This window comes from Pogona vitticeps, chromosome 3, assembly GCF_051106095.1.
Source record: "Pogona vitticeps strain Pit_001003342236 chromosome 3, PviZW2.1, whole genome shotgun sequence".
NCBI lineage: Eukaryota > Metazoa > Chordata > Lepidosauria > Squamata > Agamidae > Pogona > Pogona vitticeps.
Window position 1 is genome coordinate 60874301 of NC_135785.1, and position 71530 is coordinate 60945830.

At 41.6% G+C, this 71530-nt stretch overlaps 2 protein-coding genes and 1 long non-coding RNA gene across 27 annotated transcripts in view; 1 reads left to right on the forward strand and 2 right to left on the reverse strand.

The window, feature by feature from the left end:
* The first annotated feature begins 2216 nt into the window (after nucleotides 1-2216).
* On the forward strand, nucleotides 2217-59999 carry PDCD4 (programmed cell death 4). 22 transcript variants are annotated; one of them, XM_078389509.1, is made up of 17 exons: nucleotides 39558-39626; nucleotides 42056-42212; nucleotides 42440-42607; nucleotides 43175-43211; nucleotides 44542-44656; nucleotides 45584-45689; nucleotides 46753-46875; nucleotides 47623-47916; nucleotides 48413-48507; nucleotides 49543-49656; nucleotides 50416-50637; nucleotides 53164-53261; nucleotides 54948-55062; nucleotides 56550-56657; nucleotides 57767-57877; nucleotides 58728-58867; nucleotides 59356-59999. In XM_078389509.1, the coding sequence occupies exons 6-17, from the start codon at nucleotides 45647-45649 to the stop codon at nucleotides 59414-59416; spliced, it is 1524 nt and encodes a 507-aa protein (XP_078245635.1). In that variant the 5' UTR covers nucleotides 39558-39626; nucleotides 42056-42212; nucleotides 42440-42607; nucleotides 43175-43211; nucleotides 44542-44656; nucleotides 45584-45646; the 3' UTR covers nucleotides 59417-59999. The 22 variants fall into 22 exon arrangements, with proteins under 22 accessions (XP_072851661.1, XP_072851664.1, XP_072851656.1 ...); XM_078389515.1 differs by lacking the exon at nucleotides 46753-46875 and having other exon boundaries at nucleotides 39565-39626; XM_078389512.1 differs by lacking the exons at nucleotides 44542-44656; nucleotides 46753-46875 and having other exon boundaries at nucleotides 39565-39626; nucleotides 47617-47916.
* LOC140705969 (uncharacterized) lies at nucleotides 23589-32877 on the reverse strand. The gene is made up of 2 exons (XR_012085630.2): nucleotides 32664-32877; nucleotides 23589-26628 (listed from the first exon to the last, which is right to left on the reverse strand). It is a non-coding gene; the product is annotated as an uncharacterized LOC140705969 (long non-coding RNA).
* A 1917-nt stretch (nucleotides 60000-61916) lies between the features above and the next one.
* BBIP1 (BBSome interacting protein 1) overlaps nucleotides 61917-71530 on the reverse strand; it is a 394683-nt gene continuing 385069 nt past the window's right edge. The window contains exons 1-3 of one of the 4 annotated variants that reach the window (XM_020779841.3): nucleotides 67847-67999; nucleotides 65999-66071; nucleotides 61917-62297 (exon numbers count right to left, since the gene is read on the reverse strand). In XM_020779841.3, the coding sequence (XP_020635500.1) occupies nucleotides 62125-62297; nucleotides 65999-66038 (213 nt within the window). In that variant the 5' untranslated portion in view covers nucleotides 66039-66071; nucleotides 67847-67999 and the 3' untranslated portion in view covers nucleotides 61917-62124. Of the gene's footprint in view, nucleotides 62298-65998; nucleotides 66072-66631; nucleotides 67409-67812; nucleotides 68000-71530 lie in introns of those variants that run through there. The other 3 variants (XM_078389522.1, XM_020779839.3, XM_078389523.1) reach the window with 3 other exon arrangements.

Below are 71530 nucleotides of genomic sequence, written 5' to 3' on the forward strand. Positions count from 1 at the left end.
AGGAAGCCATGAACAAAATCTGGTGACACCCTAGAGACAAACAAGTTTTATTTGGCCTGCACTTTTGTGGCCTGGGTTCATTTCTTAATTTTCATCTGAACAGCTATAGTCCACAAAAGGTTACTAAATAAGACTTTTCTTCTTCTTTTTTGTGCCAAAACAATCTTTTTGTGTTTGCTGCAACAGATGAACACAGATAACTGCCTTTTTGAAAATTGGTCTGACCAAGCAAATATCTCAAAATAATTAGAGATTATTAGAATGTAGTGTCACTATACCTGCATGGTACCTGGCCAACTGTGCTCTGGAATGAAGCAAGTGTGCCTGGTATTGTGCTGCCATGTTAGCCAGGAGCTTTGGAACCTCTGTATCTATATATAGTAGATATCTGGGTGAGGCACATTAGTTTTTGTACTGTAAAAGAAATTCGGTAATGTGTTGAACATCAACTGTTCAGTTTACTGCTGAGCACATGATACAAGGCAACAGAAAAGTGACGGGTTGAGATCATAGGGCTCAGTTTTTATATACCTATTCTGAAAGCCCACTTTTGCTCTTATCTCAGTGTTCAAAATAGCTGTGACAAATGTCAAAAATAAAGCCTCTTTAGGACTTCATCATTTTCTGGGATGTGATACCATGTAGATATCTAGATACCCAGACTGAAAATATATTGTTATCCCCTGCTGTGTACTGTTATTTTGTAAAGTTATACAGTATGAAGATGCAGAGTGCTCTGAAGTGTTATAGATTATTACAGTTGAAAAAGAAGAAGGCAGAAGTCTTTTATGGCTCAAAGATGTGTTTGATCAACTTCTGTGATTTTCCAAGGCTCTTATTGGTGTTTTCACCATGTATGAAGTCCACACTACCCCTGTCTTTTATAATTACATACAGCTCAGGCATTCTGCTAAATCCAAATATTATTTGAAACTAAAGAGCTTCTGTTTAATTCAGTTTTAATGCCCTAGTTGCACATTTCAACATTTGTTTGTTTGTACTTACCTACCTACCTACCATCCACCCACTCTTGTTATCCATCAAGTCTTGGCTTTTCTGTAGAATATGAAGTGAAAGCTGCATACAGTCCTGTAGTTAGTCATACACAATCTTAAATGAAATGTGAGAGGCTAACCGGTGAAAGGACTGCCTTCAGGATTCTTTTTCCTCCTGTTGGGCAGATACTAATTCAAGATCAAAGCAGTATTATGTGGTTGAAAAAATACTGTATGCATTTGCTCATTAAAGATGTATATACATTGTTTTAAGCAACATATGGCTATCTTTTTAAGTATGTAAAATTACTGTCATTTCTTTGGGAAGGAATCATCACAAATATTTAGATAGTTATCAGCTTTTTTTTCTTTGTGTGTTTGTTTGTATGGTGTCCATATAGACCTTAAGCACAGCCTGGTCTGCGGCTCCCATTTAGTATCTGCTGTACTCTGTGCCTATGATATAAATGAGCATGCAAAGCACAATTATACCTGAAAAAAGAAATTTGTGTGATGTCATACATGATTCATAGTTCAGTTGCTAAAAAGTAGGGACTGTCCAGAAATCATGTGAAACGTGCCTTGAAACTCCCTGCCAGAAAGGGAGGTAAGAGAGAATATTAGTGAATATTGACTTGGATTTGTTTATAACAAAAGAGGATATCTGAATATACAAATGTCTATCTTTATTCTGACTGACTACTGAAGAAATGTTGGGCCAAACAAGAAGAATGTTCAGTAACAAGTCCATCAGTTGCCTGGTTTTGGTTCCAGCTAGAAAAGTAAGTGGAACTCACTGGCTAAAATCCTGTTGTTTAGTGGAGTAAGTTGCAACTAGAAGGTGCATATTTGAATCAACAGAACTTGCAGAAGAGTTGACTGATCCAATTCCCATTAGCTCAGTGTGCCTATTCTAGTATCAAGAGAATTTCAGCCACTGTTTAGCTTTGTATTTCTTTGCTGCTAGGGCAGTTACAAGCAAAGCAACAGTCAGACGTGATGCAAAATGATAGCATCCATCCAGCAACTGGTGATTTGTTGGTGTATTAGCCATGCTGATTCCTGATAGTGAGCCTGTATCAGGTTTTTATTTCTTTCACTTTCAAAAGCTAGTTATACATCTTCAGCCCTTTGAATTCTCATAAATATCTGCAGTAATGTATGAAAACTAATGTAAGTTTCAGTCATTGTAAAATACTTTTATTCTGTCATTATCTACAGAAGTACCTGTCACAGCTTGCAGAAGAAACGCTGAAGAGGAACGAAAAAGAAAGCAGTTTGGCACAAGATGATACTGGAATTGTACCTCACTTTGAGGAGAAAAGGCTATGATATTGACTAATTTGAAATGAAGAGCTCGGCCTTGTTTTTGCTTTTTTTTTACTGTGATCCTGATGATACACCTTTAGTTTGCACTCTGGTGAAGGAGGGAAAGTGTAATGAAGAAAATTATAAAAATATAATGCCTGCAACACAGTGAAGCAACAGTGATAATCAGCAGAGTTCACCTTCCTCAGATGGGTCTCTCTCTCCCCTCCCTCTCCTCACCATCCTTCCCTCTTTAAATCAGAATTCTCAGGGATTTTCTCAGTATTAGTTCTGATGTAATTTCACGTAAATTGTTAGAATATATTAACTGGAAAAACTGACCTGAATAAATTTATTTGTATAGTATTTTAATTTACTCACCACTGAGCAATGAACCACAGGTCTTTTAATCATATCCTTATGTTAGTGTGTTATTGTTGGTAATGTTGTGACAACACTATCCTGTCTTGTTTGAAGTAATCCATGGTCCATATGTTTGAAGGTTTACAACCTCCATCAGAGGGGACAGAAGCAGTGAAGCCCCTTCATCTTCAGTCCTTAGACATGTTTCAGAAGACTGAAATCTGAAAACTTCTAGCACATCAGGTTCCACATTTAGTCACTGGTAAGATTGGCAATAATTCTCAGATTTTCATAAAGCTTTATTACTATTAAATCTATACAGATTTGCACATGACTAAACTAATAGTTTTAAGTGGAAAAAAACCCACCATTCTTGTCTAGGTGATGCACCTTTATTTTAAATGCTGCACCATCTTTGAAGAAGCATTGCTTCTTGCATGAAAAAGATGTTGACAAGGAATGTCTCTTCTAAGATGGTGCCTGCAACCCTGGGTTGAGTGGCATTTGTCTGCTGTATAATGAAGCAATCTTACTGAAGCTAAGTAGACTGGATCTGGTCTGTTCCTAGATTAGAAACTTTCTGAAAATCCTGTGTAAGCTCCCTTGTGTTCCACGATGGAACAAAGTTAGATACATCTTCAAACGTTTTTCAGTAATTAAATAGCTGAACATTGAAACCTTAATTTGAGCAGACTTTGAATTTCACTTCCATTAATTTCTATGTTAATATATAGAGGCTCAACATAGTATCAGATGTGGATTTCAACAATATGTATGTTATGTAATATAGAGTTGCACTAAAATAAGCAGTTTATTTATTTTATTTATTTCCATGAAGCTTGAAGTGCTTGGATGTATAGAGCCTTTTAGTAGCATTTCTCATAAGTTTTAAATGTTCCAAGAACCATTGAGTTGCTGAGCCAATTCAAAAAAAGACAAAGCATATTTACTGTAGTTTCTTATTCAGGATGTTTTTGAGGGAAATGTGAAATGTTATAGGAAAATACAGGAGAAAGCTTCTTCTCATCCTAAATTTTAACAGATTATCTTCCCATACTATTGGCACTTTTTGTATTTGAATTAATTGGCACAAATACTAAAATACAGGCCAGGAACATGTTACCTTCCCCCTGCTACCAAGATCCTTTTCCTTGCAAGGTGGGGAGGTGTGAGATCTGTTCAGTGCCTGCTGTCCCTAAGTTGGGTTCCATTTTATTAAATGGTATAAATGTTCCATTTCTTTCCATTAGAGATGGGGCGAAGCTGCCCATTTCCAATTCATGAATTTTAGATCCTTGGAATCCCTGGCCTTTGGCTTAGCAATTAAATGATGGGGCAGGTGAGCATATGTATTGTCTCTTGAGATACTAAGTGTACCAAATTTCTGCATACATCTTTTAAGAACATTTTATTGCATCTTTCAATACAAACATTTTCACGGTAGCTATGAGAGTTCTAAAACAACAATTAAAGCAGAAAAAAAAGTTAATATCCAGAACAGCAAAAAAGAATCAATGTTTACAGCCAGGATTCAGAAACACATATAACCTTCCAGGATTATACAAAAGATACTGTTAGTTTGTGAAGCCATTTCTATAGCCAAAATTTGTGAGGTGCGTCTCAGTGAAAATACTGACATTGACAGTTTCAGGTATAGAAAGATGCATTTATTTCTCAAGGACCTGCCTCTTCAACATAGTGTGTCAAGCACATGCTAATATAATCTAGCCCAAGGCATACCCACCTCTTCCCTCCCTGCCCAAAAAGCTCTGCTAGTGCTGTGAAACTAGCATTTTCTTAGAACAAAAATGGTTCCCCTTGCTTTGGAATTCTTGCAGCAAAAATCTGAAATATAAGAAACATAACTTCTAACCTGCCTTAATTCACAAATGTAGTCTGTACTGACTAATATGTATGTATAGCACAAGGCACTCTTAAATGTAGCCAAAGATTATTTATTATTATGCCAAAAGGTTTCTTGTATGTAAATTATTACAAAGTATATTAGTTAAGCATTTTAACATCTTTAGAACGTACAATGTTTTCTTACGTGTTTCAACCAATTACTCTTAAGGGGCATCACTATCCCTTTTTTTCTCGTTTTGAAACTAAAGAATCTACAAATTGGCCCATAAAATCTGACATATTTTGCTACTGAACTTCATACTAGTGCTTGGTATTAGACTTTCAGGGTTTTTCTGTCTTAGTTAAGTCCATGATCTGTTGATCTATACTTGAACTGGACCAGATGTTACTATTTATTAAGTTCACTCAAATGTTGTTTAATTTTTGCATTGTAAACATTTGAAATGTGTGGAACTTAAATTAGTTAGGAGATACCACAAGTTTTAATTGTACTTCAGATTTTAGATGGCATTTGTTAAAATAAATGAATTATTGTAATAAAGGTAATTCTAATGACCATTCAGGAGCTGGTGAACTTTCTTATCATAGTAGCTTTCATATGATCTTAAAGATTGCTGTGCAGAGTATTTCTAATTTATTAATCAAAAGTTGAAGACAAGATGATGAAGGAGATTTGTCCAAAAAACCGCACATAAAAATATAGCAATTAGTTTTTAACATGTCACAATGTTTTTGTTCTCTTAATTTTTTATTTTTGTTTTGTCTTTTGGTCTACGATGATTCCACAAACTCATTCTGCCATCCTTCTCCACACAGAGATACTAAAATATGTTTCATTTGTCTTTTAGCCAATATTGAAAATTATAATGTACTTCATCTTACTTCTCCTCCTGAGATGTGAAAAGCTTAATTTGATTTAAAATATATCATGCAAATATCATCTGCTAGTGATCAGTCCAGACTAGGAAATACAGTGGTGCCTCGCCAGACGATTGCCTCGTGGGACGAAAAACCCGCAAGACAATTGTTTTTGCGATCACTATGGTGCCTCGCAAGACTTTTTTTCTATGACCGTGCTTCACAAGACTTTTTTTTTGGAGACTGATGCTTCACAAGACGTCTTTTTTTTTTTTAGACTGATGCTTTGCAAGATTTTTTTTTTAAGGACCGATGCATAGGGAACCTTGCAAGACAATTTTTTCACAAGATGATGATTTTCACGGAACGAATTAAAATCGTCTTGTGAGGCACCACTGTACTACTTTTTTGGACTGTTGTATGCCTTAGAGAAACTGTCTCTAAACTCCATGTTGTCTGGGATATTCTGGGACCTATCAGACAAACAAAGTTCTGGTCAGGCTTAGGCCCAGTACACTTGTGACATTTCATATTTATGAAGAAAATAACCCTGTAAGCTGTTTCTGAATGTACTGTTGAATATCGTGGGAAGGCAGGGAGAAATGGAGAATGCATAAGTTTATGTTTTATGTGAACTGCAAATAACTTCGCTGTGGCAATTACTTCAGAAAGTTGGATGTAATTCTTGTCCCCAATTTTATTTTATTTTTAATAAGTTCCTTTAATACATGGTTGCTATTCTCTTCTCATTCAGCTTTTCTGTTATGAGTAGGCTTCCCTCTAATGGACAGTTAATTATTGCAACTGAATATATTAATGTTTCACCTTTTAATCTTGCGTTTTTAGATACAGTGGATCCTCGACTTACGGAATTAATCCTTATTGGAACAGTGTCCGCAGGTCAAAAAGTCCGTAGGTTGAATATCCATTTCCCATAGGAATGCACTGAAAACCATTTAATCCGTAACTGTCCATTTTTGCTCCATAGGAACTAATGGAAAGCCTGCTAGGCAGAATTTTTTTTCTTTTTTCTTCTTTTGACCTAAGGTGAACGTAGGTCAAAAAAAGGGCAGGAAAAGGGGGCAGCAGGGAACAGTTTTAAAATCACATTTAAAAGTTTTTTTTTTTAACCAAGCCTGTTTGCAAGCCAGCATTCTTCCTCCACAGAATTCTTCAGGAGAAAGAGAGACATGAATCTGAACTGCATTTTAAGCCTGTTTGCAAGCCAGCATTCTTCCTCCACAGAATTCCTCAGCACAACCAAGCCAAGCCAAACCAAACCAAACCCAAGGTTTTTCAACCAAGCCAAGCCAAACCAAAAGGCAGGAAAGGAGGGAGGGAGGGAACAATGAGGAAAGAAAGAAAGAAAGAAAGAAAGAAAGAAAGAAAGAAAGAAAGAAAGAAAGAAAGAAAGAAAGAAAGAAAGAAAGAAAGAAAGAAAGAAAGAAAGAAAGAAAGAAAGAAAGAAAGAAAGAAAGAAAGAAAGAAAGAAGGTCATCACTGGGGCACACAGACCCCTCAGACAAAGGTTTGTGCTTTGAACATAAAAAGAGAGAAAACAGAGACCGAGAAGACAATGGGGGGAGAGTTTTTGGAGGCTAAAACACACATTTTTAAAAAAACACATTTTAAGAACAACATTTTAAAAACCAGCAACTTTTAAACAAAACACATTTTAACAGGAACAAAGCAACTTTTAAACCAACCAACCAAGCCACCCAGCCAGCCACCAACACCTTTTAAAACAAAAGAGAGGTGACTTAGCTTTCATTGTCTTCTCGAGGACATGACTGCGAGGTAGAGGTCCCCTCCTTTGGGTCATCTTCTCCAGGGGGTCCCTGCCGCTGTCTCTTCACTGCAGGCTCCATCCTGGTGAAAAATCTGTCCAATGTTGTCTGTTTGTCCTGTGCTGAAGAATCTTCCGGAAGTGGCTGACCACGTTGTCATTCATCATGTCCAAAATTCTTCCTGTCACAGTCTTGTTTGGGTGGTGCTTCTCAAAGAAGTCCTGGCACTTGGTCCACATCTGGCAGACGGATTTGATCTCATCGCTGCTAACCTGCAGTTCCTCTTCCTCAGTAGAATGCTCATCCACAAGAGCCTTGTGCTGCTCGCTTTGCAGTTCTGCAAGTTCTTCCGTCGTCAGCTCCTCTTCACGTTCTTCAACGAGCTCCTCTACATCCTCTTCATCGACATCCAGACCCATGCCTTCACCCATGGCGACAATGTCCCTCACCAACTGTGAATCAGTCCCTTCAGTGCCACTGTCTGCAACACATTCTGGCCAGAGTTCTTCCAGGCTGAGTTCAAGGTCCTGATTGTGACATCCTGTCAGGTCTTGTCAGTGACTCTGACGCTATGGAGGACATTGAAATGTGTCTTCCAGAACTCTTTCAGGGTCAGGGACGTCTCCTCAATGATATTGAAGCACCTGGTGAAGAGTGCCTTTGTGTACTGCTTCTTGAAGTTGCTGACCACTTGCTGGTCCATGAGCTGCAGAAGAGGTGCTGTGTTGGGGGGGAAGGAACTTGACCCTGATGAAATCCTTGTCAATGTCCTCCATCAAGGATGGGGGGTGTGCCGGGGCGTTGTCCATCAGCAGAAGGCATCTCTCAGGAACCTGGTTGTCTGAAAGATATCGTCTTACAGTGGGTACAAACTCCTCATAAGGCCATTCCAGAAACAGCTGCCTTGTCATCCAAGCTCTTGCGTTGGCCCTCCACATGAAAGGCAGTGTGGCCTTTTTGACTTTCTCTTGTTGGAATGGGCAAGGAGTCTGGGAGTGGTAGATCAGCAGAGGCTTGATCTTCAGATTGCCTGTGGCATTGGTGCAGAACAAAAGGGCCAATCTGTTCTTCATGGGTTTGTGGCCCAGCAGTTTCTCTTCCTCCTGGGTGATGTAGGTTCTCCTGGGCATCTTCTTCCAGAACAGCCGTGTCTTGTCACAGTTGAAGACTGTGCTGGGGGAGGTAGTCTTCTTCCTTGATGAATTCAGCAAACTCCACCTTGAAGGCTTCTGCAGCATTATGGTCAGAACTTGCAGCCTCCACATATCTTGTTACGCAATGGATGCCACTTCTCTTCTGGAACTTTTGGAACCACCACTTGCTGGCTTTGAATTCTTCTTGCACTGCACTTCCGGAGGGGTTTCTTTCCATTAAATCACTGTGCAGCTTCCTCGCTTTTTCACAGATCATGGCTTCACTGATGGTGTCCCCTTTCAGTTGTTTCTCATTGATCCACACCAGTAAAAGTTTTTCCATTTCTTTGTTATGGTTGTGACTCCTTTTGCCACATCAATGTGCCTCAGGACAACTTTCATCTTCAGCATGGTACCAATGGTGGACTTTGCCATCTGGTATTCAGCAGCCAGTTCAATCAAACACATGCTTTGTTCATTCTTTTTGATTATTTCCTTTTTGTGTTCAATGGAGATGATCTTTTTTGGGGGCTTGCTCTGTTCTTTCTTTGGAGTCATGACTATGGTTCAGCTCACCAGAGTACACAAATCCTGCATCAACAAATAAACACAGTCCCTGATTTTAAGGGGGAAAAAGACTGTGGAGTCCTAAACTTAAACTTTAGACTTGGGTCTGAACTGCATTTTAAAGCCTGCCTCCCTGCCAGGTTGCCTGGCTGGCTGCCATTTTAAAGCCCGGCTGCCTGCATCTACAACCACCAAAGACGCTCTCAGAAAATTTTCTGATTTAAAGAAAAGAAGACTTTGGAGTCTTAAAGTGCATTTTGCTTGCTTCAAAAATCAGCAAGCATTAAAAACCCATTGAACACCATGCCATCCACCACAAGCCCTCACAGAAAATTTTCTGTACATTTGAAACCCACACATTTTAAAACAAAAGAGAGGTCTTGTACACAAACCATAAAATCCACAGAATGCAAAAATAAATAAATACAGTAAATTTTATATTTAAAAATTACTGTACAGTCTAATTTTCACATTTAATTTTAATTTAACATTACAGTCTACTTTTCACATTTTAAATCTACACTGCAAGACCCATCAGAGCACAGAAACATAACCCCCACCTAGCCCTAATCCCCCCCACCAAGCTGCAAAAAACCCAGTAAATGTACAGAACAGTACAGCACTCATCCAAAACAGGCAGCCTCTCTGCTTAAAAAAAGACAGTCAAAAACTAAAAAGATATTTTTTTAAAAAAATCCAAAAAAACAAAAACAAAAACACAGTCCGGTACCAGGCAGCACCAGACAGTACCAGGCAATACAGTACTGTACCAGGCAGTACCAGGCAGACTTGCTGAAAACTCTCTCCCTAACCACTCTTTACGTAACTGCCGGGATGAGCAAGGAAGCAGACTACTCTCTTCCCTGGCCAACGGTCAACTGAAAGCAGTTCAAATTTCCCACTTTCCCCGCCTCTCCCACTTTTTTTTCAGTCCATAGGTCGATTCTCTGGCTGCAAATCGAAGTGAAACTTTGCGGCCAGCGAAGTACATACGTCGAAAAGTTCGTAAGTGGAGCTGTATGTAAGTCGAGGGTCCACTGTACGTAATTAGACTTCTGAAATGCCAATATTAAACTGTCTTCCAGCCCTGAAATGAAGTTATCTGAATTGTTCAAAACTGAATTTCTAAGTTTAACTTCTTGATATATTTACGAATAAATGTTAGCTAACCATGTGTCTAGTAAAGCGTCATTGCTTTGGAAACTGCTTTCCATGCAGTATTTAGGAGTATATCAGATGCTGTACAAAGGCTAATATTTCATATTTTATATTAAATGTTGTATGGATTTTGGGCCTGGGGATTTTAGCTACTATGCAGATTGTATGAAGACTTGCTGTTGAATGTAGATTGGAATCATTTCTAGAGCGCTACTATGAAAGAATGTGAATGAAACAAAGCACAAACAATAGCAGCATGATTTTAAGTATTCAAACCCTGGATTAGTCCTATAGCATCACAGAAATGAAAAGATTTTAATTCTGAAATTGTGACGCTTGAAGACTTGTTATGTAAACATCTTATTGTACTAAACAATGCTGCCAGATTGTAGCCCCTAAGTCTTTATCATCTCCTCAAAGGTTCCAAGGTAATAAAAAAGTATTCAGATGAACTTTCCATCCATTCTTCAAAAAGTCACTATTCCCATCCTCTGCCTTCATTGGTTGCTTTCTTGCCCGTTGAAGCAGACAGGAAGGGAACTGGTGGCGGAATACATTAGCAAGCAGCAACTGTTCTGCTTCTGACTTATTTAAACTGCCCTACTGTTTATTATGTATTCTTGCTGAAATAAAACCTAGAGTTGCCTTTAGCTAGGTTGCTATCCCTTGTTGTGCCTTCTAAAACAAATTGCATCGATCTGATGAAGCCTTTCTTGTTGACTATACTGCTTTAGCAACAAGCCATGAGATTTATCTTCAGAAACCCAAAGACACAGTAAATAAATCTGATTGGGTCAATTGCAGCTGCGTTTAAGGAGAACTCAACCTAGAACCAGGATCATGATTTGCCAACTGCATACCGTATTTTTCCGTGTATAAAATGACACTTTTTCCTTAAATAATTTGAGAAAAAATATGAGGATCATTTTATACACAGAAGGCAGCTCTTTACCACTGCTTTTTGTGAAGGCATGGGGCTTAGCAAAAAGGAAGGGGAAGCATTGCTCCCTTCCTTTTTTCTAAGCTCCATGCCTTCTCAAAAGTTGAGGGGCATGGGGCTTTAGCAAAATGGAAGGGGAGTTGTTGCTCCCTTCCTTTTTGCTAAGCTCTGTGCATTCTCAAATGGTGAGGGGTGTGGGGCTTTAGCAAAAAGGAAGGGGAGGTGTTGCTCCCTTCCTTGTTGCTAAACTCCATGCCTTCTCAAAAAGCAAGGAAAAGCGGCATAGATTTTGATAGTCGCTTTTCTTGCCTTTTGCCAAGGCATGGGGCTTAGCAAAAAGGGAGCCCTTTGATCCCTGCTTTTGCTAATTTGGGGTTAGAAAAGGGGGGTTGTCTTATACTTTGGGTCATCTTATAAACTGAAATATACAGTACTCCCTTCTTCATAGTTCTCCTTCATGGGTTATCAAAAGAAAGGTATACCTGAAACCTCAAGCTGCATTAAAGGGTTACAGCATGCTGCTATATATTGACAATCTGTTCAAATGGTTTCAGTTGACTTACCAAGATTTTTCCCCCAATTGCTAGGTGGGGCCTGTGGTGCATGTATCACCTTGAATTGGCATAGTGCTTATTCAACATTCCTCCAGAAAATTGGGATGTGTCCAAATTTAATTATAAAATCTCTGCTTGCAGTTCCTTTGAACATGTTTGAACGTGTTTTCCTTTGTTTTTGAAGCTTTAAAGAGAAACTGATTTTTTCTTAGGCATGGTAGTGTTAGCAAAGCAGACTGCATAACTTCAGTTTATCTTAAACGGATAGCAGCAAGCTAATGCCAATAGCTGCTTACTTTTAACCAATAGGGAGTATATTACCTGAACAGAATGGTGTGCATGTTTTAATGAAACACCTGGTTTGCCTTTAAAATGGAAAGAGACTCAGATCTGCATCCTCACTCCATTGGAAATAAATGTTTCATTATGTTCTAATATAATTTCAATACAGCATGATAGATTAGAGGTGGGAACCCTTCACTATTGCCCTACAGCTTTATTTTTTCCTGGGTAGCAGATGTACTGCTTGCTGGGTAACTCTGTGAGTTGAGTACTTTGTTGTAGAGCCAGAGGTCCCACATTTGATTGCCTATTCTGCATTCTGGGAGAAGAGTCAGCCTGTGTAGTCTTGGGCACGTTCTACAGTCCTAAAGCAGCTACAAAGGAAGAGAATAGTAAATCACTTCTGCATATTTTACCCCCTTAAATAGGGTCACCACAAGTTGGAATCAATTTGATGGCATGTAGTTAAAATTATTATTAAATCGAAATACTGGAATTGTGTACTGGCTATATACCTCAATTTTTAAGGGTTTTTTAAAATTATAGAATGCCTGCCATATGCAATTTATCCAGGCAGTGTATAGTGATAGATTAATATTGTACAAATACACTGGCAGCGATCCTCTGCTCAAATGTAGAGTGCAAGGGCGGTGTGCTGGAATATTTCACATGTGCCTCAGCAATCTACAGCTTGCAGTTATTTACTGTATGTATTTATTTTGCATTTGTAGGCTGTCTTCCTCCTTGTGAGGGGATTCAAGGCAGCTCATAATGTTAAAACAAATAATACTAAAAATACATTAATTACAGATTTAAAAGCAATAATCCATTAATTTAAAAGCATTTAAAATGTTAAAAATAAACTTAATAGGGACTCAGTCATGATTGTTAAAAGTCATAATATATTTATTAAAAGTCATAATAGTCATAGTTATTAAAAACAGCATCCAGGGACTCATTCAAAGTTATTAAAAGCCTGCCTGAAGAGATGGGTCTTTGACTGCTTGTGAATGTATAAAAGGGAGGTGGCCTACCTAACTTTCCAAGGGATAGCACTCTACTGCTTGGGAGCAGCCATGGAGAAGGCCCTCTTCGTCTCCCCATCAAATCTTTGGAGCCCCTTATTGGCCAGTATTCCCCAATATGCAGAGGAGGTATATTTGTGTACAGGAACCCTCTCTTACTGATACAGGACAGAGCAGTATTCAGCTCTTGTCCTACATGGGGGTTCATATATGTACCCAAAGATTAGCTGAAATGGTTACTTCAGGAGAAAATTATAAGAGGACAGGAGTCAAATGGCAGTTTGGCTCACGTCATGCAGTCAGAAACAAACTTCAGAGTTTTCCCTTTTTTATACCTCTCATCGGGTGCATCAACACTTAAATCTTCATATACCTTTAATTTAAGGGGAAAATAGTGTTTTGTCATGAAAGAAAATTCAACATGATTCAACATTTTTTAAAAAACATGATTCTTCATTTCTCTTTTTGCTAGTGATTTCTGCTCTTCGTTTTTGTGGGGATCAGTTCTACTGATTGGCAGCATGGATTTAGCACATCTGTTTTAGAAGAAATTGCACTGGCAGCTTTAGCCTTCAGAGTGCCACCAGAAAGTTGTGCTTGCCAAAATTTTGCTTCACTGTTTGCTCTCTGTGGAGCTACAGTGACCCAGTGACATGAGAAGGAAACCAACCCATTATTCAGTTTCCTAATGTGGATTGCTCACAAACATACTTTTTTTCAGGCAGCATTCCTTTGCTAGATAAATAAGGGATGGGGACAGGAAATTGCAGTTTGAAGGCTGGGAAAAACTTATGGCCCATCACAGAAAGATGCTCCATTTAATATCTCTCTCTCTCTCTCTGTCTCTGTCTCTCTCTCTCTCTCTCTCTCTCTCTCACACACACACACACACACACACACACACACACACAGCGTGGTTTTGGGCTGGGTGGTGGGATTATGTTTCTGTGCTGTGATGGGTCTTGAAGGGTTTGTTTGTTTTTTTGTTGTTTTTCCCCCCATTTCCAATAGGTCTTGCAGGGTTTGTTTGCATTTCCCCCCCCCCACTTCGGCCAGAGCGGATAAATCGCATTTCTGATGGGTCTTGCATGGTTTTTGTTTGTTTGTTTGTTTTGGGGGGGGTGATTTTTTTTCTTCAGCATGAATGGAGTAATTGCATTTCAGTGCATTCCTATGGGAAATGGTACTTTGACTTACAACCATTTCGAGTTACGACCGGAGTTCCGGAACCAATTAAATTCATAAGTCGAAGCACCATTGTAATTTGTTCTTCACACTTTCATCACTGTGATACATACTGAAAATTTCCCAGAATAAGATCTTCACCTACTTCCAATGCAAGTTCCCCATTTGAGATGTGAAAGCACAAATCCTGATTCAGACTTTTGAATCTCAGTCAACCCAAAAGGTGGGAATTGTATACAGTATGTCTTGTAAGCTTTAGTCTAAGTCCTGTGGCACTTGTCTGTGGTGTAGTAATTAGCATACTTCTTCAGCAGACAGAAGCTGCAGTGTTGTGAGTTTCCTAATTTCATATGCTGAGACAGTGATCAGAAGAGCAGTGCCTTGACTTGCCCAGTCTAAACTTCTACTTGGTAGTTAATCAACTTTGTGGACTCTCATATACAGAAAATTGACTGAAATCCTGGCCAGCACAGCTAGTGAAGAATTCTGGGAATATTAGTCCAAGAACATCTGGGGACTCAAGGTTGGAAACCATTGCCTTAAAGTGTGATTAAGAAGCTAAAGTTTGGGCTTATTATTATAAACTGTCCATGAACCCACATCTTGGATTGGAAGGCGTTGCGCCATTAGTCTAACTGCTCTGAGGATGAAAAGAGTGAAACCAAGACATATTTCCCAGGTGGTGTGAAATAGGGTTGTCCCATGGGCTCTCATTGCCCCAAATATATAAAAACTGTAACATTTCTACCCACCATTTGTCTTAGAGCAGGGATAGGTGGTTTTGTATTCATTAGTGGATCTCTCTTCTCTTTCTCCCTCTGCTGAAGCTTTTGGAAATTTGGGGAAGAGGCAAAGCCTGATGAAGCAGGCTTCTCAACAGAACTAGTGGTGGCACAGCTTTCTTTCTGTATTCTTGCTGTAGTCCGATGCTCGTCTGGTTATTATTAGGAGTTGTAGTCCAAATAGGTAACTATTCTCATTTCTGCTGATAACATCCTGAAAAACTAATAATTTTGGCTCCTCTTCTCTGTGAGCTGTTTCTATTCTTGGTGGGCATGACAAACAACTAAAAATATCTAGCTTCACTGCAGCTTTACAGTTGATCCTTTTAAGAACTCTGTAATTGCCCCATCTATTTTCCCTTTGTGTTCATATTCTCAGATTAAATACCTGAGGGCAGGATCTTTATGTTTCCAGAGAGGCAAACCACTGGAAGTTCTTCTATCTAGATGAGCAGAGTACAGTGGTGCCTCGCATTACGAGCGCTCCATTTGACGACAAAATCGCATCACAATGATTTTGCGATCGCAAAAGCGATCGCAAAACGATGTTCCCTATGGGGGAATTTCGCTTTGCAATGATCGGCCCACTGTTTCGATAACCGATTATTGCAAAGCGATGATTTTTGGTCAGCTGATTGGTGGTTTCAAAATGGCCGCCGAGTGAAAAACATGGCCGCCCGCTGTTTTCTGGCAAAGATTCCTCACTGCACGGGCAGCAAAAATGGCCGCGCTATGGAGAATCTTCACTGGACAGTGAGTTTTAAGCCCCTAGGAACGCATTAATTGGGTTTTAATGTGTTTCTATGGGCTTTTTAAAATTGCATGACGACGTTTTCATTCGACAGCGATTTTTTTTGAACAAATTAACGTCATGCGAGGCACGACTGTATCAAGCCTTTGCACTACAATTAAATACAGTGGTTCCTCAACTTACGATCGTCATGACTTGCAACCAAATTGAGTTACAACCAGCTCCAGATGCAACATTTTGCTTGACTTGCGACCGGACCTTTGAATTACGACTGGAAAAAAGGTGGTGGGAAAGGTGGGGAAATTTGAACTGCTAACCATTGGTCAGTGAAGAGGCTGCTTCTTTGTAGCTCCTTTGCCCCAGCAGTTAGAGAGTATGTGTTTGCAGAGAGGCTTCGGACTGCCTGGTACTGCTTTTTGCTTTTTAAAATGCCTGTTCTGAGTGAGCACATTGTATTTTTAAAATTATTAGGATATAATAAAGCAGGTTTTGAAATCTTGCCCATTTCAATGGCAGTCAATAATTATCTCTCTCTCTCGCTCTCCCAATCACCACCACCGCTCAGCCAGCCACCCTACTCTTCCAGCCAGACCAGTTAGTTAGTTGGCGCTCCCGGGTCTTCGATGGGTCTTGCAGTGGGTTTTTAAGTGGGTTGGGGGGGGGTCAGCCGGAACAGATTTGTCCCATTTCAATGCATTCCTATGGGAAATGGTGCTTTGAGTTACGACCATCTGGAATGGATTAAGTTCATAACTTAAGGCACCACTGTATGTAAATATGCCTCTTACTTCTCTTTATAAGTGCATCTGTGCCCTAAGCATCTTTGGAGAATCAAAAGAGACCTCAGTTATGCTCCAGGAACAAAGGGAGCTATCACTGTTAAGCTTTAGTATACAGTGGTGCCTCGCTTAACGGGCCCTCCATTGAGCGACAAAACTGCATAGTGACGAAGATTTTGCGATCGCATTGCGATGTTTTAAATGGGGTTTTTTGCTTTGTGATAATCAGTTCCCTGTTTCGCTTACCGATCATCGCAAAGCGATGATTTTTTAACAGCTGATCGGCAGTTCCAAAATGGCCACCGGGTAAAAAAATGGCCACCCGCTGTGTTTAGGGACAGATTCCTCGCTTAAGAGGCAGCGAAAATGGCCGCCGTATGGAGGATCTTCGCTTTAAGGTGAGTTTTAAGCCTGTAGGAACACATTAAACAGGTTTTAATGCGTTTCTATTGGGTTTTTTTAATCGCATAGCGACGAAATCGCTCAGCAGCGATTTTTGCTGCACGGATTAACGTTGCTATGCAAGGCACCACTGTACCATCTTTCAAATGTTCAGCTACTGGCTTCCCCTCTCTAAAAGTTTACATGGATCAGGCAGGTGTCTCTTGATAGTTCCCTAGTTTGCCACTAGCCCAGCCAACAAGAGTTGCTAATGAATTTCTGAATAATATCTGCCGATGTGTTCGGTTATTTTGCAGACACCTTTGTTATGTTTGATGGAGCCTCCTTCAGATTGCAGAGACATAGATTAGGGCTACATAGTACATCACTTCAGATGGATCATCTTACTACTTCAAAAGGGTCAAAGGCATCTAACCTGCACAGGGCCTACCTGTGGTCTGAGCAGGGTGGGTGTGGTGATTCATCAAACAGTGGTGAAGTGAAGTTTCACCCCCACTACAGACTGCCAGCTTTGGTTGGGGCGGGGAGACCATGAAATAGGCTTTTAATTAGTGAAGTAAATTATGCAGCCATCTTGACTGAGGGAGCCAAAAAATATGTATGCTTTTTCAGAGACAATTTGGGGGGAGGAAAAAAGGAGATTGGGGAAGCCTTTTCTTGCATCAATTCCCTCTGTTTTATTTATTTAGAGTCCAAGCCATTGTATTTAATCAGGATTCATTAACTGAAAAATATTTTTTTTTTAAATCTTTAAACCCACTGCTACAAATGTTCACAATATTGTCACCCTGGCCAGAAGTTACAGAATGTGCCAGTGACTGACTGGAAACAAAAATAAATGAATGAATAAATAACTAGTTAAATATTACAGCCAGAATCCTATTGCTAGTCCCAACATTTTGAAAAATAAACTGATTTTCCTTTGGCTTTTCTGCCACATGCTGTTAGGAGCTTCCTTGTAGTATTTTGGCACCAACTCCCAGTAAACAAACAACAATTCTTGACATAGACAAAGGTAAAACTGATAACCAGTCAGGCGATTCACTTGGCATGGCTGCTGGGTCATGTTCAGCTTTAGTCGACTGCATGAAATCCTTTCCAAACAGAGGGATCTGGATTTCCTTATTTTGTAAAAAGTCAACTCCTAACTTGTGACCTGGATACAGCAACAAGCATGGATTGTTTAGTGAAATGGCCAGAAAAGTAATAGCATCTTAAATTTGTGTATCTGATCTGTCCCTGAATCCCCTTTCAACTGGCCAGTACTCTTCTTCTTGCCAGATCAGTCACAGGCAAAAATTACAGGCGATTGCATCCCTTGAAATATTGCAGAGGGTTTTTGTGTGTGTGTGTGTGTGTTTTGGTGGTTTTTTTTTTTTTTTTTTTGCTAATGAATACATATCAGTCTTTCAAAAAGCACGGTAAATTTTTCTTCTCTGGACTCAATTCTCAGAACACTCCAGACCGCAGAGCCACAATCTTGCTTGCTGGCTAACTCTGAAAGCTGTACTGTAATCCAAATCAGGTAGTTTGTTAAGCCTAGTTCATCCCTATTTGAAATAGATTGGTTACACAGCTTTTTCAGAAAATTTTAAGTTATTCAGCATTGTCACAATTACAGTAGCCACCATACCCTACAGAGAAGCACGGTGAATGACAGAATTTGTTCCTGCTCTCTAAATGTCATGTTCCTATGTACGGCAGGAATGGAGAATCTGTAGCTCTCTGCCTGTTGTTGAATTTGAACTATCAGTTCCAAGTAGCATGATGATCTGGGATTATCAGAGTGGGAGTCCAAAAACATCTAGATTGCCACATGTTCCCCTCATAGCAAGAGTGTGCAACACATGGCCTGTGAGCAGCATGTATCTCCACCCTTTAGTCGTTCGTGCAGCCCCTGCTACCGTCACTCCTTCTGATAGACTTGTGCTGCTCGCATTTAGTGATGCCTTACAAAACAAAACAAAAGGTTCTCTTCATAATGTGGAGAAATTTAACAGAAATTGGTTATATATTTACAGTTCCAAAGCCGGTAAACTAGTTACTTACCACAAAAGTTAAAAATTTTAGAAAATAATGTATTACTTCCCTGTTATTGCAAAGTAATTAAAATATATAATTTTTGATACCTGTAAAAAAGCAGAATATCACAAAACCACTGGTCTATGGTGCAAAACATGGATTTGTTTGTTTGTTTATTTATTTATTTATTTCCCACCCATCTGGTCAATTGACCACTCTGAGTGGCTAACAACACTTAAAAATACAATAATTTAAATGTAACATCAATATACATCAGTAATCGATTGTTCAAAATGGAAAGAAAAAAAGAATAAATCAAATAGTGGCTGGAGGGAAGGCCTGCTTAAAAAGCCAAGTTTTCAATTGGCTTTTGAAAATGCCCAGCGCAGGGGCCATATGAATCTCAGGAGGGAGTTTATTCCAAAGGCGAGGAACCACTGCTGAGAAGGCCCAGTTTCTTGTTTTTTCCTTCCGGGTCTCCCTTGGCGTTAGGCTCCTCAACCTGACCTCCTGGCTAGATCAAGTGGGATCTAGCGAGGCCCTAAACCGTTTATGGCTTTGTACGCAAGCATTAATACTTTAAAATCAACGTGGAACCGAACGAGCGGCCAATGCAAAGCGGCCAGAGTGGGAGTGATATGATGGTATTTTCTCACCCCACTAAGGAGTCTGGCCGCCGCGTTCTGCACCATTTGGAGCTTCCGCATCAACCTCAAAGGTAGCCCCACGTAGAGCGCATTACAGTGGTCTAATCTCAAGATTACAAGCACATGTACCAAAGTGGTGAGCACCCCAACATCAAGCTAGGGACGCAGCTGGGCAATCTGCCAAAGATGGAAATAGGCGGAACGGACCACTGATGCCACCTGCGTTTCCACAGTGAGCGTCAGGTCCAGGTGGATCCCCAAGCTGCGAACCTCACTCTTCGTGGTGAGAGTCCCCCCCAAATGAGAGGGAGTTTCCCAAACTGCTGATGGTGGGGCTGCCCACCCTCAGGACCTCCGTCTTGTCCGGGTTCAACCTCAGCCCATTTCCCTGCATCCATTGCAGTACAGCCTCCAAGCAGCGCTGAAGGGACAGAATGGCATCCTCTGCAGTTGGTGAAAAGGAGAAATAGAGCTGGGTGTCATCAGCGGACCCCCATCTCCACCTATCCACGTTTCGGTTATGCACTCCAGGTCTGCATCCTCCTCCAGAATAAGATCGTGAATAACCTGGAATTTATTAGATACAGACCTGGCATAAGTAATGGATCTTAGCACCTCACTGCAACCATAAAAGTAACTAAACCCAATTATGTTTACACTGCCGAACTGAAGTTCTTCCTCTTTACAATACGATGGCAAGACAATACAGGGTGTCACTGGCTCAAGCATTCTAGCTCCATGATTAGAAGCAGAGCGACTTTAAGAGGAAAAGTTTGTTTTCTATTATTCTAATGGAAGGTTGCCTCAGTCCATATTTAGCAAATTTAGCTGGTTAAATGGGAAACAGCAAAGCTTTCTTTGTGTCAGATACACAACCCTGAAAGGTTTCGATTATTGTTGCCATAATTTAGTAAGAGGAGAAAGCATGTACAGTGGGGTCTCTACTTAAGAACTTAATCCGTATTGGAAGGTGGTTCTCAAGTTGAAAAATTCTTATGTTGAATCTGCATTTCCCATAGGAACGCATTGAAAACCATTTAATCCATATCTGCTCTTTTCCATCCATAGAAACTACAGTGGAACCTCTACTTAAGAACTTAATCCATTTTGGAATGGTGTTCTTAAGTTGAAACGTTCTTAAGTTGAAGCAAAATTTCCCATAGGAATGGATTGAAAACCAATTAATCCGTTCTGGATGTTTTTTTGTTATGTAGAGGTGTGTTCGTACATTGAACCATTAGTTCCCATAGGAACTAATGCAAAGCTGGTTAATACGTACTCTACCACTAGGGGGAGAATTTTTTTTAACCTAAGATGACCTAAGGTTAAAAAAAGAGCAGGAAAGGTTTTTTTTCCTGTTCTTATCTTGGATTTCTGTTCTCAAGTAGAAGCAAAATTTAGCAAATGGAGCTGTTTTTAAGTTGGATTGTTCTTAAGTAGAGACGTTCTTAAGTAGAGACCCCACTGTATTGGCCTTAATATGCCATGTAACCCAATTATGTCTTCCTTTTTGCCAAAATTAATTATTTATAAGTAACTCACTGTTTATAACTAGTTACTTCCCATGAAGATAGTAGTACAGTATTAATTCAGAACAGAGGGGAATCCAGACATCTGTCTATTATACTACCTAGCATACAGCTAGAACAATTCCCTGGTATCACCAGAAAGTATTTATGCAGTTTCCAGTTTCCTGCTGCTTTAATCCATATCACAATATTGTGCTATATGCAATTTGCAACAATTAATTGGTTAACATACACACCCAATATCAAAACCTCTCCCTAATTTCTCCATCTCTTTTTGCAGCTTTCCACCCCTTATGGGACATACTCACCCTTTAACTCCTTCCACCTACTAGGAAGGGAAGAGTGTGTACCAGAATATGAGGGCAGAGGGATATGGAAATAAAAATATGGTGGCCTCTATTTTTCTTCAGTATTCTGTTATGTTCCTATATATGTTGCTCTGCTTTGCTATGTGTCTCTACAACTGTGTATTTGCTGATGATCCGATGCAACAGTAAGGCTGCTCACAAGAGTACATTGAAGCAAACTTGTTCTCTATTTTCCTCTCTCCTTCCAGGAACATGTTTTAATACATCACATTTTTCCAGCCATCTTTCCTGTCCTTCCTCCATTATGTTATACTACTGTGCTGATATATTTCTTTCCTACCAAAGGGGTAGTAGTGGTGCACACTGCATTCCTAACCATAAAACAGAGCAATCCTTGGAAACATTTCTGCTATCTAACAACCATCAATGCCACATAATTAAATGATCACAAAGCACTGCAATTTCTTCTCAAGCCACTACCTGCCACCATTTTCCCTTCACCCCATCATGGTTCCGCACCTGCCATTTTCATTAATTGTCAGGAATCTCAAGATGATCATTGTTTTCTTAAAAGTAAAGCAAAACCACTGCCATGCTTTCCTCCAGGACAACAGACAGTAAACTCAGAAGATGCTACACAGGCACAGGAAAAGGAGGATAAGAGCTGTATTTGGGGGCTATGCTTGATAGGTGAGAAACTTTAGTCTTAATAATCAAAGGATACTGATGGTCCAGCTCTGGCCTGAAAAAGCATGATTATGATAGAGTACATCTCAATGAAGACACAAGTGTGATGGCTGTCACACATGCCGCAGTTAAGAATTGAGAGCTGAATCTACCTTGGCCACACCCAAATTAGCAGAATTGTTGTGAAAGTTTGGCTTAGGTCATCCTGGACTCCAGCATCTTAAGAAGTGGACTCAAGAGCTTCTGCCTAATAAAATGTGTTTATATTTAAGGTGCCACAAGACTGTTGTTTCAGTTGCTACCAAGTTATTTTCTCCTTTCCGAAGGGATGTGGGTGCTCTGCCTTGTCAGTTTGCAGAGCACTAGGGTATGGGAATGTTTGCCATTCTCCTGTAACACTGACAAGTGTTGCAGTTGCCACAGATATATTTGCCTTACAGGGCTGTTGTAAGGATTAGAGATGAGGGTATTTGTATACGAATACCCCCGTACAGGTGGAGATAACAAGGGTCCAGCCCCATGGTTCCGGATGATCCACTCACTGATCTGCCGCTGCTGTGGGCTCCGCAATCCCGTCCTATCACCCTGGAGCTCGCAGTCAACAAGCCACTCTTCGACCTGGCAGAGGAACGTGTCGTCCCACCTCCTGCCAGGAGTGGCTAATCCATCGTGAGCTCGAGTGATAGGACAGGACTGCGGAGCCTGCGGTAGCGGTGGATCAGTGAGTGGGCCATCCAGAACCACGGGGCCAGACCTTCATTATCTCCACCTTTATGGGGGTATTCGTATACAAATGTTCATATACGAATACCCCCATCTCATAGTAAGGATTACAATCAGATGGTGTATGTAAAGCACTACACTAGTACAGTGGTGCCTCGCAAGATGAACACCTCGCGGGACGAAAAAATCACAAGACGAACGGATCTTGTGAGGTTTTTTTGGTGCCTCACAAGACAAGTTTTCCCATAGGAATGTATTGAAATTTAATTAACCCGTTCCTATGGGGGGGAGTCAGAAAGAAGTAACCTGGTAGTAAGACCAAGTAGACCGAGCCCCGCTCCTCCTTGGTAGCCTGGGAACAGCCTGCCTCTAGCACCGAACAGCTGATCGTTGAGAAGCATAGAGAGGCGGCAGCCATTTTGAGAGGCGGCCACATGGCTGCTGCCTCTCAAAATGGTTGCCGCCTCTCCAAAATGGCTGCCGCCTCTCTGCTGGTTCCTGACGGTCAGCTGTTCAGGGCTAGAGTCGGGCTGTTTCTGGGCTACCAAGGAGGAGTGGGGCTCAGTCTACTCAGTTTTACTACCAGGTAAGTGACTTTTTTTCCTATAGGAATGCATTAATTAAATTTCAGTGCATTCCTAAGGGAAAACTTGCTTCACAAAATGAAATTTCCACAAGACAGCATTAACCGTGGAATGGATTAATTCCGTTTTGTGAAGTACCATTGTACATTATTCTTAATCCAAGGCAGCTCTGTACCTACCCTGATTCCCCAGAAATAAGACCTAACCTGAAAATAAGCCCTAGTATGATTTTCCAGGATACTCGTAATATAAGCCCTACCCCAAAAATAAGCCCCAGTTAAGTGAAACCCTGCCATCCACCATTGTGCAGCAATGAGAAGAATATGACATGACTGTATCTGAATAAATGTAGATTGTTGTACATGGAAAAAATAAAACATCCCCTAAAAATAAGCCCTAATGTGTTGTTTTGGAGCAAAAATTAATATAAGACCTGGTCTTATGGTCGGGGAAACACAGTAGCTGTGATAGCAGTAAATCCACTGCATACGTTCCTACAGTCCAACCATGCAGTTCTATTTGACTGGGAAACTAACCAAGTGGATCAGCAAAGGCAACTACCATATTTGCCGGTGTATAAGGTGACTGGGCGTATAAGACCACCCCCCAACATTCCCACTCAGAATGTAGAGTTTGTTATATACTTGCTGTATAAGACTACCCCCCTTCCGCATGCGTGATTCTGCTTTGGCTGCATCATGGGGAGAGTTCCTTTTGCCCCTTTTGGTTCCTTTTCAGAGAGAGCCAGGGTTTGCTGGAAGAAGGAACAGCAGAGAGGCCGCAGCCATTTTGGAGAGGCGGCAGCCATTTTGAGAGGCAGCAGCCATGTGGTCGCATCTCAAAATGGCTGCCTCCTCTCTGCTGTTCCCGACAGTCAGCGGTTCGGCGCTAGAGTCAGGTTGTTCCCAGGCTAGGAGCTGGGCTCTACTGAGTCTTACTACCAGGTAAATGACTTCGCTGGGAAAGAGGGAGGGTTTGCTGGACATGCACCCAGTGTACAAGACAACCCCCCCACTTGAAGGCATGTTTTTCAGGGCCAAAAAGTCATCTTGTATGCCGGCAAATACGGTATGTTTGTTTTCCTTTGCTTGGCTTTTCTCGGGATCTAATCAGATTACCGTGGGCATCCTTTTTGGCTTCTCATGCTATATGGAGCTCTTCCAGAGTGTCTGGGTGGCACAGATATCAGGGCAAGAAAGAACATGATGCTATTTTAATTGTCTATTTTGTATGCTGTACGCCACCCAGAGTAGTCGAACGACTAGATGGGCGGGATATAAATATAATAAATAAATAAATAAATAAATAAAAATAACAAATGATCCTTGAAGACATACCAAAATCTTTTATTTAAGTCATGCAGAACATCTCTACCTTCTTTGTTCTATTAACTACATGAATTTCAAAAAACTTTTCAGTGATGTTGACAAAGCAAAGTTACTATGCTCTCCAAACATTTAGTGCTAGTTGAAATGCAGTACCAAGAATTATAAAGGGAAAGGCACTTTGTGGTTTCTTTCTCTCCTCAAAGATCTTCCTGTTATGATATTTGGTATTTTGGCCAGTGGTGTGTGACCTTTCACAGAGGTTTTGTTCCTATCGTTGTTGTTTTAACAGACAAGCACTGTGGGAGCTCTGTTTCTCCCTCCCAGCTGTTAGCAGGGAATCAGTATTTGGGATTAGCAGCAGGCTGAATATTAGCCAATAGAATTAAGTCTAAACCAAACAGATAGGTTTCTGGACAGAAGAGAGACAGACTCTTGAAGAGAAATTCGACCTGTTCAAAATAGTTTAGTAGACACCTTGAGGAACCATGTTCACATGTTAGGGTGTAACTCCAAATTTGTCCCACTCTTTGGACAATTAGAAAGCAAGAGTTACTATCAGCCTTTTTCCTGTGCTAGGACAATGTCTCAGCCTGTCACGTTCCCGGGGGTTACAACAGCTAAAGTCCGATACACCAGTCCAGGGTCAGGAATACCAAGAATGCAAAGCCAATGTCCATAAACCAACTCACAGAATGCAGTCCAAGGTCAGAGTCCAGAGTCCAATACACAGCGTAGTCCAAGGTCAGAGTCCAGAGTCAGGAACACAGTTCAAGAAGTGTGGATGCAAGCCAGGGGTTTTGACCCATTGCTTCCACAGAAATTCTGGCTGGCTAGGAGCTGTTTTATAGTAAAACAGCTCCTTGAGCTGCTGGAAACCTTTCCATCCTGTTAATACTCAGGGCTAGTTGAATGGATATTTCTGTGGACAGCTTTTGAGCGATCCTCTGACCTTTTTGTCCTTAGTCTTTCCCGAAGCCTGGCCCGAAGCTTGTCTGCTGGGGAAGGAGAATCTGGAGGCGTTTCAGGTGTTTCTGATCTCTCAGCATTCTCTTCAGCCTCAGTTAACCCTTCTGGTTCCAGGTCTTCAGCTGCACTCATGACACTATCCCCCTCCCCAGGACTCCCCCCTTCAGATGGGCTGGGTCGATCGGGGTAGGTAGCATGGAACTGCCGTATCGAATCAGGGGTGTGTAGATTACTGGCGGGTTCCCACGATCGATGCTCAGGACCGTAACCTTTCCAATGTACAAAATACTGAAGACCTCCTCGGCGGATTTGGGAGTCTAGGATCTGACGGACCTCGTATTCTTCCTCGCCATCGATCAGAATAGGTGGAGGTGGAGCCGGGGGCGAAGGTCGTGCAGGATCCGGTGCTGAGAGGAACAAGGAGAGATCGATGGAAAACCGGGTGGATACAGAGAGTATCTGGAAGTTGTAGCTGGAAGGCAACAGGGTTGATTTGTTCCAGGATTACATAAGGTCCTATAAACCGAGAGTCCAACTTACAGGACTAGCCAGGTCAGCAGAGGTAACGGGTGGAAAGTCAGACCTGATCTCCTGGTTTCAGAGGTGGCCCTTCTTGTCACTTTCGGTCAGCTGCTGTCATAAGCTTCTTTAGCCTGCTGAAGTTGCTCTCGGAGTAAGTCTTGGAGGGCCTGCAACTTGCGTATATGGGCATCGGCAGCAGGAACCATGGTTGATGGTAGAGTAGCCGGGAAAAGGCGAGGATGGTACCCATAGTTGGCTTCAAATGGTGTCTGTTCTGTAGATGTGTGTACAGTGTTATTGTAAGCAAATTCAGCCAGGGGTAACAGGGTAGCCCAATTATCTTGCTGATAACAGGTGTAGCAGCAGAGATATTGTTCTAGAGTTGCATTAGTACGCTCAGTCTGTCCATCTGTTTGGGGGTGATATGCCGACGACAAGTGCACCTGGGTACCCAAACTGGAGTGTAAGGCTTGCCAGAACCGGGAAGTGAATTGGGAACCACGATCAGAAATTAGGTGCGTCGGGAGCCCATGTAGATGGAAAACATGATGGAGGTAGAGTTGGGCGGTGTCAGGAGCTGTGGGACATGGAACAAAATGAGCCATCTTAGTAAACAGGTCCACTATTACTAAGATACAGGTATACCCTTGTGACCGCAGGAGATCTGTGATAAAATCCAAAGATACTGTGTCCCAAGAAGTTCAACATCGCCCGTATGCCCCGTTTCCCTTATTTTGGGACTTTCCTGGCTCCAAACCCATAATCCCCTAATGGACTGGACACGAGGAGAGTTAAGTTTCAGGGACCTGTGTCCGCATCTGGGTCCACCAGCTACCTTGGCCGCAGCAGGGTCAACAGACAAGCCCGTAATACCCTCGGAGTATGAGGACTTTGCTGATGTCTTCGAGAAGGGGGCTGACCAACTACCTCCGCACCGACCCTTTGACTGTGCTATCAATTTGGTGCCTGGGGCACCCCTTCCTCTGGCACGGATTTACCCCATGTCGGAACCCGAATTCGTAGCCTTAAGGGACTTTCTTGATAAAAATCTGAAACGGGGATTCATCCAGCCATCCACGTCACCTCTGTCTGCACCTGTCATCTTTGTTTAAAAGGGTGGGAAGCTTCACCCCTGCAATGATTACAGAGCCTTGAACAAGATAACTATTAGAGACCGTTACCCTCTACCATTGATCGGCGAACTTCTGGATCATCTTAAAGGGGCACAAATTTACACCAAGTTGGATCTCCATGGCGCCTATAATTTAGTGCGAATTCGTGCTGGCGACAAATGGAAGACGGCTTTTGGAACACGTTATGGCCAGCATGAATATCTGGTCATCCCTTTTGGATTGACCAATGCTCCAGCAGTGTTCCAGCAGTTCATGAATGTCATCAGAGCCCTGGTGGGGCTCGCTTAAGAGCACTTCGGAGGCTTTTCCTGCCCGCTTAAGAGCACTTCGGAGGCTTTTCCTGCACCATCAGAGGACTGGTGGGGGACCTCCAAAGCTGGCGATCGCGGCAAGGGGACCCACCGCCAGTCCTCCCATGGTGCTTCCCCAGCTCCCTACCCCTTAAGTTCCTTAAAAAAAATTTCCCCCCTAGGAATGCATTAATTAATTTTCAATGCATTCCCATGGGAAGTTGGTTTCGCAAGACGATGTTTTCGCAAGACAGCGATTTCCACGGAACTGATTAACATTGTCTTGCGAGGCACCACTGTACTTCCAAGGCTTTCCATTATCAGCCAGTCCATCCCTTTTGCCCCTAGCAATTTGGTTTCTATTCAAGGTTAGGGTCATCAATTCCACTGCTAGAGCACCCAGTCAGTCCCTTCCTCCCCAGATTTTTTTAAAAAGGAAAACAGCTGTTGTGGCATGCTGTTCTTCAGAATGGGAGCTCTGCTGAACTCAGTAGGACTTGGCTGAAATGCAGGATTGTGTTATAAGATGCTACTATCTGCACCTATGATGCCTACACAAATGAAACCTTATAAACAAGAGTAACAACTTTTGGACAATGTCACCGAAGCTACCTACATGAATTTGCTGAAACTCCGGGAGGCAGTGGAAGACAAGAGGGTCTGGCATGCTCTGGTCCATGGGGTCACGAAGAATCGGAAATGATTTAATGACTAAACAACAACAAACAACTTTTGTGTCTATAAAGATATGGAAAGTAGAGGTATGGGGAAAAACCTGGTAGATAAGCACTGAGGTCTCCAGATCTGTGATCATGGGCACAGGAGAAAAATGGCTCTTGACACATGTACAGACATGTGGGGCCGGCCAAGACCCAGCTCCTACAACCAGCCCAGTTGCTAGTAGGCTGCCTACCTTTAGGCCACCAGGAAGACCACCCTCGCCCATAATTTGGGGGGCTGGAAGGTGTTAGTGGGGCAGAAGGGGGCACCATGGAAGAGGTCACGGGTGCCACTGCCCATGAAGGCTGTTAAAGGTGGGGTTGAGCTCAGAAGGGCAGACCTGCAGATTGGGAGGCTTGTGAGGCAGAGGCCATGGAGGATAAGGGAGACCCCGGTTTGGAGGACTGGGAGAGAGGTGACCAGACCCATGGAGTGCCTAGTGGGTCGATCTCTGTGATGGAACCACACAGCCTGGGCCCAGCAAGGAACAGTTTCTCTAGCCAATCCATTGATCTGACAGCAACCCTGACACACTTCTAGGGCTGCTCCCCCTGCTGGTCACATCCAGCTCATTCTGAAAGGGATGCTGCCACCATCTATGCCCACAGTGAAGGGTGCACTACACCTTGCTAAACTAGAGTGAAGACAACAACCTCCCATCACAAAGCCAACAGTTTATCTCAATGCAGCACCCTTGTTGCAGCACCCCCTGCCTTGCCATCTGCATTAAGTCCTGGAGTTGGTGGAGGAGACTCTTCCCACTTGCCCCAGATACCTCCTGAGATCTAGTTGGATGGCAACCTTGTTAATGTCAGTTAAAGGTAAATAAATAGTTGTGTTTCAGCAAACCCTTGTGTCATGATGGAAAGGGCAGCTGGTGTGGTTCACAAGACAGAAGAAAGAACATGGGTTAGCTTGTCCAACAAGCAGTCACCCTTCTTTTCATCAGACCCCCTCCTCTCAGGGGGTACCCTCCATCCCCTCAATTGTCCTATTATGAGTAGAGTGAGGAGAAGAGATTCCTCTGGTTATTCCCTCATGCCACCTGCTCTCCCATTTGGGAAAGCTAGTGGCACAGGTCCCCTTTTTCAGTCTGATATTGAATGAGAGATGAGTACAGGAATGGTAGCTGCCCTGTGTTGTCCCCAACAAGAACTGCAAGCAAAGCTTCCTGAAACCAAGCACCAGATTCAAGAATGCTCCTACAGGCTGTGCCAAGGTATGCCACATTCATTTTCTTTTCTCCCAAAATTCTCCCAAGTACTCCCTAGGCAAAATTCTGGGAGCACTTGTACAAAAGAGACACTGCTCCAGTCCTTCCTGGCCAAACTCTTTTGCCTTACAAAAGCAGCCTAGCTGGGTGGATAGCTCAGTGTTTTAGGTATCTCGTTGTGGAGCCAGAGGCTAGGAGCTTCGTTTTCCACTGTGCCTCCTGTGAGTAGAACCAACCTGTGTGGCACTGGGCAAGTTGTACAGTCCCAGGGCACCCCCAGAAGTAGGGAACGGTAAACAACTTCTGAGTTCTCTACATGGAAAACTCTGAAAAGGGTCACAAGTCAGAACTGGCATGACAGGACATTATTGTTGTTCAATAATGCCTCAAAAAGAGCCTCGTGGTGCAGTGGTTAAAACGCTGTACTGCAGCTAAAACTGTGCTCACAACCTGGGGTTCAAATCCCAGGTAGTCGGCTCAAGGTTGACTCAGCCTTCCATCCTTCCGAGGTCGGTAAAATGAGTACCCAGCTTGCTGGGGGGGCAATGTGTAGCCTGTATAATTAAAAATTGTAAACCACCCGGAGAGTGCTTGTAGCGCTATGGGGCGGTATATAAGTCCAATAAATAAATAATAAATAAATAAATTCCTCCGATGTCAGGGGGAAAGCCCTTGGAGACCTACAAACGAAAAAAGGCAGGGGAAAAGGGTGGGAAATTTGAATTTCCCGCCCTTTTCCCCTGCCTTTTTTCATTCATAGGTCGAGGCTCCATTTGCAAGTTGATGCCAATTTTTGCGAATGGAGCAGTTTGTAAATCGAAATGTTTGCAACTAGGGATGTTCTTAAGTCAAGGTACCACTGTATTGCAGTTTTTTGTAGCTCTGATGGTGGTAGTTCTGAGATCTGCAAGTGCTTATAGTGCTGTGTGAAATTTCTGGATATTGTTCCCAAAGCCCCAATGACTATGGGGACAACTGAAGTGTGTTTCATCCAAATGTGAGATATTTTGATTGGCAGATCTCTGTATTTTGTTCATTTTTCCTATTATTTATTTTCACTGGAATTACAGTGTCAGTGATCCAGACATTTCTTCATTCTATAACAACAACAACAACAACAACAACAACAACAACAACAACAACAACAACAACAACAACAACCCTAATGGGCAGCAAGACTACAGGCCCTAGAAAGACCTAGGACACGGATTTTTAACCTTTTTTTCACACAAAATAGGCCTAAGACTATGAAATATTGGGTGTGCATGGATATGAACCTGTCAACAGAATTTGCCAGAATTTTGCATGTGGAATTCTTCAAGAATTCTGAGAGATAAAGTCCAAAAAACTGAATGATACACCCTTAGCGTGTACAGTGTTTTGCACAAAGAAGGCAGTTTCTTGCTGCAGTGTTGCCTAGGAGCTTGAGTTGCTGCTGCAACTAACAGAGCCTCTCGTGAGGATCTAACCCCCACCCTGGAACAATTTCTCCATCTTTTAATTATATGGAAATTGTGCACCACTCTTCAAAGGAAAAATGGTGAGCAGAGTCTGACAAGAATATTCTCTGTTCACATGTGATTAAAATAGAATCACGTAATGATAGAAATGGAAGTTTAAATCGTCCTTCCATTGTGGGTGCCCAAACAATCAAAAGGCTTAGTACAAACAGTTTTAATTTTTTTCCATATGCACTTTGGAGGAGAACCTAAGCAATGCATTATATGACAGCAAATTTGTCTGAGAGAACAATGTTTCAAAAGACAAGATTTTATCCAACCAGCATTCAAACCAACAGGCCAAACCTGTCTGGCTGTAGGCCATTTCACAAGGAAGCTCTCCTCTTTTATCTTTTTGAAGGGTTCTGAGGAAGACAGTACTGTATTGTTAAAATGGTACTTTGCACAAGTTCATCCATTTTCCTTAGCAGTGGTATGGTAGAACCCTGGATGTCATGGTTTGCAGGGCAGTATCAACTGCACATGTAATGAAAAGCATTTCATGGAGGCTTGCTCTTGAATGGGCAGTTAAGACCCATTAGCTTTATAAAATACCTTTTTCTAGTAAATATCAAAATTACTAGAACTGGTTTGTTGATTTTAATCAACATAGTGACCTGACTCTATGGATCCTCATCTTGGGAGCTGCTATGAGAACTCTCATAGCGAGTGCCTGCACTTGAAAAATCATCATTTCCTTTGCCTGTAACATCTTATCTGATGAAGAGATCTCAGTATCTTGAAAGCATGCACATACATGTATGTGCCTTTCTGGTTAATCTAAAAAGGGTAACATTACTAAAGCATTGTTTTTCACATTCTGTGGATGTAGTCAACAAATTAGCATGGGTCAACATGCTTTGAACAGCATAACAGGTCTGGCGGCATCTTTGCTGGTCCCAGACACTCCATGTTCTTCATCTGGATTTAGGCCTAAAAGTTCTGGTAAGTTATAAGCAAGACTAATTCCTGATCATGGGACATAGCTATTAAGGTATGTGAGTGAACATGAGCTAATTTAATTCCAATCTTAACCTAGCAGGGCTTTTAAAAACTGAACGTGGATGCATTTAGAATCAGAGCTGGAGCAACCTCGAGGGATATTAAGCCTAAATCTCATCCAAACAAGAAAACCACTGCTGAAGCATTCTTGACAGAAAATGACTGTCCAATACTGACCTTCAATAATGGAGGTTCCACTAATTTCTCCATCCTGTTCCATTCCCAAACAACTTATCAAGAAGTTCTTTCTGGTGCTAGTGGATTGGTGTGCTCACTACACCTGTTTCTACCTGTCAGGGCTGCACACTCCCGGATTTAATTTCTTTAAAGCCAGTGAAGCTCGACTCCCCTTAAATGGGGCCCCGATGTGTTCAGGCTACAGCTGATGACTATTCTGTGGGTGGTGAGTCCCACGGGACTTCACTTTCCTCAGTACTCTTGTGGTGGAGGAGGAAGAAACGTGGCGCTGCACAACGGTAGAAGCACATTCAGCAAGTCAAGGCATTCTTCCTTTTCTCCTGCAAAAATGCGACTCCAAGTAACTGAGGGAAGCTCACCAGACGCACGTGACACATATGCCATCAGCCTAGAAATCATTTTTGTGGTGATGCGTGCATATGCCGACATCGAAAGGAACCATGACGACACTACGTTATGCCATGATCGTGAAGCTCCCTATGCATGTTTACTCGGAAGTAAAACCCGCTGTCTTTAATTGGACTGACAGCTAGCACTCCCGCCACATCTATGCATACCTACTCAAATGCTCAAACGAGGCGAGTTAAATCGGAATGTGCGTATACGATAGCAGCCTCAGTGTCCTTCCAACGCAAACTACCTTCCCCATGCAAACTAGAATGCCTCGAGACCAGGATCGGAAGGAACGAGCCTCGGCAAAAACTAAGCGCGCCAAAGAAAATGGCAGTTTAACACCGACGCGTGCAACCCCCGGAAAGCAAACACTCTCTGCACGCCCAACGCGGCTGGTTGGGGGGGAGGAGCTCCAGCCACCCACCTTACGGCCAGCTTCCTCCAATCGCCTCTCTCCTTCCGCCTTCTGGGCGGGGCTAAGCCGTGGTCTGAACGTGGGGGCGAGCCAGAGGTTTGTTTGAAAACAACCACGAGTGAGGAAGCGAGATGAAGAGTGATGGGGCTGGTCGTGTTGTGTGGCTGAGGCGGAAGGCGTAGAGACAGCGGTTGGTTGTGCGCCCTGAGCTGCAACTTCTGAGTAAAAAAGCCAGTGGAGGAGAAGGGTGAATTTCGAAATGATTCCTTTTTTTCCTCCCTTAAAACAGAGGTGGTGCTGGATTGGGGTAGCTTGCCTTCGGTGCTTTTCATGCCGCTGCTGTTGTTGCGCCTCAAGTAATCGGAAGATGCAGACCCCACAGCTCTCCTGCTTCGAGGGGACCTTGGGGCTCAAAATCAGAGGGGTCCTGCCTCTGAGCTAACGGGATCCCTTCGGGAAGATTGATTGGCAGTCGCCTTTTGACTCCATTTTGGTTCTTAAACTCCCCCGCCCCCCAAAGTGGTGGTGTGCATTTAGCTTATCACGGTCGGAGGACTTTCTAGAAAAGGGAAAGACGTGCAAGTGTTCACTGGCATGCTTGGTGTTTTAGTGCATTCAGTTGTGTGCCAAGCAGTCCGATCTTATTTCTGGAGATGTCGGTTTATTCAGAAATAAGCTCCGCTGTATTCAGTGTGAGCATAGGGTGCGTATGTGCGATGCCTATGTGTGTGTGGGGTTGCAGCTGGAGACAACCTGTAGCACGGTACCGTACTTGTATACCGTACTTTTCCTCTGAAGGAAACTTCGCTGTGGACGCTAACTTCTGAGAAAACCAGCACAGGGATACATACTTTCCCTCGGAAGTGAGTCCTACCGGCCTAAAATAAGTACACTGTAGGATTGCAACCTAAGTATGGAATTGTTTATTGGGAATAATTCTCTTTGAACTATCTTTTGAGTAAACGCTATTGCTGCCAGATGATTTACGGTGCAATTGTGTTCCTGTTTACTACTCAGAAGTAAAACTCACTCAATTCTGTAGGATTTACTGTACTTTGGAGAGAATGTATAAATGTGTGCCTCCTTACTGCAGTTTTACATAATTAATTTTATTAGGTAAATTTTATGTGGTGATTAGTGAACAATTTCACTTAAATGTTAGTGATCTCCCTTGCTGTTGTTCCACCTCTCATTTTCTCTCTCTCTCTGACTTTTGAGAGTTAGGGGTTTTTAAGATGTGAGACATCTATTTGCCCTGGCTAGCTTTAATACTCATTTTTGGCCTTCAAAGCTTATAAAGTTCATAACAGAATAACTTTATGAAGAACATCTTGTGCTTCCTCTGTTGGTCTACCAGTTGTGGTTCAGGGGAGCCTTAAACAGGGAAGTCTCTCCACATTGCCTATGACATAAGTGGGATTAAATCCCAGGATGTGGTTTGACAGCGCATGATAGAACAACTGCACTAAAGCTCAGTAGGTCATGATCTGGGTCGTAGCTGGAAAGGAGATTGTAGGAACCACATGGGTGCTGCTTCTGTGTTGGGAGTAGGGCACAAATTATGTTGGACCTTTGTGCAGCTGGCACTGCTGTATCTAAAAATAGGAAGTTGGGTGGTACAGGTGTGTTGGACAATAAAATATTTGTTCTAAAGACTCTTTATAGAGTTCGTTTGTTGATTGGGAAAGAGTGTTTCCCAAGGTCTGATGGGCTTGCAACTTTCAAGATCTGATGCTTTCCTCTGTAGCATGTGGAGTGCTGATTGGTATGTGTGTGTTGGCTGTTGCTAACTGTCTAGCTGGAGAGCCTGAGGGAGAGAATGAAGGAGAGGGACAGTGGTTGTACTTCTCATACAGTATAGACTCGTTGCACAGACTAATCAGTAAGTGACTTACAGATCACGAGTCATGGCTGGTATGCATTTATAGGAACACCACTAGAACAGGGAGATGACCTCATTTCAAACCAGTAAGGTGTTAACATGTTAAGAACATACTTACACCAGTTGCTACATGGACATGTCAAGTCACATGTGCATGTCACAGCACACCAATTATTTCTGACTTCTTGGTAAAAAGTAATGACAAGAAGATGAACATGTTCTTTTATACTCTCTGTGAATGTAGGTTTACTAAAGACCTCTGGTTTCCATTGTAGAACTATAAATCTAAAAATCTGATCTATAGAGAAACAAAGGCATTTGGAGATTACTTGATAACATTTATTTTTGTGCACAGAATGGGTGTATATTAGCTATCATTTTTATCCCTGAAACTGTCTCGAGAAGGGATGTCCTGGGAGAATTGTGTATCAGCTTGGTTTGTGGGAAAATTCCAAAGATAACAATATTTGATAACAAAATTATTTGCACTGAGGCTTGAAATTAGGGATAGGTGTCTAGTGTTCAGTGTTTTGCATAGTATGTAATTAAGAGGGAGGTTCAAAATACTTCGGGCAAACAGAGGAAGCTAACTAGAAGGTCAGGAAGAGGTTTTCTGGAGAGGGTGGAGTTGGGTTTAGTCATAAGCAGTGTTGGCACTTTCTTTTGTGATCATAGATTAAACATGCAGAGCATTTGGACCGGCCATTTTAGAGGTACTGACTGCATAAGACATAGGTGATTTGCTAAGAATTCAGCTGGTTTTTGTACCTTGCATGTTTCTGCTACAGTGTTAAACATTTCCTTGGGAGGCAGACAATTGCCTTGAAATCAATACAACTTTATATTGAACATAACTCAGATCTTGTAGGCTTGTGAAGTAATGGTGAGTTTGTGGCAAAGGCAGCTTGTAAAGTGGGAGGAGAGGAAGAGACCTCCTCCCAAAACATGGCAGGGGATGCCTACTGCCCTTCGTATGAGAGCTGCCTGTGGTTTGTGGACTACAGAGGTGAATCACGATTACTGAAACTAAAGATCCCCTGCCCCAAGAGCACATCTTCACTACAGACTTCTGCCAGTGAAGTTGATTATTGTATCGCTTTGGGGCAGGAGCAAACCAGAGAAAAGTATTATTCCTGTTTAAAGTAACAGTGGGAAGTAGAGGGGGACAGGTTTGTGATTCTGGACTATGACACTCAGTATTTCCCAGGCAGTTCTGAGGAAGTTCTAGTCTAAAACCACAAATTTGCACACCTTTAGTGGGAGGATGTTAGTTCTGCCAGCATACAGAGATGGTGATAATTTGAGATCCATCTAATGCAAGGTGTAGTAAAAACTACTGTACCATAAAATTTAATTCTCCCAGGAACACAGGAGGTTATCTTATACTAGTCATATTCTTGACCACTCTAACCCTTTCTTCCCAACTCTGACTCTTCACAATCTCAGGTCAGATTTTTTCCTAGTCCTGCCTACCCCAAGGTGCTGGAGGTTGAATCTGGGATTTTTTTGGTTGTAAAGCATGTACTTAACCATTACCTTTCCTATTATGTAACTCCCTCACCTAAGCAAAGGTTGAGAACTGATTGCTGTGTAATTCTTATAATCATAAAATATGATCTAACATTTTTATATATCTGTAGTAATTGGCGTGTACAAATCAGTCACCCTAAGCACATTCATGTATGATCAGAAATCTAGTCATTTGAGTTCAATGAGTTTGCTCTCTGTAATGAAAGGAGTTAGTAGAGGTGTGCAGGATTGTATTTTCTGGGCTATGATTCCCAGAATTCCCTGAGCAACTTGTGCTTGGGATTTTTGGCTTAAATATGATTTATCTTGTGACCCATATAATCACCAACAACATCACAATATCTATGTGGGACTGCATTTGAAAGTGACACAGAAGCTTCAACAGATACAAAATGCAGCAGCTAGCTCAGTATTGGGAGCCAGGAAGTATGATCACATATCTCTGATCCTCCTTAGCCTGCATTGTTTGCCTGTTTGCTTCCAGGCCAAATTCAAAGTACTAGTCCTAATTTATAAAGCTCTTTATGATTTGGGATCTTATTACCTGTTGGAGCATCTCTCCTTAAGATCGTTGACCCATGCCACCCAGTCCAGACAGGGTTCATGGTTTCAGAGGCCAGGAAAACTACCACCAGAACCTGGCTTTCTTGGGGCCTTTGGTAACATCCTCCCCCTTTTATATATTTAAGGACCCATGTGTTTTTAATCTGTCTTTTGTCTGCTGTCATTTCTGGAGTTTTTTCCTGTCTGTTTTTGTTAATTGGATGTTTGTGTTTGGTGGGGGTTGGGTTATTTCTTTCATTGCTGTTAACCATCCAGAGTAGTGCTCTGTCACTAGATGAGCAGGATAAAAATAAAATGAAATAAATGAATAAATAAATTGTTGTTACACCAACAATTAACTAAATGAATGTTACTCTACATTCTGAAGAGTGTTTAACAAGGATAATAAGACATGACTTTATACAGAGTCAGTCAAGTTTTATGAAGATAAAAGGTAATGACAAAAGTGTTGCAACACCCTTAAGACTAATCATTTTACATCAGCATGAGCTTCCATAGTTTACAGTCTGCTGCTTCTTCTGCTGAAGTTGAAAGATAGTTTTCCAGGAGATGGTATCTTCTCCCTATCCCATAGAATTTTTTTTCCATGTTAGGAACTCCCTGAACACTAGTGTTATCATCTGCACCATGATAAAAGTGCTCTGTACTTTTGTTCCTGGGTAATCATTTTCAACACAGAGATTAGAAAAAATTTGGGGTATAACTCCCAGGATCTCAAGTGACTATGCAGGCTGGAGATTATAGTTCAAAATTATTATTTTCCCCAAGCACTTTAGCCATCACATTGCAAAAGAAGGATGTATGACTGTTAGTATTTGTTGTCTCTCTAGCTGCATAGGTTTGTCTCATAAACTACTGTATGTGCTTTGGATGTGGAGTGGATGTGCTTTGGATTCACTGGCTATATTCCTGTTGATGTAAACCAAATCATAATGTTTGGTCCATTCCTCCCTAGTAAACAAATCATTCCTGCTGTGCCGTTTGAAACACGGACATGCATGCATGCATGCCCAAGAGTTACAGTAGGGATGGTTTGTTTACTGGAGAGGAACTGACTGAAAGTTAAGATTTGGCTTATACTGAACAGCAGGATTGTGGTAATTGGTTAAAAGCACTTGGATCATAATCTTCATTGTGATGGATTGTTAATTCTTCTTCGATACAAGACGCTGCATATCTTTGTTCTAGTGGTCTGTGATGTCTGAGTATAAATTTCTACTTTCTGATGAACTAGTCCACTGAATTTTATAGTCTGTGCTATTGCTTGTGATTTAATTGCTTATGATAATTTAAATTCGTATTTCTTACAAGTAATTTTAGCCTTCTTAAGGCATCTAGAATATAATCAGTGGCAACGTTCTAGTTACTGCAGTTCTCAGTTGTTCTAATACATTCTCCCATTTTGCGGGGGCCATAGCTCATTGTTCTGAAACCACCAGGAGAGATGCTGAGCTTCCCAACCTTCGGTCCCCATATGTTCTTGAACTAAAACTCCCATAAGCCTTCAGCACTAGCTGTGCTGGCAAGGATTTCTGGGAGTTGTAGTCCTAGAACATCTGGGGATCCAAGTTTGAGAACCACTGAGCTGAGGGACCAGAGATCTTGCTAGACAGAAGGCAGATTCCTGTAACCCAGAGTAGGGACAACTCTAGACTTGAGCTGTCACAGACATGGGGAACCTGTGTTGCTTCAGATCTTAAGACTCCCAACTCCCATTAGCTACAGCCACTATGGCAATATGTCAGGAATGATTAAAGTACAGTAGTAGTAAAAAACATATGGAGCTCCGCAAGTTCTGCACTTCTATCAGCACCATTCTGTGTATGTTTACTTAGAAGTGAGCCCACTTCCGTTATGTTCAACTACCTCTCTAGTACAGGGGTTTTCAAACTTGCAGCCTTAGGTATTCTTGGACTACAGTTCCCAGAAGCCCTAGCCAGCACAGCAAGTTGTCTGACCTTCGGAGAGTTCAAGAACACAAGCTTGGGAAGTGTTGCTATACTGAGTGAATCCAGGTTTGGGCCCTAAAAAAGAAACTGTTGAGTTCTGTGAAATCAGTAAGATCCACCCTTTCAAGCTGTCAGACACTTCCAAGGTTACAGGTTCTCCTTTATCCATTAATTCACCAGCTGCAGCATTTCTGTTTCTGTTTCAAACTTAAGCACCCCGGAGAGAAAAGAGGAGAGGATTCCTGTGACTTAGTGGTGTGTGGGAGCATATTTCAGCAAATGTCACTTGCACTGAAAGGTGCCCGTTGAAACTTGCTTTTATAAACAGTTCTTAGAGGTACAGGAACCTTGCCCTCTGTCCATCTGCATGGGCTGCAAAATACCAATGCTGTAGCTGGTAACAAAATGGAAGGTATTTAGGAGCGAAGAATTTAGGAGCGAAGGAAGCGAGGGCCCTCTTCTTCCTATTTGCGTTCCTCGTCCCCCCCCCCCGTTGTTGTAGGTAGTTTGCCACGTCATACGCGACGCTCTCCTCGCTGACCCCGCCCCTCCCCCTTGTTTTTGTTCTGAACACTTCCTGGGACGGCTTTCTCGGATCGCCCGTATTTTCTCTTTTTTCATTGGCTGAGCCTGAGGGGCTGGGCTGGCCAATCAGGCTCGTCAGCTCGTGGCCTGTGTTGCTGGGCAGAAGAAAAACAAACATACACGGGGCGGGGAGGCGAAGCGCGGAGGTGGCCCGCGGCTGAGAGGAGGAGAGCCGTGCGGCCCAGGGAGGCTGCGGCCTGTGGTAAATGGCCCCGTCCTCTCACCCGCCCTCTGGCCGTGGACGATGGGGAGTGGAGGCTGGCTTCTTGCGAGAATGAGCTGAAGCAGGGACACCCTCTCTGCCCACCTTTGACCAGTTTGGAGAGGAGGGAGGGGGCGTCAGCTTCGCGCTCCGCTTTTCATGAGCCCGAAGGGAGAGGGCGTATGCCCTGTCTGGCGTTTCCGTGGCACAGACCTTCTTGGGGGAGGAAAAGGAGTGGTTGTGTCGTTTGGCCGTCACAAACGACGTGCCCTGCCCCCCCGCCCCACCCCGCGTTATTTGGCTCGTGTTCACCTGTCACGTTTTGGTTCCCCGCCAGCATTCACACAAGCAGTAACGTGTTCGAGAATTTCCAGTAGACGTGTATTGGAAGTAGGTGTGCATGTGAGAGGGAGTCCACACGTTAAGCACACAAACACGCACAGAGCGCGCGAGAGGGCGCAGCTACTAAACAGGGCTGATTTAAGAGACTCTCATCTGATGTAGCCTCCAGTCCTGTCATTTATCCTCCTCTCCTATTAATCGATTTTGTGCAATGTTTGGGAGACTCTTGAGACTCTTAAATTTTTCTCTCTGTGTTAGTTGCAATATAAGATACAGCAACCAGGCTTTCCTAAAAGTTTAACTGATACCACCTCCTTGTTCTGTCAAGCACAACTGTAGGGGAGTCTCCTGAGGGTACTCCGTGCTGTAATTTTGGTGTGCTGTTAACAGCCACTATCTTGGCTGCTGTTTATAAAGAACTGTACAATGTATCATGCTCAGGGGGGCTGCAAGTTGCCCTTTTTTGGTGAACCACGTTTGATGGGTCAGAAAAGATACTAACAATTATTATGGATGCTTATTGTGTCTTTGGAATGAGTAGTGTTTGAAAAATGCAAGAAATTTACTGACCTTCGAATAGATGACAGTTTTGCAAGAAAAACTTAAAGCTAATCTTTCTTTCAGGCAATAATAGCCTAGTTCAGACACAACAGGAAAACATGTTTTTTTCAGTTACCGGAATGACCCACAGTGGGTTTTGGTCTTACAAGCTTCCTCCTCCCCATTTCTTTTTCCTGTTAAACAAACTGATTGAAAATTCATTTTCCCTATAATTTTAAATGTATCCCTATTCCTCAGGATGTATGAATTCATGCAGCTTTTTAAAAAATGTGAACTGTGCTTTAGGGAGAAAACCCTATGATTTGAAATCATAGTTACTATAAAATTGAAAATGGAAGGAGATGGAAGAGGCAGTGCATTAGCCTATGTTTTATTGTGGCTTGCTCACTATTGAGCCACACAATAGGGTGTTTCATTGTAGGAGAACCACTATGTCTGCATAGTACCAAATCTAACATGTTTTTGAAACCAAGATTACCTTAATATGTAAAGGTCTAGCAGCAAATATATCAAGTGATTATATGGCCACTTCCTTTTCGTTATTTTTGTTTCATTTTTAAAGTGTGTGCTGCACTTAGGTAATCATCTGCAGAAGACAGATTTTCTGCATTCTGACATTCTGGTCCTCCAAATATTATGCTCTTCTGGAGTACATGATATTCAGTGCCTGTTACCAGAAATCATAGCCCAGGGAGTCCCTGTGTAATGGCTCTCATTAATTGTGTCTCATCAGATGTTTGACTAATTTTATTGTAACCTTTGGCCTGCATTTGCTGTCAAAGGAGGTGGGTTTAGTAAGCATAGTTTGCAGCACATGGCAGGGTATTTTGTGTGTCACTTATCAGACAAGAAAACAAAATAGAACAAAAAGGAAGTGAAATAGGGGTATGGCACTTTAAAGACTTATAGTATTTTAATGTCCACTTCTGTTCACATTAGAAATGTGTGTATTTCATACATCTGGTAAATAGGGGTTCTACATGCTTCTGAGCATACATATGGAAATAATATTGCTTGCAAGATAACCCCCCCCAAAAAAACCACAATCTCTAGTATCTGTTTCCTGTTCATGTCAGTTTCACAATCCTTTGCGTCAATTTGTTAGTTCTATTAAAACAGTTAACATTTCTCTCTCTTGGTTGCTCTGTGTCAACATGAATTAGATGTTTATTTCTAGAGTAGTGGATTTTCATCAGAACAAAGGTTTTGAAACCTCTGGGGCCCTAAGAGATGTGCAGGAAATATATTTGGTTTGCTTGTCATAGAGAAACTTAATCTCATGAAGAGATGTGCATTTGCCTAATCCCTGATGTACTGAAATAGCATTTGTGAAACAGTGAATTTACACACTCCTGTAATTGTACAGTATTGTAGAAGGGAGGAACCACAACAACAGCGACACCAACAAAGTGTGTGGATGTCTTTGTCCTCCAGTAACACGCACATCCTTACACTTTATGATATTCTCTAATTCCATCATAGCTGCCCTCCCATGTTTCAGTCATTTTCTGATTTCTTACCTGCAGTTTCCATTTGAAGTCATGATTGAACCAGAGTAGAACTGCTGCATAGCTCACTGCTTTAGGTCTCTGGTTGTAGTTGGAAGTTCAGTTCCCCACTGTGCTTCCTTGACGAGCTGGATTTGATGAGCCATAGGGTCCCTTCCAGTTCTGCAGTTCTAAGGTTATTATTATTTAAACTCTTTAACAAATTCATTTTCTTCATTGTCAACATTAAAGTTATGCCACTTTTGTGTAGTCACAATTTTTGCCATCTTAATGTTCTGTTGCAGTCCTGCTTTTGCGCTTTCTTCTTTCACCTTCATCAGGAGTAATTTCAAGTAATTTCTGTTTTCTGCCAGTAATATGGTATCATCTTTATGTTTTAAGTTACTTATGTTTCTTTCACAGGTTTTCACTCACCTTTCAGTATGATATGTCCTGTGTACAAACTGAAAAGATAGAGAGAGAAAATACACCCTTTGCCTATGGGAAACAGAATGGATTCTCTCTATTCTGTCCTAACACTGGCTTCTTGTTCAGAACATAGGTTGTGCATCAGGACAATCAAATGTTGAGGTACCCCATTTCTTTTAGAATACTCCATAGCTTTTCATGATAAACTCGGTGAAGGGCTTTGTTATAGTGTATGAAACACAGATGGATCTTCTTCTGAAATTATTTGGTGCACTCCAATAGTCAAATATGACTTCTAGTGCCTCTTCCTTTTTAGAATCCAGCCAGAATATCAGACATGTCTTTCTTTGTTTGGGATAAACGTAGCAACCCTCTGTGCATCACTTGCATGGGATATTAATTCAGTGGACCTAGTGTGGTATAGTGAATAGAATGATGCACTAGGACTTAGGAAACCTGGGCTCAGCCGTGGAAGTTCACTGAGGGGATGGAGCTGGTACAACCATTTCTTAAATACCCCAGTTACATTGAAAGCCATGCTAGAGTTGCTATAAATCAGCTCCTACTTGACAGCACATAACATAAATGTTATTATATTCCTAATGAACTGTTGTTTTGGTTTCCATGTTGTTGGCATGTTCTTGGGAGCATTTTCCCAGATTCAGTCTCAGCAGTTTTAAATAGTTCTGTCAGTATCCCATCTATATCTGATGATTTATTTCTTCCAAGCACTCTGAGAGCAGCTTTCATGTCACTCTCTAAACCGGTAAGTTGTTCATCATGGGATTCCTTTTCAAAGGAATCTGTCATCCTTGTTTTCTTCTGTACAGTTCTTCAGTACATTGTTTCCAACTTCACCTTATTTTATCCTGGTTTGATTGTATATTCTTCTGTTGCTCTTTCAGCATCCCTATACTAGGTTTTAATTTCCCTTCTATTTCCTGGCTTTTCTGGAAGAGATCTAATTTTTCCTCTTTTGTCGTTCTCTTCTATTTCTTTGTAATGACTGTTGTAATAGTTCTTGTCTTTATGTGAAAGTTGCTGAAAAGTCTCATTTAGAATTCTGACCCTATTTCTGTCACCTTTTACTTTTGCTTCTCATCTGTACTTAACAATTTTGTTTCTTTTATCATCCATCTAAGCTTTTCTTCTCCTTGACTAAAATAATTGTGTTTTTGCATTTTTCCTGATAATATCCCTGGTTTCAAACAAATACAGACCATGTTACTTGTTGGAATGTCTCTCCCCAATGTCATCTGCCCAACTCACTACCGTAGATCCTCTCAGGCTATGCTTCTCTGGGCAGCCACCCCGAGGTAGGCTTTAGAATCATCCACAAGAGATAGGGCCTTTTTCATGGAGGCACTAACTTTGTGGAACCAGCTCCCCAGGGGAGCCACGCTTAACTGCCCCCCCCTTAAAATTTATGAGGCAGCTCTAAACGCTGCTTTTCAGGGAGGCTTTCCCCACTAACCGTGGCTGATTTTACTCTTCTTGTCCTGCTGTTAAAGAATTACCTCTGGTGGCATTTGTTTTATTCGGCCAAATGTTTTAATCTCATTGTTTGGTTGTTGTAGGTTTTTCGGGCTGTTGGGCTGTGTTCCGGAGGTTTTTCTTCCGAATGTTTCGCCATCAGATCCCGGCCATGAAAGCCTTTGAGAATATTCTTATTGTTTATTTGTAGTTTATTAGCATATGTTTTATTCATTATTGTAAACTGCCCAGAATAGTGCATTGCACAATGGAGTAGGAGGGTGGGCAGGAAGGCGGGCGAACAGACAGACATGGAAAAGACCTGAATGATGATTTTGATAGGTTTTTTTGAGAAGCTGGGTAATTTTATTTCATCAGATCTTGTGTAGTATATGCCCCTAATTGCCTATACTACATTTTGCCTTGATTTTAGAGCCACGCTGTTTCTTTGGGTTTTGTCATGCCTGGAATAAAACACTTTGTAATTGTCTGAGAGTGTCCTATTCTTGTCCATTTTAATGATCTTAATGATCAATTTATAAAAGTCATCTTAGTTTATAAAAAGTTTGCATAACTATAGTTTCACAGACCATATGTATGTTTTCCTTTTGAATTTGAAAAAGAGAAAATACATGTAATGGAATACTCTGCCCAGGAGAAAGAAATTAACTTCTCAATCTTCTGTCACTTAAGACATCTGTCTTTTAAGAAAGATCTAAGGGAACTTCTGTTGCAGAGGTAAAGTGCTTCAGAACACTACATAACTCCTGAATGATTGGCTGAGGTCATGCTGAAAGTCTTTGCTGTGATGTATGATGCAAGATATTTGATGTCATAATCTCATCACTTAACAATAGTGTTTGCTTTATGAATGTGGGGGAGGAAGAAAATAGGGGGGGGAAGGATACTGGTTGTAGATTGTAATCGGATTATTGAAAAATTAAGGCAGGTTAACCAGGTAAAATGTAGACTATATAGGATACACTTTCTCAAGATTATTGTCCTGTGTTCTCTTGGAGAGAAATATTATCATCATGCTGTCTGAAATAAATAATCAGGGATTTCCGTAATGCCAGCTTTTTAAAAGTACTGCATTAGAGTAGAATATTAGAATAAGGGTAGTAGTAATTCCAGAAGTTGATTATCTGCATTTATGATAAAATCATAAGTAAAATGTCTTTATGATTCGACCTCTGTATTAACAGGGTGAAAACATTTCCCAAAAGATTACTGCTGTGTGGAAATGTGTGTATGTAACTCACCTTAGTTCAAATCCTGGCTTAGTAGATGATCTTGAACAGGCAAATATCTCTGAATTATCAAAGTAATATTGGCCAATTGCGCAGATTGCAATGAATGAAAGAAGAATAGACTACTATTAACTTCAGTATTTAAAAAAGTCATACTGTAATATGAAGAAGAAACCTTTAAAAGCAAGGGAATCCTGATCTGTGTGAGTTACTACTGATAAGTTGCAGTCTCTGCAAATGTAAGCCTAGTCAGTTTTAAAGATGTCAGTTGACTTTCCGATGTTGCTTTTTCTAGCTACTTGGTTACAGTTTTACCTTTGAAGTCAGTAAACTATATAATTTAATTTTTTTTTCAGTTGGCGTAATTGCTCAAGAAAGTTTTTAATTCTTTCCTTTGACATATCCCTATGTTTAGGTCTGAAACAAAAACAACAAAGTTTCCTTTACAGTCAGGTCAGTTGAAATACGTTGGACAGCTATGGAAATAGAAAATGAGCAGACGGACAATATCAATTCTACAGGTAAAAACCTGTTTTAGCTTAAACGACAGTGCTTGGGCAATTGCAACACATTGGCTGAAATCTTGTTTGTAGCATAAACCTAAGGGTAACTTTCCATCTGTTCCTCCCTAGTAAACAAATGGCCGCCACTATGATTCTCAGGAGCACATGCACACACTGGTTTGTGTGCACAAATACTGGCTTCATGCATATACTCATGAGAATCGCAGCAGCGACACTTTGCTTACCAGATCTAAGCATAAGGAATGGGTGACACCGTAAGCCAAGGCTTACGCTATGAACAGGATTTCAGCCAGTGTATACATTGTGAATGTACAACCAAATTCATATGTTAGGTCCAGTTCAAATAGACCCACTGGCTCAGTGGGGCTTGTATATGTGTTAGCTTAACAAGTCCCAGTTATTCAATAACTCTTAGCTGGTTGGAGCTAACAATTATATTTAGCCTACACGGCTTGCCTTGCCTCACTACATTAGTTTTCTCCATGTTGTATGCACATACCTAGTGGGCTACTACATATATACATGGTGAGCAAGATTCAGATGTTACAACTGCCATGTGGGAGTTAGTCAGGGTATTGTGGGTTTTCATAAGCAATGGTATTCCTTATCAGATGTGTGCTGAAAAGACAACAGAAATTGTGTCAAAAATGAAATAGAGTGTAAGAATATCAAATTTATTATTGCAGCGCTAACAGTGTATGCACTTCAGAATCATACGCAAACATCTATCTGCCATAGTAAAGAAGTCTGCAATGTACGTTTAGGCCCTGATAAATATGCCTGACTTTTAATAACTTGGTTTTAGTAGTTCTTAATCTATTACACTCCAGCAGAAGTCCTGTTGATTAGCATAGTAAATACAAGTACAGTAGGCTTATTGAATCTGTGACGATTTTGTGAGCCAATGGCCCTATTCTACTTATAATTTACAGTGGTGCCTTGCTTAACGAGCGCACCATTTAATGACAAATCCGCATAGCGATCTTTTTTTTAGATCGCTAATGTGATCGCATTGTGATGTTCTTACCAATCTTCGCATTGCGATATTTTTTTTAAACAGCTGATCGGCGGTTCCAAAATGGCCACCAGGTGCCCAAAATGGCCGCCGCAAGTGTTTTCGTACCCTGCCCTCGCTCACCGAGGGCGCAAAAATGGCGGCGCTATGGAGGAACTTCGCTGAACGGTGAGTTTGGGAGCCATAGGAACGCATTAAACGAAGTTTAATGCGTTCCTATGGCTTTTTCCGTTCTGTTTAGCGATGTTTCTGCATAGCAACGATTAATCCAGAACGGATTAACGTCACTATGCGGGGCACCACTGCACAAGTAACAGAATTTCAGACTCCATCTCAAATGTGCAGCTCTGAATCTTACTTTCTTCTTAGTTAGGTTAAATGCTCAGTTGGTTTTCATTGTCAATAACTTTAAAAATTCTGTCATGACCAATGTACCCTCTAATTTTCAGCCCCGCTGGGTGGGGCTGTGCCTCACTCTTGTGGCTTTGTCCTGCATGTGCGCGTGAGCACCATCCCCCACCCACCCCCCGCACTCTGGGTTCTGTCAGGACCAAAACCTAACGCAATTGCTGCATGGAGGAGGAAGAGAGTTGTACGGAGGGAAGTGGAGATGTTAGCTCACATGTGTGCCTAGCTTATCAGGAACCTTGGTCATGATTGTTTTGAAAGCTTTGGGCAATTATTGGAGAGCATGACTGAGTACTTTGGGCCATTTTTAATCACCCCAGCTATTTTAGTCAAAGGGGGGCACTTTGTTCAAACTTAGAGCCATATAGTATGATACACATACTTAAATGCACATGTGCATGTTAATTGGAATGTGAACCTAACTTTAGTGGGTTTGAAATTTTTGTCCTTTTCAAAATTACTGCTTATGTCAGTTAACTCTACATTTCTTTGTATTTTGAGAACTAGATAATTTGAGTGATACTCTGTTTTCTGGTGATGAGGAAAGTGGTGGCACCGAGGAAATAAAAAATGAGATAAATGGTAATTGGATCCCTTCAGTATCTCTTAATGAAGCTAAGATCAATGCCAGAGCAAAGAGGAGGCTGAGAAAAAATTCCTCTAGAGACTCTGGCCGAGGAGACTCAGTGAGTGACAATGGAGAACCCCCAAAAAGTGGAGTCACCATACCAACAAGTCCCAAAGGAAAGCACCTCGATAGACGATCTCGTTTGGGAAAGGGAAGGGGCCTTCCAAAGAAAGGTTGGTGCCTTTTGATGGTAACAAAAAAATAACATTTTGTAGGAGGTTATTAGATCTGCCTACTAGCTGCACTTCTGTAAATCTTCATTTTGCTTTGTCTACCTGAATTGCTTGGTACTTCAGTTTCATTCTTATAGGTAGGTGTAAGAGGAAAATCACAGAAGAGATCAGTGGAATATTTGATATAGCTGTGGATATTTAATATTCACCATTTTAAAATCTGTGAAATAATATTGATAATTTTAATAGGGACACAGTTTTAAAAGTTAAATATGTTTTAATTAGCCTGAGGGAAGGTGCCCACTTTCAAAATTGATAGCCTGCCTTCTTTGTTAGGCTGTGTGGATGTTGAACAATGCAAGCTTTGAAATTGATTGTCTCAGTGGCTTTCTTGTACGTTTGAGAACTGGCTTTCCCTCAGATGTTAAGATTGAAGTAATAAGACAAAACATACAGTTTCACATTCATAATTAATGACACTTTTCTTTTTCTACAGGTGGTGCAGGAGGCAAAGGTGTTTGGGGGCCACCTGGACAAGTGTATGATGTAGAAGAAGTAGATATCAAAGATCCAAACTATGATGATGACCAGGTAAGAATACATCAAACTTTGCTGTGTATTTGCTCAAGGTAAGGAACAGTCTCTGTAAGTTATTTTCCTGCAAAGTTTCTGCAACACTGATGTGCATTTGCACAGGGCTGCCATATGATTCTATGTAGGGCTCCAAGTTTTCATTTTTTTAAAAAAACTTCCTGTTCTAAAACTTACACTTGAAGATTTGACAGGGTATAGCAGCACCCGTGACCTATATCCTGTTGAAACATCAGTGTGCATGCAATGATAGTCATAAAAGAGGCTTGTAGCATTTGTTTGGGTGACTGCTGCATAACCGTTTCTGAACTAGGCACTCTGTCAAATGCTAATTGTTGGCATGGTTACAAATTGCGTGTAGTTTCAGTAGGGTGCTTGCCCATGTGTACTTTCCATAATATTGAGTTACAGTGGGGTCTTGACTTGAGAACTTAATCCGTATTGGAAGGCGGTTCTCAAGTCAAAAAGTTTGCAGGTCAAATCTGCATTTCCCATAGGAATGCATTGAAAACCATTTGATCCGTATCTGCTCTTTTCCGTCCATAGAAACTAATGGGAAGCTGCTATTCTGCCTTCGACCACTAGAGGGGGATATTTTGTTTCTTTTTTTCTTAGGTCAAGAAAGGTTCAGGGAAGGCAGGGAAAATACAGTCCAGGCAGTACAGTACCAGGCAGTCTGAAGACTGTCTCCCAATCCACTCTCTAAACGCTGGGAGGAGTGAGGAAGCAGACAGGCACCCTTTTCACTGGCCAACAGTTAACTGAAAGTTCAAATTTTGCACTTTCCCTGCCTCCCACGTGTTTTTTTTTCAGTTTGTAACTCAAATCTAAGTATATAAGTCAAGTCAATATATTCCTATGAGAGTGGTTCTTAAGTCAAAATGTTCTTAACTCGAGGCGTTCTTAAGTCAAGACCCCACTGTAAGTTAAACATGCCAGGACTATGATTTCTGCTCATGCTCTACATTTCTGCTTACATTTCTTGCTCCAGATAATTTTTGTTTTATTTAATAATTTGCTTTTTGCTCAAAACAGGATAACTGTGTCTATGAAACTGTAGTTCTGCCATTGGATGAAAAAGCATTCGAGAAAACACTGACTCCAATAATCCAGGAATATTTTGAACATGGGGATACTAATGAAGTTGCGGTATGTCGCATGATTTGCTTTTTCACATGGATTAATGAAATTTAGGAAGCCTCTATGAGGAGGTTTTCAAAGATGTAGCAGAGTGAAACTGTTCCAGCATGTGCAATAAACAAAATTTAAAAACAAAACAAAAATAAAAGCAGAAGTATTGTAACAGTTTGCAGATTGACACATTCATTTCAGTGTGAACTTTTGTGGCTTACAGTCCATTTTCTCATAAATATATAAGCCATGAAAGTTCAAACAGAAATAAACTGTTGATTTTTAAAGTGCCACTATTCTACTGTTATTTTTCTTTTGTTCTCCACCCTCCCCTCTTTTTTATTTCTTTTTTCATGTTCCTGTGTGTGGATTTAGGACCTCATATTATCTTTTTAATGTCTGGTTTTTAGAATAATTGCTGGTACTGTATAAACAGAAAATTTTATTAGATTACGATAAATGAATAGTTTAAGAAACAAAATAGTTTTCATACAGATAGAGGTAGGTTATGATAGATGAACTTATAGATAGCTTCTTTAAAAGCCAAGCATGTTTTTAAACTAGATGTCTGCCTCCTGTTATGGGACTTCTGAACTTAATCAATATTTAAGAGGTTGACCTGACTTGGCTTGAAAACACACTCAGAAGGAAATGTTTGTAGTGAAATGATCCAGTATAGAAGGGTATTATTCTTCCTGGCTGTACTGTAACAGTGTCGCAGCTATATAAGATACAGGCTACAACAAACTGAAATGGCTGCCTTTTTTCCCACTACAGGAGATGCTGAAAGACCTCAGTCTTGGTGAAATGAAATACAGTGTACCGGTGCTGGCTGTATCATTGGCATTAGAGGGGAAGGCCAGTCACAGAGAGCTGACCTCTAAACTCCTTGCTGACTTATATGAAACAGTAGTCAGCAGACGTGATGTGGAAAAGTCATTCGACCGGCTTCTCAGAGACCTACCAGAATTAGTACTGGACACTCCCAGAGCACCACAGGTTTGTTTGAAATATCCTGAGATCACTGTTGTTTTTTCCTCTGTGGTACATTTTCCTTAAAGCACTTCATGGTATGAAAATGCATAGTAGAATCCTCTTCTAAACTTTTACTTCCTAAAACGTTAAAGCCTCCAAATGGACATCTAGTTTAAGAGGGCAGATCCCAACACAACACAATGTTATCCAGCTGTTGCTGTGTCCCAAAACTGGATCTTTGCCCTAATCACCATGTTCATAGTATTGTGGATATGCTATACCCTTATTATGACACTTATCTACTGGATATGGATTACCTATTCATTTATGTTAAAATGAATGGATTACCTATTCATTTATGTTAAATTTTGAATACCCTGACACCTAGAACACTTCTCCGTTCCTCAGTCCATTTGGATTAATGAGGCATTATATATTGTGAGTAGTATAAAATCAAATTTGAATGGCAATCTACATTCTTATGCCTATCTCAAATCTTAATTCACTTCTATATCATTTGTAAAAGCAAATCTGTGGGAAAGCATAGCATTATTAATAAGACACAGGTTGAAAGATTGTTCAGTTAGAAAATTATCACTGTTCATGCTTTGCAAACCAGTGTGCATTTCCTGTTTTGCCAGGACTGATAAAAAGTTAGATTACAAATTAGTATGAAAAAGATGGACCCATTTGAGATTGGAAAACAAGGTGTGTACCTTGTTCCTGCTTGCCCTTTTTCTTGCCCTGATTCCAATTGTCCATGCAGTTTTTCTCCATAGGACTCCACATAAGTGTGTATTAAATCTGCATTTAGTGTTCCTTCAGTAAAGCACATTGTTGCGCCAGTCCTTACATCAGCAATGTGAGGTAGAGTGACTGAGCCCTGTATTACAGATGGAAAATGTCAGGACTTTATTAAGGTTGGCTATTGAGTTTATAACTACAGTGGTGCCTTGACTTATGAATGTCCTGACAACCATTTCAAATTATGACCAGCTCCGGCTGCAAAATTTTGCTTCGACTTGCGGCCGGAGCTTCCAGTTATGAACAGAAAAAGGCAGGGAAAAAAGGCGGGAAATTAAATTGCTAACCATTGGTAGGCGAAGAGGCTGCTTCTTTGTAGCTCTTTCGCCTCAACAGTTAGAGTGAGTGCGATCGGAGGAGACTTCGGACTGCCTGGTAAAGTAAGGTACTGCTTTCTGCTTTTTAAAAACTGTTTTGGGTGCGTTGTACAGCGTGGTTTTGGGCCGGGGTGTTTCTGTGCTGTGATGGGGGGTTTGTTGTGTGGTATTTTTCCCCATTTCTGATGGGTCTTGGGGGGTTGCTTGTTTTTTAATATTTCCCCCCATTTCCGATGGGTCTGGGGGGGTCTCCTTGCTTTTTGGTTTTCCCCCCATTTCCGATGGGTCTTGGGGGGTTTCCTTGCTTTTTGGGTCCCCCCCTTCCATTTCCGATGGGTCTTGCACAATCTGCTTGCTTTTTGTTTTGCTTTATTTGCATTTCCGATGGGTCTTGCACAATCTGCTTGCTTTTTGCTTTGCTTTATTCGCATTTCCGATGGGTCTTGCACGCTTCACTTGCTTTTCTTCCTCACCCCCCTTCGGCCGGAAGGGATTAATCGCATTTCCGATTGGTCTTGCGGTGATTTGGGGGGGGGGGTTCTTTGGCCGGAATGGATTAATTGCATTCCTATGGGAAATGGTGCTTCAACTTATGACCATTTTGAGTTACGTCCGGAGTTCCAGAACCAATTAAGTTTGTAAGTCAAGGCACCACTGTATAATGAGATTTAGCTCTGGATTTCTTACCATACAGGCAAGTAACAAAGTGCCTTTTCTCTTTTTACCTTTATTTCTCATTTGAAGCAATTTAGAAGATAAGCCAGTTAATAATAATGAATAATTTTATGCCATCAAGTCAAGTTCTGACTTATGGCAACCCTTTCCAGGGCTTTCTAGGTAGAGAGTATTCAGAAGAGGTTTACCATTCCCTTCTTCTGAGAGCATCCTGGGACTGTGCAGCTTGCCCAATATCACACAGGCTGGCTCTACTTGCAGGAGGCACAGTGTGGAATTGAACTCCCAGCCTCTAGCTCTGCAGCCAGATACCTAAACCACTGAGCTATCTGGACAGCTACCAGTGCATAATTCTGCCCATGTTTAAATTTTGAGGACAGGGATGATGCAGAGGTACCTGCCAGGAGAGATTTTGGCAAATGAGGTGGTAACTGCACTTAGATTGTTTTTCATGAAGCTATAGTGGGAAGGTAACAGTGCTGGCCATGTGACCATGGAAGATTGTCTTTGGACAAACGCTGGCTCTATGGCTTGGAAACGGGGATGAGCACTGCCCCCTAGAGTCGAACGCGACTGGACAAAAATTGTCAAAGGGAACCTTTATCTTTACCTTTATAGTGAAAATAGCAATGTTCTCTAGATAATTGTTCCCACTTCTGTTTACCATCTGTTACCATCACTTTGTGTGAATAATGTCACTAACCCTGACTATTCCATATTTATTCTGTAAGACATGTTCCTTTTTTAATTGCAGTTGGTGGGCCAATTCATTGCAAGAGCAGTTGGAGATGGAATTCTGTGCAGTAGCTACATAGATGCTTATAAAGGCACTGTGGACTGTGTGCAGGCTCGGTGTGTACTTTGCCTTTCATAATTAAACCCTACATCTACTAATTACATGTTTTAAAAAAATGCTTTCTCATCTTTGTGAAGTGAATAAAACATTCCAAATCACTTGTAAAAATGAAAAACAGGGCAAAGGTTAGGTTCCTTATAGATTCTTCATTGCAAAATTCTGAAGATGGTGTGTGCCTCCTCTCCATAGCATTGCGTATAGAACGTTTTGCCAACAAAAGTAGTGAGAGCTAAAAGCACAGAATTCAGGGGAAAACATTACACAAAGTAATAAAAATATAGAAATGATCAGTCTCTGGAAAGCTTAAATTTTACTCTCCTGTGATGCTTGCTGTGCTACTAAACCAGGTATGTGTTTCTCAGTTGTTTCTGTGGCCTCTAACTTCCCCCTCTTTCTCTTCTTGACAAAAAAAAAAACCCTGGAAACCTCTATGAGTAATAATTCACCTTCTAAATAAGTCACGGGGCTTCTTGGACCATTTAGGACCCCAAATACCATTTTTTCATATCCGGGAGAGGGTTACTACTTTTGGTTTCACTTCATGTTGGCCCTGTATGGCCAGAGTGAGTATAAAATTGGCCCTTGGAACTGTGGAAGTTGCCCTCCCATGTACCAAATTTGAGTTGTTAAAGATGTAATACAGACAATTATGTCTACTTGCATATTGTAGGGCTGTTGCATGACAAATAGCATACGGGTAATGTTAAATCAGAAAACTTCTGAAGTCTTGTTGGTTTGTGAGATTAAGATAGGCAAAACTAGAAGCTAAAGACATTTTTAAAATTTTTATTCTAATGTAGTTACTCAAAAAGTGTAAGTTCTAGAAGTTATCAATTGCACAGAGTCATATGATTCAACATGCAACAGAGATCTGCAGAGACTACGTAACTCAAGGCAGTTCACTACTAAAAGTTATGCCTTTTGTGTTACTGCACAACAGAATTTTGGCCAATAATTATGTAATAGCTAATAGAAATAGCTTTTTCCAGAAGAAGAATTTTGGCAAATAAACTCATGTGAATGTTCTAGTCTCTTAGTTCTTGATATGCATGAACAATAATTTGTGTTTATTGACAGAAAGAAATAAAAATGTTCCAACTAGTTAATACTTAATATGCTATATGATCTTTCTAAATATAAAGTCATTTGGGTTTAATATTTTACCAAGTAGTAAGTCCAGTTGAACACAGTACAGCTTACTGCAGAATAAACATGCAGATGATTACACTGTTAATTGCAGTAGCTACCTTTGTGGGTCAATCATGCTTTTAAGCTTTGACATGTATTTCTGTCCTGTGGCTGTATTTAGACATAATGCAAAATTAGTTTATCATATTTAGAATTTCCATTGTGCACTCTCTGTGTTTTGAAAGACTGAAAGCTGCTCCTTCTCATTTAGGCCATCTACAATTTAGTGTGTTTGAACCCTCAATTGCTCATCTAGATTTGCGTGACATGGCAAGCTGTAGTTAATAGAAAACCTAAATCAAAAGATGCTTAAAATTCCTTGCCCATGTAGGAGGTGTGTGAGATTGGGGAGAGGCTTGGCTCCTTCTTCTAACTCTAAACAAGCTGTGTATCTTAAATTATACACTCACAAAGAGAATGTACTGATGCTGAATAGTGACTGCCCCTGTATGCAAATTTTATTGAGACATTTACATGCAACATTCTCTTCATAGGGCTGCTCTGGATCGAGCTACTGTACTGTTAAGTATGACCAAAGGTGGGAAACGCATAGACAATGTGTGGGGATTCGGAGGTGGGCAACAGCCTGTGAAGCATCTTGTTAAAGAGGTAACTGGTTCAAGATTATGTATGTCCCTTAGCAGCATGTCTTTGTGTACCCTACGTCTGTCACATCCCTTTCCCTTAGCTATAATCCTTCTTGCTTCATGATCCAGAGAGGTTAAACTAACAAACAGCGTGGAAGGTTCATTTGTGATCTCTTCTCATTTGTTCACTAGTTCTCTTTAGGCTTAGTCCAGGGGTGGGCAATTAATTTCTATAGGGGGGCCACATGAAAACTCTGAACTGTGTTCGGGGGCCGAACCAACTTTACTTAAAAATAAAATGAAACAGTGATGTTATGATTGTTTTTATTTTAAACTTGTTAATCTTCACAAATACTAAATAGGTTTTTTTATGGCATGTTAAAGATAAGCAACTGATCAACTTTAGACAAAAAGCTATAAATGGTTTTGATATTCAAAACTGTCCGCGGGCCGGACAGGAACGGCTTGCAGGCTGTATGTGGCCCTCGGACTGCACCTTGTGCAGGTCTGGCTTAGTTCTTCTTGTTTCCATCCAGAAAGAAAGAGCAAACAAAAAGAGGAGTGGCGGTTTCTTCTGTAAGGACCAGCCACCGATTAGTTTCTTCACATGTTCTTAGGATGGCCCTGTTGGGTTCAGGTATTATTTAAGAGTGCAAGAGTGGAGACAGCATGAGTGCTTCAGTGGATGGAGCATTGGCTGCTTTCTTTCACTTGTCCATTCCTTCTGACCCCACTAGGACCACTCAGCTTCCACACCATGTTACAAAGAGAGGTTACATGGATGGGTGGAAGCTCTGCTAGATGCCTTTTTCTGCTTCATACTTTTGGGAAAGGGAAGAAGAGACCAGGTCATGGGCCCCAAAGAGCTGTCTGTTTTACGTGGATAGGGGCATGGAACTCAAAGTTGGAAAAGTCCTTGGCCTAAAAATGTACAGATTCATTTTCAGAAAAAAATAGGCATTATTGAGAAAGAAGAACAAAATTATCTAGTTTAATTTAGAAAACTATACATGGATATGATGATATGAAATATGATTATTTATCTGGTGCATGCATTTTTAACAATATATGTTCATATTCTGTATAGAAATAATTCTTTTTCCTAGTGAGTTTGTTGGAGAGAAGTACATTATTTGTATTGTAAGAAGTCAGAATATATGAAGGAAGAGAATTTTAATGCAACCCTTACATAAAGAAAACATTGGTATTTGCCTGTTTCTATAATATTAAATATAGTTGAACAGAACAGTTTCAGAGAGAATAAAACCATGTGATGGGAATTCTGACATTTTGCAGTTGCAAGTTATATATGAATGCATATAATACATTGCTAGAACATTAGCTTTGCACTGTTTTTTATTTGTATTCAAGGATATTTTTTCTATTTAGTTTTTCTCATTTTAAATTTGAAACAAAAACATATAAGTATGTTCTTGCTGCTGTGAAAGAAGTACAGTATATGCATTTTAATATCTAACCTAATATTGTATCGTCTTTTTGATCTACTAGATTGATATGCTGTTGAAGGAATATCTTCTTTCAGGAGACGTTTCTGAAGCAGAACGCTGTCTTCAGGAGTTAGAGGTCCCTCATTTTCACCATGAACTTGTATATGAAGTAAGGCATGATTAATACTTGGCATGTGTGTGGGATATTATAAATCATACAGCTGTCACTGGAAGTTCAGTTCTTAGGGTATGAAATAATACTGTGAGCATGGTGATTTTTTTTCTGCAGGAAGGTACACTGAGAGTTCTCTTTTGGTAGCATTTAATATCTATTAATGCAAGTCTATACATTTAAGATACTTCTTATAACAGCTTATTTGCATAGGATGTACTGTTTGTAGCCCGATTGTTGCCCATCTTTAAGGAAGTTGTTCTCTTCAATAATTTTGCAGCTATCAATTCTTGATTTGAATTTAAACGGAAGAAAAACAATTGCCTCTAATTTCAAGAGAAAATCTCGTCTTCTTCTGCTTCATACTTGTTTTATTAGTTTCAAATACAGTGGTACCTCGCTAGACGATTGCTTCGTTTAATGATGAATTCGCTTTACGATGAGGTTTTCAGAGCAATCTTGCGCTTCGTTTAACAATGTTTCCTATGGGCGATTTTCGCTTTACGATGTTAGGGACCTTGCCTCGCAAGACGATTACATTTTAGGTCCCTGTTTTTCTCTTTACGGTGTTTTTGACAGCTTGGTCTTGCTTCACTATACGAGTCTCTTAATGTTCTCTGTTTCATTAGACGGCTGTTTTCGCTTGGGAACCGTGTTTCACTTAACAATGTTTCCTATGGGAATTTTCGCTTTACGATGACAATCTGTTCCCATTGGAACAGATTATCAGGTTTTCAATGCATTTCAATGGGAAAACGTGTTTCACAAGACAATGTTTTCGCTTAACAACGATTTTCACGGAACGAATTAACATCGTCTTGCGAGGCACCACTGTATATATTCCTGTTGCTTATGCTCTTTCTGTGCCAAACATAGAAATATATCTCAGTGATTAATGAGTATAGAACTACAGAATATTCAGTTGTTACTTTTGAGTACCCTTTATATTTTCTGATAGATGAGGAAGAGGCTGTAATTACTGTAGTTTATTTTTAATTTTGTTCTTTCACTTTGTATAGTTTCTGTCTTGTTCTATAATGCAGTTGTAGTTTTGTTCTTTGCTTAAAATAGGAATTTTTCAACCAGTTCTCATGGATTTATTTTAGGCAATTGTAATGGTTTTGGAATCAACTGGAGACACAAATTTCAAAATGATGCTCAATTTGTTAAAATCCCTCTGCAGAACTGCTGTCCTAACTATGGACCAAATGAAAAGAGTAAGTGTGTCTAGTATATTTCTTAGCATTCCTTATGAATATCCTTATTTAATGTATAGTGTTCATTGATGGTGTTATAATAGTGGCAATAATAATGTGCCATCAAGTCAGTTCTGACTTATGGTGTCCCTTTTCTTGGTTTTCCAAGTAGAGAATACTCAGAAGTAGTTTACTATTTTTTTCTGGAGGTGCCCTGGGACTGTGCAGCTCGTCCAAGGCCACATGGGAGGCACAGTGGGGAATCAAACATCCAACCTCTGGCTCTGTAGCCAGATACCTAGATCACTGAGCTCTCCATACATGACATTAATTTGTTGTTACCAATCAACATTAATCTGATTAGGAAACAGAAGACTTCTAAGCTAGGCTTTGTTATAGTTTGAGGGTTTTCCAATGATTTAAAAAAATGTAGAAGGAATATAGAAACCTGTGTTATACCAGTTCAGACTATTTGCCTATCTAGCCTAGTATTCTTTACACGGATTTCCAGGATTTCAGGCAAAGATTTTCTTCTTTGGTGGAAATCCAGCACTGTAACTTAATGCCACGTAAGGCTGCTGACATTAACTGTAGTGGGTTTTCAAAAATTAAAAACTGGGAATTCCTTCCCCTGAATATTTCCAAGATTTTCTTGGAATCCCTTTCATCATGGGGAAGCCTTTGGGGCTGGCAGGACTGAGAAGTCCTCTCATTTTTGAAAATTGCTATCAGCAGTATGATTTTATGTTTCTTTTAAGGGGAAGTTTAAGGTAACATTATTTAAATAGAATCATTTTAAGTAAAATTAATTTGCATTCACAACCATAATCATGAGATAACTAAGTATTTCCTCCTAATTCTAATGTTACAGGGTTATGAACGAATTTACCGTGAAATCCCAGACATTAATCTTGATGTGCCACATTCGTACTCTGTGCTTGAGCAGTTTGTAGAGGAATGTTTTAGTGCTGGAATAATTTCTAAACAGTTAAGAGACCTCTGTCCTTCCAGGTACATATTTAAGAAACCATATATCAGAAATAACAGTGGCACAGGTTTAATTGCAAAGAATGCTTATCTAACTAATGCAAGTTCAGCTATTCCGTGTTGGCAGTTGCCTTGTTCCCTTGTACTGCAGTGTAGGTAGCCCAAGAAGTGATGGGTTAATTCTGAAATCTCAAATTAGTGTTTCTCAGACTTTTCAGCTTTCTTTCCTTTTGTATCTTCCTCTCATCTATTCTTTTCTCTGTTCATCTCATACGAGCTCGCATCTGCATAGAATAATTTCCGAGGATATTCTATAGCTGAACTGGGAAGCCTCAGCAACTCTAAAATATGAGCAGACTAAATGTCTACAACTTGCATGATTTAACTGTACTGCTATTTGTCTGTTGAAAAGTTTTGTTTCTGTTACTGGTGAACTCTCCAACTTTCATTCAGTATAAAGCCAAATAAGACAATAGTCAATGCTGAAAACTTAACTGTGTATTTAATTTTAGGGGAAGGAAGCGTTTTGTAAGTGAAGGAGATGGAGGCCGCCTGAAAACAGAGAGCTACTGAATACATGAACCAACTCTTGCAGCTGTAGATGCTTAAAGAAATATATTATGTATATATTTTGTAATAAGAGTTGCTATGCAGAGTTGTTATTTCTGAAAGATCCAATTGTTTCGGGGCACAAATACCTTCGGAAGGTTTTACAAATTGGTGTTCAGTTTCTTTTCTCTACAACTAACATTGGCTAAAAGAATTAACTACATTTGTATGGAGATTTGATAACATGTTGTTCTTTGGAAAATGCCGTATGCTTGATCTCATGTGTTTTGCATCGATGCCTGCCTGCCACTCCCTTATTTCAAGGACAGTGCTTCCATAGTAAAATCACTGGTTTATACAAAGCTTTATAAAATCGGTTGTTAGGCTGCTGAAACTGTACTTTGGCTGCTGCTGTGAAGAAGAAAAAGTTATATTCTTTAAATATAGTTGATCATAAAATATATTCATTTTCTTCTAGGGGAACATATTGATTTTGACTTAAAGACTAGTTCAGCAAATGGTGGCTGGAACATCTATTTTTTCCTATGGAACTGGAAAAATAAATTGTTTGGATAGAATATATTGTACAAATAAACTTTATGAAGTAGTTGTTTTGTTTCTTTGAAAAACTCTGGGTGTATGTGTTAAATTACTCAACCTATTGTATGTCTCCCTCACTGCAACCGGGTTGTAAACATTACCGGTGCCCTTTTATTGTTTGCTTCAAACACTTCAGTTTTAACTACAAGACAGCATGACTACTGTAGATTGTCGTCTAGTTGTTTAGTCATGTCCGACTCTTCGTGACCCCATGGACCAGAGCACGCCAGGCTCATTTGTCTCCCGATAGCCACAGAAAAAGCATTGTCGTTTAGTTATGTCCGACTCTTCGTGACCCCATGGACCAGAGCACGCCAGGCCCTCCTATCTTCCACTGCCTACCGTAGTTGTGTCAAAATCATGTGGGTTGCTTCGAAGACACTGTCCAACCATCTCATCACGTCATCCCCTTCTCCTCTTGCCATCACACTTTACTAACATCAAGGTCTTTTCCAATGAGTCTTCTCTTATGAGATGGCCAAAGTATTGGAGCCTCAGCTTCAGGATCTGTCCTTCCAGTGAGCATTCAGGTTTGATTTCCTTTAGAATTGATAGGTTTGTTCTCCTTGCAGTCAAGGGGACTCTCAAGAGCCAGGGGTCTCCAAACTTTTCAGCATGAGGGCCCCATATATTTTACACCTTTTTGAGGGCTGAAGGAACACGCACGCACACACGGGTTGAAGGGAACCGACCTGAGCCTACAGACTTCACTGGGCTGGATAAAAAGGCAAGGCAGGCCGGATGTGACCTGTGGGCTGTAGTTTGGAGACCTCTGATGTAGATGAATGAATCCTTGATTAAAAAGATGTGTCCTGAAAAATAGTGGCTTTATTTTCCATTCCATGAGTAGATTAGGCATGGCAAACATTAAACTTAACTTGGAAACATGCATATGAATGCAGACACAGCTTTGCATAGCAAGTTCTGAAAAGGGAAACGTGGAGGGGATTTGTCTATAAGACAGTAGGATTTAATTCTGCTGCTTGTAGGAGTTAAGCCACTGTAGACCTGTCATCACCAGTCCTTAGCCCAGAGAATGTAGACATCAGCATTTGTTTTCCTTGTAGGAGCAATCTGTCTAGTAGGACCAACCTGATAAGACCTTCAAAACTGTCCAGAAATGACTGAATGGATTCATTTTTCATACAAGAAATGATTCAATGTGCTCTGCTATGTTGCACGTTATAAAATCTTGCAAGAAGTCCATTACAAAGGAATATTAATATAACAGCAAGTATCCTCATTAAGTCACTGTTAACACTCCTGTTGTACTCTTTAATCCCTTAGTGTTAATATAACGTAATTTAACAATGCACAAATGCATTTGTTAATTATTCAGATTTACAAAAAAATAATAATAATTCAGGATGTACATGTTCACTCAAAAGACCCACTGGCTGAAATCTACTGTGTAACTTTCTGCTACACAAGACGGATACCATTGACTGTGATTTTTTTTTTTTTGGCTAATAAAGAGTCAATCCCCTCCCCTGCCAAAGGTTACAAGGCTACCTTAGGATTCCCACCATCCCACGGAAGCCTTTGGGGACCATGAAATGGGAGGGGGGAGTTTTATTGTCCAAAAATTGCCATGGCCGAGACTGGGAACAAAACTGGGAGTGGCAATTTTTTGACATTAAAGACTCCCTCCCCCTGCACACCATAAAGGCTTCCTCAGGACAAAGGGAATCCTAAAAGAGCCTTTTAACTTTTGTGGGGAAGGAAACTTTTAATTTGATTAAAAATAAATAGCCACAGAGCATGACATCAGCTTTCTACAGCATACAGTTGTGGAACTGTATTTCAGCCACTGTGTTCAAAAGGATTTATTCCAAGTTGCGAGTATAAAACAGCACTCGGCATGTTAGAGGTGAAGTGACAGAGTTGACCTTGACTCTTAAAAACAAACAGAACTAGTACACACTTATTTTTAATAAAGATTTATTTGATATACTGTAAAGACTTACCTAAGCATATTTACAAGGTTGCTGCACAGTCTGCAGATAGGTACCTACAATAATTAACTTCTTTAAAATGCCTTTAGTAACATGAGTTTTATTTCATCTGACTGTTCACAGAACATTGAATTGCTATATACATTATTGCAGTATTAGGGGAAAAATCAGCATGATCTATTCAACAGATACAGATTTTGAACTCTCCTGTGCAAGTTGTTCCTGCTGTCGGATAGTTTCTTGTGCTTCACGTTGCATTTTCTCAAGCTTCTCCAAAGTAACTGATTTTAAAGGGAGAAGCTTGGGTTTGCACAATACCATAGTAGTAACATCTTCTACTGCCAACATTCCTAAAAGAAGAAATGAGTTTGTTATGAATAATACGTTTTTGAATCAGACAACACAGTTTCTACATGGAAGCCAACAAAAAACCACTTCTCTGTGTTGCGTAAGTGGGAAACTGTGTACCATTATACAGCAGAGAAAATGGAAGTCAGTTTTAGCACCTGGCATCTGAACTGGCAATGTAAAAAGGCTATTGATATATCAGAACTTGTTAAGCACAATACCTCCCTTAAACATTTTCTTACACGTTGCAGAGTGGCAGCAGATGTGTTTTTCTATGGATTCTACAAGTATGAATAGGCAAAATCTGTTTTCAGGAGAAGTTAATTTGTGGTAACAGCCTGCATTTTTTCATGAGGAAGGATAACTACGGTACTTCAGCTAGAATCCTATTGGCAAATAGGAACTATAAGGTCTCTGTGTTTGCCTTGGCAACCTCCACCAGGCAGTTATGTAAGACAGAGATTACCTCCCTGAAAACAATGGGGATTTTTGCATGCACAAGAGGCTACTGGATTCCCTTTGCACAAGCAGTGCAGAAGGCGGAACCCTGTGTGAAATAGCATTCGGATGACAATTCTGCAACGCTAGCCTCTACTCTCTGAAAAAGTAGCTTAAGGAAATATGGATACAATCCAGATAATTAGGAATGGGAACATGCAGCAGCAAAGTTCTAAATATGCAAAACAACATTAAGATTAATTAAATAAACTGTAATGAAGATGTTCACTGAACAATATTAAATTAATAGAGAATCATTCTGCCTTTAAAAGTGATACTAAAAAAATCTAGTTTTAATCCCAACCAAAGTGGTAATCAACAGGATTTATTTTAGTTTTGACACATCTCATGTATTTCAATGGTTCTACTTTACTTGGGATTAAAACTATAGCTTATGATCAAAAGATGATGTAGGCAGTCTAAATGAGAGGCATTGTTACTTTGGGTTACTATACCCAATTGTGAACTACAAACTTAGCAACTAGAGATAAATGATATTTAAATGTTTTTTACAATAATTCACCATGATTTGCATATTTCCTCATATTAGGAGTGGGAAGAAAATCCATTCCCAAAAGAAAGGTTAGAAAAAGAATGTGGGGCAAACATATTTATTGAACCAAGGTTATGACACTGAATACCCAGCTCTTCAGGCTGGCTTGAAATCCCTGCATTGCCATGTTAGTGTTTGCAATTTCTTTTTCTGAGCTCAGCATCTACCATGCAGACCAGTACAGTATGGTCATTTGTTGGAAGTAACTTGGTGCAACTCAGCTTACACTTGAGAAAATGCATGTCTGTGGGAGGCAGAGCAAGCAAGGAACTCCCCAGACTTCCTAAGCTGTCCTTTACCTGCTTAGACCTTCCTTCAACTGTAGATTCTCTTCTTAGGCTTTCTGATGTAATTTTTTTCTCATACAGTGGTGCCTCGACTTAAGGAATTAATCCGTATTGGAACAGTGGCCATAGGTTGAAATTTTCATAAGCTGAAGCACCATTTCCCATAGGAATGCACTGAAATCCGATTAATCCGTTCCGGCCAAAGAAAAAAAAATACAAAAAATAAAATAAATATAAACAGAGCAAGTCCCACGCTGGGACTGCAAAAACAAAACAAATCCAAAAATAAACATTGGAGCAAGACCCACGCTAGGACTGCAAAAAACAAACAAAAAAACACCAAAAACAAAACAACACAGAAACATAATGCCTCTACCCTCCAAAACCCACCCAGAACAACTTTTTTAAAAAAAGAGCACGTTACCTGTCCAAAGCCTCCGAAGCCTCCCAGGCTTCCACTGCTGCTGTGACTGCCGCCACTGGGAGGCTTGAGCTGGCGGGGGTTTCTTCGGCTGCTTGCCTCCCACTTGCTCCATGTCGACCTCCATGGGTCCATGGCGGGAAATTCAAATGGTGGAGGGCAGCGAGGAGTGAGCGGGAGGCGAGCCGGGAGGAAAGCGGCCGAAGCACCCTGGCCAGGCTCACACCTCCCAGCACTGGGTCACCTCTGCCTCCGCAGTCGCAGCGGCAGGGAAGCCCGGGAGGCTGAGCCTCCCTTTTCCTAACCATTGGGGCGAAGAAGCAGCCTCTTAGACAGCCACCAACGGTTTGAATTTCCCGCCCTTTCCCCCTGCCTTTTTCCTTTTGTAAGTGGAAGCTCCAGCTGCAAGTCAAACCAAAATTTTGCGGCCGGAGCTTTCCGTAACTTGAAATTTTTGTAAGTAGGGACGTCTGTAAGTCAAGGCACCACTGCATCTTTCTCTTTCAGTTCTCTTTCTCTTTTAGATTCCTTTTTAACAGGGATGGGTGAAAATGAACCTAAGGCTTGAGATGTTTCTTAAACTGCACACAATTATGGTGGAAAATAAATGCTAGCAGGGTAGCCATATTACTCTCTTGTATCAAATACAGTGGTGCCTCGCAAGACGAGCGCCCCATTTAACGACGAAATCACATCACGATGAACTTTTTGCGATCGCAAAAGCGATTGCTTTACGATGTTTTAAATGGGGATTTTTCTCTTTGCGATGATCGGGTCCCTGCTTTGGGAACCGATTCTTGCAAAACGACGATTTTCGGCCAGCTGATTGGCGGTTTCAAAATGGCCGCTGGGTAAAAAAATTGCTCCCCGCTCTTTTCTGGGATGGATTCCTCGCTGCACGGGCAGCGAAAATGGCTGCGCTATGGAGGATCTTCCCTGGACGGTGAGTTTCAAGCCCATAGGAACGCATTGATCGGGTTTTAATGCGTTTCTATGGGCTTTTTTATTTTGCATTATGACGTTTTCGTTCTACAGTGATTTCACTGGAACAAATTAACGTCATAATGCGAGGCACCACTGTACAACAAAGAATCCTGTATTACCAAGTGAGATGAACACACAAATTATCCAAAATCATACCAGTATAATACCTTTATCAATCTATAGTGGGATAACACCTTTATTAATCCAAATCTATAATAATACCCTCACCTGAGTCACAAAACTATGCAAACTTTTAGGGTCATAAGATGCTTCATCAGACAAGGTGTTGCAAAGAGTGGAGGAGGGATTGAATTGGGATGGGAAATAGGGAGTGATAAAATGTAGTAAATATTTGGTGTTCCCATTTCCTCAGTGTCCCAGTGATGGAGGGAGGAGAAACAGCAGATACTAAAATGTGACAGAAGTCGAACCACAGCAGGAAGTAGCCACTGTGCTGGCTGAGAACAAAGATATGAGGAAAGTTTTCATTCTCTTATCATTGTGAACATAACAGCCAACTGTGAATTTAATCCTGCCTGTCCTGTTTGAAGCTCAAAGCTCATTAAATATGCACATAATTAAAATGTATACTTAATCACTCTTCGATAAATGTGATGGTGCCATAGGCTTTCTTGCTACTTTCCTGCTACTGAGGAAGTGACACTCAGCCCTTGAAATCTAAAACGTTAACATGCCATTTAAGACCCAGGAACAGTCTGTAGACAAGTGGACGTGTTTGTGATGGATGGAGATTTGCAAGTAATTTGTTGTGAAAATTACAACAAAGAATTTGATTTGTTCATGTGACTCTTCTGTCAGAATATCATCTGTTACAGCAAAGAGTTCTGTGGCACCTTTAGCACTTGAATCTGAATAAGTGGGCTGCAGTTTACATCAAGATTTATTATCCCTTAATGCAACACAAAGCTCTTGACTAGTTTTTTTCATCATGGGACTCACCTTGCTTGGGCAACACCTCCCGGAATTTTGATTCAGACATTCTTCGACTGGCAGAACTTCTGTCACTGCCAACCTGTCTCAGATTAGAAATTTGAGAATTATTATGAATTCTTACCTTCTTTCCCCACCTATGCCCTTCCCTGCTCCAAGGAAAAGCTGCTAAATTTTGCTTCAGGTGATTTAGGGCCATCTTTAAATGGACCCAGAACTTCAATGAAAATAAAATAATTTACTTCATCTGTTCTAAAGCAGCTGAGGAATACATCTGGTAACAGTACTAATCAAAACAAAGTATCTTGGGGCTTATCTACACGGTCTCTTTTGGAGGAGGCTGCTGCGGACTAAAAAGAATTCCTTGGGGTTGGGTAGATGTCCAGTATGCCATTTGGTGCAATCCTCACCTCCAAATGCCATACCTTTTTAATTAGCTATTTGGTCTGGCAACTTTTTCTGGGAATTTCCCATATTGCAAAGTGCTTAAGAAGAAAGCCACTTAAGGATACTGGCAAATTAAACACTTTCCCTGCTCTATGGAAGGGCAGAGGAAGTGATTTGTGTGTGTGTGTTTTAACTTACTAAGACAGTGGTGATGCTGCATCACTTTTATATATATAAAATTTTAAAAACTTTTACCTGGAAGCAGAAGATGGGGACAACCAGAGGGATTTTTCTCTCTCTTTTCATTGAGACTTTTTTTTTAAAAAAAAAAAAGTTGAGTCAACCACCTCCCAACAGGTGAATCCACTGCTGGCAGGTACTTGGTAGATTTGGCTGTGGCTGGTTCTTGACACAAATTTTAAGGCAAATCTAAATAAAAAGAATACTAAAAAAAAAAACCTTGTTGCTTTCTTCTGCCTACTTCCATTTCCAGGAGGAAGTTTTATATTTTTTAATTTTTTGATAGGCAATGTAACCTATTAGCACTGCTCTAATACATACAGTACTAAATAAAAAAATCACTTCCTTCCCCTGGAAGTCCTTAATTTGCCAAAATCCTGAAGTGCCTGTCTTCTTACACCAGATGGGAAATATCCAGCAGCAGACTTGACAGTCCCAAGCTCACTTTGGTTCGTCTCCAGCCATTACACCCAGCGGAAAAGAACCCACATGGAGCAAGCCCCTAACAGGGGTCCAAAAAAAGTGCGGGTAGGGCTCTAATACGTTCGGAGGACAGGCTGGTTCGCTCCAGCGATGACTTTGTTAGATCACTGGAAGAAGGATTGATTCAGCGGTGCACCAAACAGCGGGCTAACTGCCCTTCTGATGCCCCCCCTTCTTTCAGAGGCAGCAGCGGGACCTGAGGCTTCTCCATCTACAGCCTCGTAGCAGCCCTTGGCCTGGCATTCGGCCACCGCCACAGACAGAGCACGCCCTCTTTGGGCCCTATATAGGCTAGGGGGGAACCCTTGCCCCCTGGCACGCCCCACCGGCCTGGGACTCATCCCTCTCCGTAGGGGTCTGTTTTGCCCAGACGGAGTGGATCCTCCTGAGGCCGGAGGACCCCTGGAGGTCCCGCTCCCGCTCTCTCCTCGCCTCTCCGTCAGTCACCCGGCCTCAAACGACTCCCTTTGCTTTCCGCTCCCTCCCTTACTCCACCCCCTTCCTCGCAAAAGCCCCCCCCCACCTGAGGGTGGCCTCGTCTCCCCCCCCAACCTCATTGAGGCGAGCCAGCAGAGCCGCTTTTCCCCCCTAAACTTCGAGCATACAATAGTAGCTGCGCCCCCGCCCCCCCCGCGCGCTCCCCACTCCATCCTCCATCCCAACACCAGGCCGCAGCCCCCTCGGCCTCCTGGGAGCCCCCCTCACACACACACTATTCTCTCTCTCTCTGCAAATGGTCCTCCTTGCCTGAAAGAACCTCCTCGCGCCAAACAGTCCCGTGACAGCGCGCCTCCCCGCCGCCTCGGAACCGCCACGGCAACCATAGAGAGACACCGAGGGAGGGGCGGCCGACCTTTCGCCACCGCCGGGCTCACCCACATCCGGCTTCGGCCTCCGAAGCAATAAGAAGGGAAAGGGCGCGACAGAGACGAAAGGATAGAGCGGTCATTTCTGTTTGAGCAGGATTCGTTCCCCTCATATATTTCTGGGAGGGGGGGCGCGTTAGTCCGTGGCAGGAAACACAGCCCCCAGTCGAGTCTTGTAATCTTAAAGACGGTCTTGTGCTGCTATATTGATTGCTGTTGGCAGCCATGGGAACGATCCTAAGCAGTTGAGGCGGACGCTAAAATGCGGAGAAGGAGACAGGGCAGGCGAGAAGAAGGATTCAGTATGACACTGGTGGTAATCCACCGTCCTCTATGCTTAAGGGTACAACCTCAAGGGAACAACTGAAGGTGATACATGTATTTTTACAGCCCACCTTTTTGCGAAGCAAAAAAAGAGGAAAAGTACTGTATTTAATACTAGTAATACTCTAAAATCCAGATAAAATGCAATCTGGGTGACGGTGGTATTGCTAATACTATCTGGCCATATAGATAGAACTCAACAGGAAAGACTCAGTTGAAGGCTTGATTATTAGATGACTGGTACCCGTACATAGATTTGAGAAGCTCTCTTGCTGCCACCCCAGCCTGGGATATATTTTTGGCGCAGCTGAACTGTTGCCAACATAGTCAAAAAGCTAAGTTGGACCTGACCTCTGAGCTGTGCAGTGCCCAGATTTTTTTTTTTCCAAAAAGCCCCCTCACACTTTGGACAGGTTGCTGTTTCATGGAAGAGAAGTAGTTTTTTTCCTGTTCTTTTTTTCTTTCAAATAAAGCCTCTAATCACATGCCTTGCACTTTTAAAGAAAATCCAAGGAGTGAGATTGCCATTTTCTTGTTGCTGGCACAATTGGCAGTAAAACTGAGCAATGTTGTCCTTTAAACACAGAACTCTTGCATCCTTTTCCCTGCCTTCTTCCAATTCCATGTCACTTCCCCTCACCAGTTTTTCCCCTCCTTCTCCAAACCCATACTAACCATCTGTTGCATATCTGCCCCATCTAACCTTCCTGCAAAGGGTGATGATGGGGTGATTGACAGTGTGCAGAGAAAGGCTTAGGTAGGTTTTCCACTTTGGTTGTATGAAGAAAAGCAAGGGAAATATTTGTAATATTTCTGTTTAATAATTTACTAAAGAGGGTTAACCAGGCGGGAGCAAGAAGTCTTTTACTTGATATTTTTGTTAGAGGAAGCTGGTTGGATAAGTTTAGGTTAGGAGTTCGATTCCCCACTGTGTCTGTGCCTCCTGTGAGTAGAGACAGACTGTGTGGCCTTGGGCAAACTGCACAGTCCCAGGGCACCCACAGAAGAAGGGAATGGTGAACTACTTCCATGTATTCACTACCTAAAAAACTCTGGAAAGAGGATCATGATGATTGATATGTCAGAGGAGAGATGCTTTGTTTCTGTGTTTTTCACTGGCTCTTAAGCTGTAACAGATTGCTTGTATTGTTGTTGTTGTTTAGTCGTGTCCAACTCTTGGGTCAAATTCATGTTGATAGCTTCGATGACACTGTCCAACCATCTCATCCTCTGTCGTCCCCTTCTCCTCTTGCCCTCACACTTTCCCTGACTTTGTTAGATCACTGGAAGAAGGATCGATTCAGCGGTGCACCAAACAGCGGGCTAACTGCCCTTCTGATGCCCCCCCTTCTTTCAGAGGCAGCAGCGGGACCTGAGGCTTCTCCATCTACAGCCTCGTAGCAGCCCTTGGCCTGGCATTCGGCCACCGCCACAGACAGAGCACGCCCTCTTTGGGCCCTATATAGGCTAGGGGGGAACCCTTGCCCCCTGGCATGCCCCACCGGCCTGGGACTCATCCCTCTCCGTAGGGGTCTGTTTTGCCCAGACGGAGTGGATCCTCCTGAGGCCGGAGGACCCCTGGAGGTCCCGCTCCCGCTCTCTCCTCGCCTCTCCGTCAGTCACCCGGCCTCAAACGACTCCCTTTGCTTTCCGCTCCCTCCCTTACTCCACCCCCTTCCTCGCAAAAGCCCCCCCCACCTGAGGGTGGCCTCGTCTCCCCCCCAACCTCATTGAGGCGAGCCAGCAGAGCCGCTTTTCCCCCCTAAACTTCGAGCATACAATAGTAGCTGCGCCCCCGCCCCCCCGCGCACTCCCCACTCCATCCTCCATCCCAACACCAGGCCGCAGCCCCCTTGGCCTCCTGGGAGCCCCCCTCACACACACACTATTCTCTCTCTCTCTGCAAATGGTCCTCCTTGCCTGAAAGAACCTCCTCGCGCCAAACAGTCCCGTGACAGCGCGCCTCCCCGCCGCCTCGGAACCGCCACGGCAACCATAGAGAGACACCGAGGGAGGGGCGGCCGACCTTTCGCCACCGCCGGGCTCACCCACATCCGGCTTCGGCCTCCGAAGCAATAAGAAGGGAAAGGGCGCGACAGAGACGAAAGGATAGAGCGGTCATTTCTGTTTGAGCAGGATTCGTTCCCCTCATATATTTCTGGGAGGGGGGGGCGCGTTAGTCCGTGGCAGGAAACACAGCCCCCAGTCGAGTCTTGTAATCTTAAAGACGGTCTTGTGCTGCTATATTGATTGCTGTTGGCAGCCATGGGAACGATCCTAAGCAGTTGAGGCGGACGCTAAAATGCGGAGAAGGAGACAGGGCAGGCAAGAAGAAGGATTCAGTATGACACTGGTGGTAATCCACCGTCCTCTATGCTTAAGGGTACAACCTCAAGGGAACAACTGAAGGTGATACATGTATTTTTACAGCCCACCTTTTTGCGAAGCAAAAAAAGAGGAAAAGTACTGTATTTAATACTAGTAATACTCTAAAATCCAGATAAAATGCAATCTGGGTGACGGTGGTATTGCTAATACTATCTGGCTATATAGATAGAACTCAACAGGAAAGACTCAGTTGAAGGCTTGATTATTAGATGACTGGTACCCGTACATAGATTTGAGAAGCTCTCTTGCTGCCACCCCAGCCTGGGATATATTTTTGGCGCAGCTGAACTGTTGCCAACATAGTCAAAAAGCTAAGTTGGACCTGACCTCTGAGCTGTGCAGTGCCCAGATTTTTTTTTTCCAAAAAGCCCCCTCACACTTTGGACAGGTTGCTGTTTCATGGAAGAGAAGTAGTTTTTTTCCTGTTCTTTTTTTCTTTCAAATAAAGCCTCTAATCACATGCCTTGCACTTTTAAAGAAAATCCAAGGAGTGAGATTGCCATTTTCTTGTTGCTGGCACAATTGGCAGTAAAACTGAGCAATGTTGTCCTTTAAACACAGAACTCTTGCATCCTTTTCCCTGCCTTCTTCCAATTCCATGTCACTTCCCCTCACCAGTTTTTCCCCTCCTTCTCCAAACCCATACTAACCATCTGTTGCATATCTGCCCCATCTAACCTTCCTGCAAAGGGTGATGATGGGGTGATTGACAGTGTGCAGAGAAAGGCTTAGGTAGGTTTTCCACTTTGGTTGTATGAAGAAAAGCAAGGGAAATATTTGTAATATTTCTGTTTAATAATTTACTAAAGAGGGTTAACCAGGCGGGAGCAAGAAGTCTTTTACTTGATATTTT

Bases quoted from the DNA above. Each gene is read 5' to 3' on its own strand.
- PDCD4 (XM_072995555.2), top strand. From the start codon at position 45,647: ATGGAAATAGAAAATGAGCAGACGGACAATATCAATTCTACAG. The intron at 48,508-49,542 runs GTAAGAATACAT...TGCTCAAAACAG, and splicing joins CAAACTATGATGATGACCAG to GATAACTGTGTCTATGAAAC. The intron at 55,063-56,549 runs GTAACTGGTTCA...TTGATCTACTAG, and splicing joins TGAAGCATCTTGTTAAAGAG to ATTGATATGCTGTTGAAGGA.